The sequence below is a fragment of the Gorilla gorilla genome, chromosome 1, assembly GCF_029281585.2.
Source record: "Gorilla gorilla gorilla isolate KB3781 chromosome 1, NHGRI_mGorGor1-v2.1_pri, whole genome shotgun sequence".
Classification (NCBI taxonomy): domain Eukaryota; kingdom Metazoa; phylum Chordata; class Mammalia; order Primates; family Hominidae; genus Gorilla; species Gorilla gorilla.
The window spans coordinates 160,805,978-160,878,066 of record NC_073224.2 but is presented as its reverse complement, the minus strand read 5'-3'; positions in this window follow the sequence as shown (position 1 = coordinate 160,878,066).

The following is a 72,089-nucleotide window of genomic DNA, read 5'->3' as shown; positions in this document are numbered from 1 at the left end:
GCAGTGAAGTATTTGTTGACATACTACCTTTTATTTAGCACATAGTGATTCAATTCATTTTTCATTTATCCATGAAAGAATTTATTAAATGGTCAGGGATTGGATAACCAAGAAGTTTTATAAAAGGTATGCTATCAACTAATGGAAAGTATGTCTGCAATCCTTGAGGGATGTAATGAGAGACTGGAAGTATTTCTGTGGACATAACAGCACCTACCCATTCTATTATAATAGCAGAGGGGATTATGAACACAGTTTCTTGCCTTAGGGTGCATTTTTGGAAGTAAGGGGAGAAAACAAATTGGAAGGAGAGCAGATGCAAGTGCTTTCAGAAGACACTAATAAAGGGAAAACGGCTGACAATAGGACAAGGCAGATTTGGGGAAATTTTAGTATCAACAAAATGTCAATGGTTAACCTTCTTTCTAAGTCTGTCTGCCAGGACACAGATCTCAATAAATGTTTTATGTTATAATTTTAAGTTTGACAAAGGTGAGAGCTGTAAGTAGCAATGGTCCACAATACTAAAATGACATGTTTCTACTATTTTCATTCTTTTGTTACCTTTAAAAATTTTCTGGCAAATATCTAAAAATCATACATATTATTTTAAAATTTTCCATTACAAATACTTTTTAGTATCTTCCCAAGATTTTAGGCACTCTGGTTTCTTGTTCTATATGCTAGCCTAAGACTTCCTATACTAGAATCAATGTTTGGTTTTACTTTATTCCTCAGATGGGAATTGTTTTTTACATGTCTGTATTGGAGATCATAGTTCATTTTTGCTTCCATTAACTATTTTCAGAAAATTAATATATGGTCCGTTCCTTGGCAAAACGTTCTACTGATCTTTATAGTTGGTTTGAGGTATGTACATATACATATACATATACAGACAAATTCTGGCTCTATTGCTCAGGCTGGAGTGCAGTGACATGATCTCAGCTCACTGGAACTTCCACCTCCTGGGCTCAAACCATCCTCCCACCTCAGCCTTCCAAGTAGCTGGGACTACAGGCATGCACCATCATGTCTGGCTAATTATTTATTTATTTATTTATTTTTGCAGAGACAGGCTTTTGCCATGTTGTCCAGGCTGGTCTCGAACTTGTGAACTCAAGCAATCCACCCACCTTAACCTCCCAAATTGCTGGGATTACAGGCATGAGCCACTGTGCCTGGCCTTGAGGTATTTATTTTCATGTAAAATTTGGATTTCCTAGAAAGACATAGCATCATAACAACTGGAAAGCTGTTCTTGGGTCCTTTGAAAAGTGTATCCAAGTTCTGTATCTAGTGCAAACTCTTATTTAAAATACTGCTCTTCTAAGCTTGTTTTATATTTTCCAAGGAATTGTTCTTTATAATAAATATATATTTAGTTCATTTTACTGTCTTACGCACATATTTTCTATTATAATTGGCTTGTCATTTTAAATCTTTATGATCTCCAACAAATTCATGCCATGGAATACAATCTCTGTAGCAGCTGCATACCACATCATCTTACATTGACATGTCACTGTAATGAAAGGTAAACTTTTACAAATGTATGCCAATTTAATGGTACAATGAATGTTTTATAGACTCTTAAGTGCTTTATATTGCTTGTCATATGAAAATTATATAAATGAAGAAAACAGTCTTGAACACTTAGCTTAAAATTTTGTTATATATAATTACATGTATATATATATATATTTATATATTTTTATTTATTTCTTTTCTTTCAAAGCTTGGATAATAACTTATTCTCCCAAGTTAGAACTTTGTTGTGAGGGAAAACTATGTTTAAAATGCAACATGATTATTAAATAGTTTTATTTCTATTATAAGCAGATAGTAAATGATGATTCAATATAACGAAAAAATACTTTGAAATTATAAACAGGTGAATACAATAGAAATTTGATTCTATGTTTAATTCAAGAAGCTGCGAGGCATGATAAGTTGGATCATGTCTGGTAGAGAACCACAGAATGCTGATCAGCTTAGAAACTTAACAATGATGGAAGGTAAAATGAATTTGACTTAGAACAGAGAGTATCCAGAGCAATAGTGTCAGGATGAGCAAATTCAAATCAGGTAGGTTTTATCAAATCTTACCTATCGTTTATTAATTCATTTATTTAATAATAATATTATTGAACATCTATTAGATCTCAGGCACTGCAGTAGGAGACAAAGTGCTGAGACAAACACATTATCTGCCCTCACAGAACTTATAACCTAGAGTACTATAATTTCTGATTCATAATAAATTCTGATTCATAATAATTCTGTATTTCCTAAGCACCTATAAATTCACTTGCTAGAGAGCATGAGGAGAATAAAAATGTTCATTGGATAATTTAATTCAAGCCAGAAAAGTAGAAGGCCAAGATTTATGAGTAGAAACACAATGTGCCAATGCATATTCTGTCAGGCTCCATAAGTCTAAGTCAGAGCCATACCCAGTACCAGCAAGCTGAGGGTAATTTCCATGGGTTCTATGTGTTAGGAACTCTGGACCTTACTTTAAAACAACAGCAATAATTTGAGGATAAATCCAATAGAGAAGAAAGGAGTAATTACACCATCTGATATTTAAAAATGAAAACAACAAAACAAAATTCTGAAGCTTCTAGACAAACAACTAGTTCATAACTATCCCTTCCACTCCATTTTCCCGATGTATGTAGGAAGAGTATAACATAATTAGTTAAGCACATGGACTCTGGCACCAGACTGCCAGGTTTTCAGTCTTACTCTACTGCTTTCCAGCTGTGTGACATTAGGCTGTGCCTCAGTTTCCTAATCTATAAAATGGGAATAGTAATAACAACTTTCTCAGAAGGTTATGAGAATTAAATGTATTAATATCTGTAACGTTGTTTAGAGCAGGGTTTGGTACAATAGTCTGCAGCCCTTTTAAGGTTTAGCTCTTGTTATTAAAATCACAGTTAAGGGAGTAAGAGTATCTCCAGGCTCATATTTTATGATTACACATAAACTCATAAATCCCTTACATGACTCATTTACCTCTGAAAAAAACAATGAAAAGGCAAACGCAAATGATGATTTTCCTAGGCAAGGCATGTGTGCCTAGTAATAGTAAGCATTAACCTTGGTGAGGTCAAAGAAAGTCAAATGTGAGTGTAGAAGCTTCTTCTCCCATTACAGTCAAGGCTCTTAGGCTAAAAACAAGAGGAAAACAGGAAGATGCAGAAATTCTAGGAATTCTATTTCACATTAATTTAACTTTGTTGTTGCAATTGATTAGATCAATGATTTGGCCATAGTAGCGAATAGATGTAGTTGTAGTGTAATTGATTTAGAGCAATGGTTTTCAACTAGATGTACAATCCCTTAGAAGTCCTTTGGGAAATGTGTTGGGGCATTTGGTTGTCATGACAAATGGAGAAACCCTGCTGTTATTTAGTAAGCAATTGCAGATACTAGAAGCTCTGTATTTGTATGGGAAATTCCTGTATAATAACTGACTATAGTGTTTGGTATGAATTTCTACTGATCCATTGAACATACATGCCTGTGTAAGAACTGTTCTAAATAAATGAGCCTAGCAAAGTGAAGAATTTTTGTGTCGTTTCAGTACACGAAGATTTTTCCAGTAATGCAACTCACCATACAAATTGAAGAAAACGTATACTTTGTCTTGTTAAGAACATTACCAAGAGATGTTCACCATTTCTCAAAATCACATCACCAATGGTACTGTGTTTCTCTGGTTTTGAGGTAACAATACAATAAGATGAATCAATTTACAATTGTACCTTTAGCATTCACAGAGATGACACCTAGAGGAACACGCATCTACCTATTTCATTATGGTTACTAACACAGTCATTTCTAAACATTTACTCATTAAATGTATAGAATATTTTATAAAGTAACTTCTTCCTTTTCTCCTTCATATCATAGTTAAGACATTATAGATAGATACATAGACAGGTGACGTATTAAAGTCTGATGAAATTGAAAACCAAAGGCTTAGAGCCCTGCACGAAGATGATTAGTTTTTGATACTAACAGTTTCTATGGAGAGTTCTGCCTGTAATTTTTTTCCATAATATAATATGTTCTAGATTTTTCTTGTCTTTAATTATCTTTTGTGTGTGTTTGTGTGAGAGAGTGTCCATGATAACCTATCAATAAGGTAATTAGTTAAGAATTTCAATGATTTAATTGAATGGATACATGACTTGTTTTGTATTTGTCATGTTTTAGTAAAAATTAAACTAATAAAAATACCAGATACTAGAGTAATTTTTTGACTGGTTTCCCCTTATTTTTTTTTAGATAATTTAAGTATACCATTAGACACCTAGGCTTATTGACTAATTACGGTGGACAATAATATGCTGGGAGTTGGCAACCTGCTTATTAACTGGAAACATGAACATGAGGTCATTCAGTAAAGCATTTACAAGTTGGCTTTATAGAAAAAATATTCCATCAAAAAGTCATCATCCTTTGACTCTGATTATATTGTCATGTTTTTACAAACTGCTCTTCAAAAATTCTGAATTTCAATCTTTGCAGTGATATGGAAAACTCTACACTTGCATTTATATTTTCAGTTCTGATAATAGTTTTACAAGTGAAAACAAAAGCAATAAAAGCAACCATAGAATGTTATGAAGCAATCATTACAGAGCTGTGGAAAATTGATTATATGGAACATCCAAACATTTTAGAATTGACTTTATAAGAAAAACCTTATTAAGAAAAACACTATTGGCAAAAGAAGGAATATGAAAACAATAGGAATATACATGACAACTAGTGAAATAGAAAATGGAATATAAATGTCATATTAAAATGTGAACTAATAAAATACAATATTGCTTGTTTATGTTTCTATGTGGGTATCTTAATGGACAGAAAAATCTTGAAATGGCATGGAGATGAACTAGAAGCCCAAGATTCATATTTTCTTTGATTACTAATGAATAATTATATTCCATTTCAGAACTGTATCTTCCCAAGTACTTGCACTTGGTGTGTCTTTTCTCTAGTAAGATATTTTCCAGCAACGCTGTGTGTGTGTGTGTGTGTGTGTGTGTGTGTGTGTTGGGGGGTGGGGGATTGAGGGCTTTTGAACTTAGAACTACAAAATAATATAGAACACCAATCAGTACATTCTATAGAAAATACAGACAGCATATTTTAAAGATTTAAAATAGAATTTGAAATTCTGATTTTTTTTTGTACATTATGCTCTTATAGATTCAGATAGCGGATTTAAAAAAGAGAGAGATTTTGTTTGTTTATTTAATTAACTCCTAGGATTTCTTGCAAAGGCATTTGGGATTTTGAGGGAATCAGGGAATCATGGAAATGATGGGGAAGGATTTGACCCACCATTGTCAATAAATGAATCCTGTTGCAATAGGATATTTTACCTCTTGGATCTCTTAGGTCTGGTTTGTAGTTCTACATTTTTCACAAGCTGAGCGATGTAAAGACCTGGAAGTGCATTTATGATGTCCTGTCCTCTCTTCCCTTCTTGGGTATGTGAGCCTTGCTTCAATTTATTCCCATCCTTTTTTTATTTTCATTTTCTCCCTCTCATATATAAACAAAATACCATTTTGTTTATGGTATTTTATTGAGATACAATAAATGTAAAGTAAGATGCACAGATCTTAAGTACTGCATGATGCTTTTTGACATATACATCAATGGAAACATCCCTACATCAAGATATTAAACATACCTATCACCAAACTTCATCTCATTTCCTGATCAATCCTCACCTCTTTGCCAGCCTCCCAGCCCTCCCCTCCAGAAACTACTATTCCCATTTCTATCACCACAAATTGGTTTTGTCTGTTCTTGAATTTCCTATAAGTTATATCACATCATATGCATTCTTTGCCTGCAATTTTTGTTGAATATATCCTTTAAGTTTAATTCATGTTTAAAAAGCTATGGAGATCTGTTGTACAACATTGTGTCTATAAATAAGGATACTCTATTATACACTCAAAAATCTGTTAAGAGGGTAGAGCTCATGTTAAATGATTTTACCACACACACAAAAATAGATTCCATGAACTACTCCAAACTTCAATAGAAACTAAACAATGTAAATGCGATCATGGTTTTTAAGCCAAAGATAAAATCTCAGAGGAAAATATAAGCAGAAAATCCTGTCAATGAGTAATTATTTCTGTTATGCATAGTGAATAAAGTATCATCAACAACAAAACAAACAGCTATTAATAATTAGTTTTACAGAATAATAATTAGAAAGCAAAGCCTGAGTCCTGGAATACTTTGTAATATGATTGCTGCTTTTGTGCCTTTATATGACTAAAGTGAAATGATTCAAGCAATAATTCATATATTACATTTGAAGCAGTTTGTTTTCTAGTAAATATATCTGTTTTTAAATAACGCATTATCCAAATTATGCTTGGAGAATATTAAACATGCTTTAGGGAATAAAAATATAATTATTGGGTTAGGTTGTATTTTCTCCATTGTATTCATTATCATAATCATAGATCATATGGAAAAATATTCACAGGGAAATTATTTGCCATGTCCCCTTGTAATTTTTCATTTGGTCAAATGCTCATTGTCTCCCTCCATTCTGTGCCTTCCATCAACCCCAGCCGTCCCCATCCCCACCCTCTCACACCCAGCCAAGAATCTGATTTAATCTTCAAACTAGGATTGGCAGAATTCATGAAAACTCAGATTGTATACGTGGAAATACTGAAGTAAAAAGGACCCAGCATTTTTTCAAATGAGCCTTTCTTTGTGAGGCTCTGCTGCCTGAATTTAAGGCCGCCATCCCAGTAGGAGTTAAACAGACTCAAATGCTCCTAACTGTGTTGAGTGGTTGATGATGACGAAACAGTTACTATGTTTGCCCACATTTTCTCCTGCACTGGGACAAAATTGCAGTCTCCTAGATCAAGAGGTAAGCTCTGATTGATCTCACTGGGAGCTTTGCCAGTGAAAGGACAATAGTATTGGGCTCCTGACATCAAACTAATTTCTTACAGGGTGGCCAAAGGTCACATGGCATCTTCCACTGCAAAATAGAGAATAGGAAGAGAACGAAACAAGGTGGATACACATTTGAGAAGAATGATTTTCTCTGTAATTATTTGTGCAAAGAATTGATCCTGATTTACCTTACTCAGAAGTAAATGTATTAAGAAAACGAAAAATTATGGAAACCAAGTAATATCTTAAAACATTTATATTTAAAAACATGTCTTGAGATAAATTTGTCTATTGTGTTTGTGTACAGACACATTTTCATCTTTCTCATTTACACCATGGATGTATAAATACCTCCTTTGTCTTTCTTGTCCTACCAGGAAAGTGTTCTCCATCCCTACTGCTGTCATTTACCATTTGGTAGAGTTGGTTTCACCACGAGAAGCCTTTTGTTCATAGCCCGCGATGCATCACACCACTTCATTGCTCCTAGGATGCATTTAGAGGAGTCATGAGGAAAGAGGCTGTTAGGCCCCACACTTTGAATAATGCCTGACATTTAGTTGGCCCAAATACATTTATCTTTTTTTTTTTTTTCTTTTGAGATGGAGTCTCGTTCTATTGCTCAGGCTGGAGTGCAGTGGTGCGATCTCGGCTCACTGCAACCTCTGCCTCCTGGGTTCCAGCGATTCTCCTGCCTCAGCCTCCTGAGTAGCTGGGATTACAGGCTGGGCCACCACGCCCAGCTAATTTTTGTATTTTTAGTGGAGATGGGGTTTCACAATGTTGGCCAGGCTGGTCTCAAACTCCTGACCTCAGGTGATCCCCCCCCTTGGCCTCCCAAAGTGCTAGGATTACAGGCATGAGCCCCGGCATCTGGCCACATGTATCTTAAATATTAATTACTGTCCTGATATTTCCTTGCTCAGGAATTAACATGAAAGGAGTGCAGAAGTAACTTTTTATTCCTTGAACAATAAACGTTTCAAACTATATGAGGTACTTTAAATTTTGTAATCAAATATACATGCACACATAATCTGATATAAATACAAAATTTAAATTGAACAATATATATGCTAATAACTTTTAAAAAGAAATTTCTTTTTTTGCCTATTTTCTCCTCCCTCCCTCCCTTCTTCACTCCCTCCCTCCCTCCCTTCTCTCTCTCATCCTCTCTTCCTCTCTTTCTCTCTTTCTTTCTCACTTTCCAAGTTATCTCTCTGTTGCCCAGGCTGGAGTGCAGTGGCACAATCTTAGCTCACTGTAGCCTTGAATTCCTGGGCTCAAGCAATTCTCCCACCCCAGCCTCCCAAGAGCAGTGGAGTACAGGCACATACTACCACCCCTGGTTAATTTTTAAAATTTTTTTGTAGAGACAGGGTATCACCCTATCTCTATCTATCTATCCATATCTATCTATCTATCTATCTATCTATCTATCTATCTATCTATCCATAGATATCTATCTATCTATCCATAGATATCTATCTATCTATCTATCCATAGATATCTATCTATCTATCTATCCATAATCTATCTATCTATCTATCCATATCACTACTCATATAGTGATATGGGTATCACTATCACCCATAGTGATACCCTATGTTGCTCAGGCTGGACTTGAGTTTCTGGCTTCAAGTGATCCTCCTCTCTCAGCCTCCAACTGAGCTGAGGTTACAGGCATGCGTCACTGTTCCTGGCTTCCTCTCTTTTTCTATGTTACCTCCAACCCATTGCCATAAGTCATATTCACTAGTTTATTTTCTTACAGCTTTATTTAATTATAAAACAAACCTATCTATCATCTATCTACCTATCTTTCATCTATCTATCTATCTATCTATCTATCTATCTATCTATCTATCTATCATCTATCATCTATCATCTCTCTCTAACCTATCATTGTCATCATCTATCTGCAGACATGTAGTAGACATGTACAGAAATCATTTTTGCTATTACTTCACAAAAATGGGATCTTCTTACACAAATTCTTCTGAATTGTATTCTTTCATTGCTAGTGTGAAACTTCCCATGCCAAACAACACCATCTAAGGCAGGGCAGTGTAGAGGCAGCGTAGAGGCAGTATTCCTGCAGAGGAACACATTCATTTACTCTTCTTTACTGATGTCCTTGGCAGGAGACTCAGGGTTATTTGAAAGAATTCTAATTAATAAATTTGGCTCCAAGTATCTACAACAGATAGTGCTTTTTAGAGACTGAATTCACTGTTTTATTTGAAAGCAGTGAAGCATAGGATGCCGTTAATCTTGTTTTGAGAACACTTTTCTAGAAAATCTGGGTCCTGGTGTTTGGATTTCCCCTCATCATTTGGCAGAGCCCTGTCCTCTCTTCCTGGGAATGCACACTTTGCTGGACATTGGCAGACCTCTGCCATAATAACCACATTGTAGGAAGAGTTTAATTAACATAGTGCAGTCTGGCAGTATTAAGCAGCGTGTGGAAGGCTGAAAATTCCCACAAAACCCAGCTTGTTCAACGTCCTCAGACTCACTTATGATCACTGCAGGGCAAGGAAGAAGCCCTTCTGTCCTAAGCTGTGGGGGACCCTGTCTCATGCCTGCCTTCAGTGCTGTGAGATCCACACTTCTGCCAATCTGACCTCTGCCTGGATTCTTTGCCCCCATCCAATGAGTTTTCAGCTCTTTTTTGCACTCTCAGCAGAATGGGTGAATCCCTCAATTACCCTGAAGTTGTAAACAGACATCCCTGTGTCTTTGCTTTTTCACTGTGTCTTTCTCAAGTGGAAAAACTGCGATAACAACAAAAACCGGTAGCTCCTAATGGAAGACCAGGAAACTTTTCGCAGTTCTGTTAACTAAACTTTTTTACTCCCTGTAGTAACAGGTCCAACCAATGTGATACGGTTTGGCTGTGTCTCCATCTAAATCTTGTCTTGAATTGTAACTCCCACAATTCCTACATGTTGTGGGAGGTAATTGATTCATGAGGGTGGGTCTTTCCCGTGTTGCTCTCGTGATACTGAGTGAGTTCTCATGAGATCTGATGGTTTTATAAGGCGCTTTCCCCCTTTTGCTGAGCACTTCTCCTTGCTGTCACCATGTGAAGAAGGACATGTTTGCTTCCTCATCTGCCATGATTGTAAGTTTCCTGAGGCCTCCCCAGCCATTCTGAACTGTGAGTCAAGTGCCCTCTTTCCTTTATAAATTACCCAGTCTCAGATATGTCTTTGTTAGCAGCATGAGAACAGATGAATACACAATTCTCTACAATTCTCATAGTTTATGACAAAATATATTATGTTCATGTCCTTTCTATTAAACAAATGATTTGATCTTGTACAAATTAGATGTAGGCAACAATTATAAGGGTTGAAAACAATTATCTTTCTACATGTTTTCAGACATTAGAAAAGGAAGACAATGGGTATTTAGATCGAGAGCATAGAGAAGCTGTGATAAAATGTTACTGGAAGATTAGAATTGTTGGAGCGAATTAGGGCTTGTTTCTTTTAGAAAGAGGCATTGAAAAATAAGTTAATAAATCAGAAAGACAATATTAAAATTAAACTGAAAACATCTAAATGTTGGTGGTAAAATGGATGGAATCCTTCAAAATTATAAAACAGCCTTTCATTGCTAATTGTAGCATGTGACCTCAACACAGCTGCTCTAAAGACATGAGGGAGACCAGGCAGTGGCTCACATCTGTAATCTCAGCACTTTGGGAGGCTGAGGATGGAGGATTGCTTGAAGCCAGGAGTTTGAGACCACCCTGGGCAACATAGCAAGACCACGTCTCTACAAAAAAAAAAAAAAATCTAAAAAATACTGCCAACTGTTGTGGTGTGTGCCTGTATTGCTAGCTAATCAGGAGGCTGGAGTGGGAGGGTTGCTTGAACCCAGGAGTTCGAGGCTACAGTGATCCATGATTGGGCCAGTACAATCTAGCCTGGGTAACAGAGCAAGATCCTGTCTCAAAAAAAAAAAGATATGGGTTGATCTCAGTGAAAAATAACAGCACCCCAGATTTGTCTGCTTCTTAGACTTAAAGATTTTTTATTTACAAAGCCTTTCTTCTCTGTTCCCTCTAAAGCAAACTGGTTCCTTTTAACACCAAGTCAGAAATGCATGTTGACAACCTGGTCTATTTTGCACCTTTGGAGGATAATTCTCATTTGAGCTATACCGTATGCCTGTGCTTTACAGGGGCTTATACTTGATCTGGGGATTGATTACATTGTTCTGTTTTATTGAAATGGAATAGCTTCATACACACCCAGATGCATTTGTTCATAGTAAATTATCTGGTAGCCTTCTCTATATAGTCTCATAATACAACCTGATGATCGCTTAAGACTCCCTTTTCCTTCCAAATATATTTTTATTGTCAATCTATAGATGTTTTTATAATTTTATTTATTTTCTAGTTTTCAATCTTCCCTCACTGTTAATCAAGATTTGGAAATTAAGTAAGCAGGTTTAAAAATGGTAGAATGCATTTGATTTTATTATATAATTTAATTAAAGTTTAAATGTTGATTATTATTTCTTTTGGAATGGAGAAAATGCTGAGGGTGACTAGATGATGTAAGAAGGGGCAGAATTAAAACATCTTTTGTGGTAGAATGCAAAATATGATCACAGATTCTTACCATCCTGGTCTAACACTTTAAATCTGTGCTGGTCTTGGGATTTGCCTTGAGCCGTAAAATGTGGCAGATGTGAAGTAGTGTGATCTAAGAGCCAAGACTCCAAGATACTTTACAACTTCAACTGTTGCCCTTTTCCAGGGCTGGCTTTTGGGCATGTGACCATGAAGTCTGACTGGGATCTGTACTTAGAAGGACTTGCACTTGGTTTAATGCTCTGCTATTGTCATCTTTAAACTCTTTTTTTTTTTTTTTAACGGAGTCTCGCTCTGTCGCCCAGGCTGGAGTGCAATGGCACGATCTCGGCTCACTGCAAGCTCTGCCTCCCGGGTTCACGCCATTCTCCTGCCTCAGCCTCCACAGTAGCTGGGACTACAGGCTCCCGCCACCGCGCCCGGCTAATTTTTTGTATTTTTAGTAGAGACGGGGTTTCACGGTGGTCTCGATCTCCTGACCTCGTGATCCGCCCGCCTTGGCCTCGCAAAGTGCTGGGATTACAGGCGTGAGCCACTGCGCCCGGCCCTAAACTCTTGCTTTTTAAACAAGGGGACCCACATTTTTATTTTTATTGAACCCCCCCACAAATTCCGTAGCCGGCCCTGACATTTTGAAATGCTGATGACGTCATGATCTTAAAACAGTAGAGCCTCTTTCAGTGTGAAAAACTGGAGGCAGATTCAACTCTCTCAATCATTCCAGCTGAGCTTAGCACCTGTTGACCCTGAAGTTGAATGCAGCTGCATGAGTAAGCCGAATTGAAACCAGCAGAAAAATGACTCAGGCAACCAACACAATTGTGAGAAATAATAAATTAAGGTTGTGGTAAGCCACTAAATTTTGGAGTTGTTTGTTGCAAAACAATAATTGTAAGAAACTCAAATAAAGCAGGATCATCAGTAACTTAAGAAAAAGCAGGTTCAAATGAAAATATGAAGAGACTAGTTCACTATATTAAACCTTGAGAATCTGTTTTGCTAATTAATACCATTAATTATGAAGCAAAACAAACATACATGGTTGCTATAAGTTTAGCTTTTAACCAGAAAATATTACTTAAAAATATGTAAAATCTGAAAACTGAGGACTCCCAGACTAAGTTAATGCTCAATTATTTGCAATAATTATTCAGACACATTATTATATTGAAATTTGTAGATGAAGTAAAGGCAAAATCTAAATATAAAAACACAAACAGCTCTAAAAGTGAATCAAGATAGAGTGCGACAAGTTGTAACAATTAAACAACATTCAGAGTAAAATCTAAATGTTTATACACCATTTTCATCAAAAAGTGAATAAATCATTCTTATTATAAACATATTTTCTAAGGAAATTATTGATAATTATAAATTATAAATGTGAACTATTTCTTCAGTTCTCATAAACCCTTAAGTCCTGTAAATGATATTATAACAATGGAAATAGGAACTGTGTTACAATTAAAAATAAGGAAGTTAAATTAGGTCAGTCTTTGGTCTGTTAAAAATAATTACAAGTCTCAATCCTCTCTAATAGTATTATTTTGAGACACAAAATATAATCTATATGATTCTTTATTATGGGTCTGTTTAGATGTTTAGATTTGCACATGCTTGAAAATTAAACTCCCCTTAATAGTGAATGATGTGAAGTGCAAATATTTTCAAAATAAGTATTTTGGTATTAAGGATAAGGCTGACATTTTGCAGCACAGCTGTCATGGAGAGTAGAGGTCAACAATTTTGTTTGGATACAGTGCCTTTAATGTTTCTGAGCTTATTGAAATAATGACGTCTCACTTAGTACACATGAAAGTAACGTATTTGTATCTATTTAAGAAAATCAAGACTCATGTTCAATCACTAAGAGATATGCTGAATAATAAATTTAGTGTGTGATTTTATTATAGTTCTTCACAACTATCCATTTAAGAGATCTTTGTTACACACTTTATATCATAATACTAACTTCTTAGTACAGAATGTTACCCAATCTCACATAAAATATTTTGTATTCTAATTCACACCTAGAACAATGATCCCAGCTAATATGGTTTGGCTGTGTCCCCACCCAATTTCATCTTGTATTATAGCTCCCATAATCCTCACATGTTGTGAGAGGGACCCGGTGGGAGGCAATTGAATCATGGGGGTGGGTTTTCCTGTGCTGTTCTCATGATAGTGAATAAGCCTCACAAGATCTGATGGTTTTATAAAGGGCAGTTCCCCTGCACATGCTCTCTTGACTGCTTTCATGTAAGACGTGACTTTGCTCCTCTTTTGCTTTCCACCATCACTGTAAGGTTTCTCCAGCCATGAGGAACTGTGAGTCCATTAAACCTTTTTCTTTACAAATTACCCAGTCTCGGGTATTTCTTCATAGCAGTATGAAAATGGGCTAATACACCAGCTAGGTCTAAAAAGTGACTTGCTAAGAAGAATATTTTATCTATTTTAAGCTGTGAAGAATTAATGCAAATTATTGTATTTTCCAGGAGTGATAGTGCATTGACTGTGTGTATAAAATATTTAAATATATATTATTCAAAAATTTTTCTGAATGTTCCTGGTGGTTGAAGCCAATCCATGTTTATGTGAGCTCTACCAGTTCACATGAAATATGAAATATTTCATAAAATATGAAATATGAAATATGAAATATTTCATAAAATATGAAATATGAAATATGAAATATTTCATAAAATATGAAATATGACAATATGAACAGTATTACATTTAGTGTTTTTTAGATGAATATCCATGACAAATCTTGAACCATGAATAAAATACACGCTGAAGTAAGGACTTTTCATTGTTTCAGTTCCTCAGACCTGTGGGATGTAAAATTTAAAACAAAATGTCTACATCCAACCAGTATGCAAAAAGATGCCCAATGACCTAAAATGACAACATAATGTTCACATAAAGGAAATGCTTTAATGAATTGTGGCATACCTATACAAAGCAATGCAATACAATAGTGGAAATGATGGAACCAGAGCTATGTTTTTTAAAAATTATAAAAGTTAAAATATCTAATGTTGAGTATAAAGAGCCATCGCAGGTTATAATGAATGTTACCATTATATACATTTTTTAAATAAAAAACGATGCTTTGTTTATAGAAAAACACCTACATGGCAGAATATTAAAATGCTTGAGAATAATAAAAATGTAGGATTGTGGTTATCTCTGGAGTATAGAAAAGAAGAGAAATTGAATAGTACAGACCAGAAACTTCCAAAGTACTTGGAATGTTTATTTCTTAATTTGGTTGGATATACAGTTTTTACTTTTATGATTACCAACACTTTTATGTTTAACTGAAATATGTCATATAAAATTTTTAAGGCAATCTATCAAATATATATTGCCACAAAAGTGCTAAGTAATAAATAAACCTAAATATCAATATCTTAAAAATATAAGTGTCTACCTAATAGACTAGTGCAGGAGATCATTTTCACTGGGTTTGTGTAGGCAATTTTTAGATCTTCACTAGACTCATTCAGGTGTATGGTGATGAGCTGGATTTTTGCTGATATAGGCTGAACTTGGCTTGGCACACTGACTATCTGCCATGTATATCCCACTTTACTGGGTATGTTGTCAAGGTGATAGCAAAGGGTTAAGAGAGAGAAAATATAAACTCAAAGCTTTCTTGAATTCTGGGCTCACAATCTAGCCAAGTGTCAGAGAGAAAGGTCATCAACAATTTATGTGTCGAAGAATGTGAATCCAGAGAAATTAAGAATCTGAGCCACTTTGCAAGACCCTAGTCTGTTCTGATGGACAGAATTATTCATTTATCTCTCTTATATAAAATATACTCACCTCCTCATCCAATCACACATAAGCTCCAACTCCAGGATATTGTGATTTATATCAGTTTGAATGTAGCCTCATCCAATCACACATAAGCTCCAACTCCAGGATATTGTGATTTATATCAATTTGAATGTAGCTATTCCTGACCTGGCAACCTACAAACCAAAAGAAGACCAGTTTTCTATTTCACCCACATCCAACTTACAGTAGTGGAATAGTGGTAGGTTAAAAGCAATAATGTACTATCATTGGAAAAAGGAAAGAATGAGAAGCTCTATGGCAGTCACTCATCTAAATGTTCTAAGATTACACTGGGAAATTACAATCAGGTCCTTTATTCTGGAGATGGAGAATGCTCTTAGGTCCAATTCTCATACCTATGAAGAGTTTCCCCTTCTTTTATTCTCTATAGCTCTTAGCTCTACCCTCTGGACTATCTTTTCTTTTCCATGAACTCTTTTGCCACTTTTGAAGGCAGCATTAGCAAATATGCTCAATAAAGGTCATTCAAAGTTTGCTTCTCATCATGTAAGTATGAGGTCCTAGAAGCCTCTCTATATTTTGAAAAGTTTCAGTCCATTGTAGACCAGCCTGTTGATTCTTTTGCCCATGTGACTCTCAAAAATGTTAAGGGTGGCCAGGCATGGGGTATGAGCCTGTGGTCCTAACTACTCAGGAGGCTGAGGCTGGAGGATTGCCCAGGAGGTTGAGGCTGCAGTGAACTGTGTTCATGTCACTGCACTCCTGCTTGTGCTACAGAGCAAAAATCTTCACACACACACACACACACACACACACACACACACAAAGTGTTGAGTGTATTTATTTTATTTATTTACTTTTATTAAGACAGCGTCTCCCTCTCTCACCCAGGCTGGAGTGCAGTGGCCCAATAACGACTCACTGCAACCTCAACCTCCCCAGGCTTTAGTGATCCTGCCACCTTAGCCTCCTGAGTAGTTGGGACTACATGTACGTGCCACCATGCCTGGCTGGCATATTTTTTATAAAGACAGGGTTTTGCCATGTTGCCCAGGCTGGTCTCCAATTCCTGAGCTCAAGCCATCCACCTGCCTCAGCCTCCCAAAGTGCCAGGATTACAAGCATGAGCCACCATGCCCGACCTGTTGACTATATTTTAAACGTTTGTTCTAGTCCACATTAAGCTCAAAAGACACACCATTTATTTATTTATTTATTTATTTATTTATTTATTTATTTACTTACTTAGTTATTTGATGTCTGTCCAACTTGATTCTGGTGCTTGGGTTATACGGGCTGCTAGGGAACCATTCCATTCAGTTCCTAGAGGTTACATTTTGTCCAGGTGAGGGAATCTACTGTTAATTACTTAATCCTCTCAGAGGTCGTCATAAAGTGGTCCAGAGCCACACCCTTTATTTGACCTTATACCTGAGGCCGTGTCTAGCATGAGAGGCCAGAAATCAGTAGTTTTACCTTCCAGTTTGGCAGGTTCACATCCCACTATCTTTCCTCTAAATTGTATTTGCACACTCTCAGCACTATTCTGAGCTCATCATTTTACTGTGGTACATTTTCGCATATAGTTAATAAGAAACAATTGCTATTTCCAATTCTTCCTAGAAATTTCTGTGCCAAGATAAAGATTCATTAGTTACTTTATTTTAGTTAAAGCAGTTAAGAGTTTTACCAAATGTTTTGCAACTGCATAATGTGGTTATCATATCTTAGCTCTCTATGGTGGCTCCCTTGCCATTTGTCCAACTTCCTTTTAAAGTCTCTTCCATCCTCTGCCTACCATTTGGTCCCGAAACCAGTGCTACATATTTTAGTGATGCTTTATGGCATCACCCTACTCCTCATACCAACTTCTGAATCAGTTATATCTTCCCACAATAATGCTTAATGAGTAATCATCTCAAAAGTGTTTCAAATAATAGTACTCATTTAGCTGATGAGCCTGTGTGCTGGTGATTTAGGCTTTGCTTTGCTTGGAGTTCTTTAGGTATCAGACTCACCCACATGTCTGAGTGTGTGCTGACTGTTGGCTAAGCCAGGCTGACTGTAGTTGGAGTGACTTGGGCAACTCAGCTATGCTCCACATTTCCCTTTTTCTCCAGCAAGCTAGTCTGAGCATGTTCTTATGGGAATAACATAAGTGCAAGTATGCAAAGACTCATGAGGCCCAGATTCAAAACTGACAAACCATCGTTTCTATTTGTGTTTGCTAAGACCAGAGCCAGAGTAGAGGAAATTAAAAAAAAAAAATTATGAAGTAACTGTAAAGTTACATGGCAAGGGCATGGATTTTGGAAGGGTAAAAATTTGGGCCATTTTTGACTTCTACTACAGATGACAATCTTACCACCCAAAGTAATTCATAGATTTATCTTTGCAGCCCCTGATGAGGTCCTTATGTAAAATACTTTCATATGAAAAATTTTCCCATATTTAATTGTAAAAAAAAAACATTTTACCTACTTCTTAAAAACACTTTATCTTCCCAAAGATGTATCTGCCCTTTAGAACAGAATCATAACTGCACACACAAAATATTTAGAAAACTATTTTTAAACATGCATTTGCAGACTTGTTATTTTAAGACTCAAGGAATTTCCTCATGAAAACTAATGATATGAATCTTAAACACAACACAATTATTCATTGTAGAATTAACTGCTAGTTTCAAAACAACGTTCATATCAAAGATGCCCAAAAGCCCATATCACATTATGTGTTTTTATGAAGATGATTCTGTGTAGTAGAAATGTGTGGTACATTAAAAATGGCTGCAAATTATTTGCTACTCCTCCCAGTGAGAGGGAGACTATACTTTTCTTCACTTTGAATCTAGATTGGAATGTCTTGCTGGACCAATTGAAAGCAGTGGAAGTGACATTCTGAAATTTCAAAGGCTAGGTTATTAGACGCCTTCAATTTTCACCCAGATCTAATATAACACATTCTTTGGAGCCCTAAGACACATGTAAGAAGTCCTTCATGTTAAGACTGCAAGCTAGATAGGACACATATAAGTACTTCGGTGGATAGTCTCAGAAGAAACCAGACTTCTAGACATTCCTGTGAAGACTTCAGCTGTGGGAGTAGCCATATTTGACCATCTATACCAGCCTCTGCCAGGTGAGCACCACCAGGGAACCTCAGCAACGTAATCAAAGAATTGCCTCAGTACTGATCAAATTTCTGACTCACAAAATCACGAGATAGAATACGATTATTATTGTTTTTATTTGCTAATTTTTATTTTATTTTTCTTACAGTAATAGATAATCAGAGCAGAATTTGGCGGCAAGAACTGGGGACCTGCCATCACCCAAACCTAAAACATGTGACACTGGCTTTGAACATAGGTGGCAGGTAGAATCTGGAAAACATGTGAGCAAATTTTTTGAATGCTGGAAGGGCCTTGAGAAAACTATTGGGAGTTAAAGGACGCTAAGTGAAACATTTGAAACATTTAGAGTTTAGAGCAAAGAAGAGTCTTTTTATATGGTGAAAAAAAGTTCACCAGCTCTGTTATCTATAGAAATATGGAGAATAAAAAGGACAAGTAATGAACTCACAATCTCACTGGGGAGAATTCCAGGCAGAATATAGAAAGTGCCAACTGACTTCTTATAGGTGCTTAAGATAAAATACGAAAAGAGAGATAACCTAAACATAAAACATTCCAGTCTTCCAGCAGAATTTAGAGGAAGCATAAAGTTAGGACATGTTAGAAATGAAATTAGAACTGTCTCTCATTCTGCATCTCTTCTAGTAAAATATTCTCCAAGTATGGCATGGTCTCAAGCAAAAGACTAATTCCAAGGCAGGAAAATGTAGTCTTCGGGTAAATAAACCAAGAGTATGGATGATAGAATAGACTCGATGATGTTATTGCACAGTAGTTTCCCAGGTGGCCAAAGGAGCTTGTCTTGACACAATTGGTGGGTGGAGTTTTTTTGTTTTTGTTTGATTGAGTGAATTCCAAAAAGGCTTGTAGAAAAGTCACAAAGTTTTTAAGAGAATTACACCACCATCTTAAGACTAAATGGTTTAGGAACAGGACAGCAACAAAAGAAGCTTTAGGACTCCAAATATCTACAAGTAAGAAGTAGTAAAAAAGGCTACATAGTGTCCAATACTGGCCATTTTTTATATAAATGGAACAGTGAATATAAAGTCATAACAGTAAACCCAAGGAATTACTTCCAAGGAGGATGGAAGCAAGTGGAACCAAGGAATTACTTCCAAGGAGGATGGAGGGTCCCTAACCAATGATTGTTTTGTTTTTTGTTTTTTGTTTTTTTGAAATAGAGTCTCGCTGTGTCACCCAGGCTGGAGTGCAGTGGCGCGATCTCAGCTCACTGCAAGCTCCGCCTCCCGGGTTCACGCCATTCTCCTGCCTCAGTCTCCAGAGTAGCTGGGACTACAGGCACCCGCCACCACGCCTGGCTAATTTTTTGTATTTTTAGTAGAGACGGGGTTTCACCATGTTAGCCAGGATGGTCTCGATCTCCTGACCTTGTGATCCACCCGCCTTGGCCTCCCAAAGTGCTTGGATTACAGGCCTGAGCCACAGCACCAGGCCTACCAATGATTGTTAACAAGTGCCCAGCTGTATTTCAGAATTTCCATGAACTACAGTGACTGTTTTGCGGTTTCTCTTCTCCTCTACCCTCCATGAAAGGGAAGGTCTGTTGTGGTCAGCCTATGCCTATCTCATCAATGTTTGTTGGATGTGTGGGGGGTATGTCATAAAACTTGTCTCATTAGTTCACAAGGCCTCAGATAGACTAGAACTCTACTTGAAGAGATGTATTGGAGGAACTGTACCCAGAGATCCCCACACCTGGAGATGATTTAGGTGACAAGATCCTATACCTTGGCTCTGAGCTGATACTATAATTGGATAAGACTTTGGGAAGTCTTTGGAGGGTATGAATGTATTTTGGTTTTTGGAGGAATGTGGCCAGAGATGGGACTGTGGCAGATTAGAGGTGACCACAAATTATTTGACACTTCTGTGGATGTGGGATGTTTATCTCCTCCCATTGAATTTTGGCAGTTTTTGGCCAATAGAATATGGTAGAAGTGACATTGTGCCAGTTTTCGCTTCTGAGTCTTAAATAGCTGGCATCTTCAGACCGTGGCTGTGGGAGATGTCAGCCATTATGTAAGAAGTCTAACTATCCTGCTGTGAGGAAACACAAGTTAGCCACTTGGAGAGGCTGCATGAAGAGACATGGGTGACCATATCCCAGGTTTTCAGTCTTCCAGCCCAGACACCAGATGAAGAGTAAAGAAGCCATTAGATAACCTCAGTCCCAGGAGCTGCCCAAATGTAACAGCATGAGAGATATGGAATGAGAACCCACAATCAAGCCCAGTAAATGCACAGAATCATGAGAAATAATAAATATATTCTAAGCCATTATGTTTTTGGATATATTTTATGCAGAAATATATAGTTGGAGCAGAATATAGGTATATATATTTTTAACCTGGAACTGATTTACATGTCAAAATCCTGTGTTGTAATAGGATGACATTTTGGGGAGCTTTAAGAGGGCATCAAGTGTATTTTGAAAATGGGGAAAACATAAATAATTGGTGACCAGAGGTCAGACTGTGGTAGACTAAAGATGGCTGCAAATTCTTTGCTATTGCTCCTAATGAGAGGTGAAGTTTCACTCCCCAACAGAATGTAGCAGGAGTGACAATCTAGAACTTCCAAGGCCAGGATATAGGAACACTTTAGCCTCTATCTATCTCTCCTAGGACAGTTCTTTGATTGTCTAGAGTCATGTAAGTTGGGCTACCCAGAGAGTATGAAGGTGAGGTCATGTGTGGGTGTTTTGGTCGTCAGACCTTGTTAAGCCTGGCCTTTTAGCCATCCTTGCAAAGGCTCTAGACATTTGAACAAAGCCATCTTGTACCCTAAGACTAGTCCATCTACCAGCTGAATATCATCAGATAACTTCATTTTACACTACATAGAACAGAAGAATCACACAGTTGAACCCTGTCTAAATTGCTGACCCATCAAAAACATAATTAAGTTGGTTAGAGTGACTTAGAGGAATTTGGGGATACTTAGAGTTACTTGGAGGTAATTTTGAAGCAAGTAGTAGGTAACTGCTGCCAAGCGTAAATTATAAAATAGAGTGGGTCAATTCAAACGAAGATATATATTTAAAAATGAAATAAGAAAAGAAAACTAAGTCTCAAGGAAATTATAAAATTCTTCAACAAATTCTTGTGGGCATCTCATGTAATAGAAAGAATAGTGGAACATAGAGTCATATCCTAGAGAGAAAAGATTTCCCCCACTTAAAAAAAAAACACACACACAAAAATTAACATTGCATTGTATTTTGGCCTGAGGCTCTCAACTCCACAAGTTTTGTTTAACATAAATCAGTTGAACTTAATTCATTAGGTGCAGATTCTCTTCAGGACCTCTGAATTTAAAAAATGAGTACATTCATAACTTGAATTTACATCCCCTTATATTAAATCTTCATGTCCAGTATAACCAAAAGCAAGAATACTCAAAGTTCTTTAGCCTTAAACTCTTCAAACATTTCTGAAATTAGTATCACCCTTCAAATGATTGGGGCTTTTTGGATTCCTCACTCTCTAACTTCTGTATTTTACAGGGTACAAAATCCCATACAGAAAAGGACACAGAATATTACCTGCTACTGCCAGGATAATATTACTTGTAAATTTTCCCGGGAGAAGTTACTTGCTTTCTCTTCTGTGCTCCCGTAGAGATACCAACATTTGAAATCTTTACCATTATTGAGCTTATTACACAGCATCACAGTAATTGGCTTCTGTGCCCTTCCTAAAGTCCATGTTTCAAGAGTACATGTGCCAGTGCTTGAAAGAAAAGGGGAGATAATTTATATAAGGTAATCTGGGAACATATTTTTATCTTCCCAATATTAAAACATCTTAGAAGTTAGGATGGTGTCCTTCTTTTTTTAGGCAGCATCTCGCTCTGTCACCCAGGCTGGAGTGCAGTGGCATGATCTCAGCTCACTGAGAGCAATGTGCTATTCTATAATTTTACATTTTTATGTTGTTTAAAAACCGTAGGCATGTGGATTCAGCTACCGTGTCTTCAAAATCTACAGCACATGATATTTTATGTGAAAAAAAGCCAACAGTGACTGTAAATTCAAAGGTAGTTCTGCTCTGTGTTCTGCTTTAGCTCTGCCTTTGAATGGAAAGCCAGTGTAACCTCTTAACTATAGTGTCCTGGGGAAGCTAAATGAATAATCAGTAGATATCTAATATATGACCCATCAAGATCATGCCTGCAGATACTTAAGTGAACTCCAGGGAAACAGCTGTCCCTTTGAAGCAATCTGCTTGCAGAATCAAAAAGAGCCATTTGAGAAACCCTCTAAAACACTGAAATTTCAAAAACCACTGTCTGGACATCATTGTCTGGCCCTTGGTGCTCTGAAATTCTGAGCAGGAGCTATTTTCTCCTAATCTTCATCTTCATCCAGATATAAAACTTGTTTTCATGAAATCAGCACATAAATATTTTTATTGATTACATCAAATTATCATGGTAATCTGTTTCTGTTACAAAAATTTCATGGAAAACAAATTATTGGATGGAATTTGGTAGTTTAACATGATAATTTATCCTGGTGATGGAAGCTTTTGAAATTATTTTATGTAAGAGTAGATTTTGACATTTGGAATTCATAGTTGTTACTCAGTACATCATGTTCCTTCTATAGAAACTAGCTAATTTTATCGTCTTCCCTTTACCATCTTTCAGTCTTTAGGGATCAATTATAGATGAACTCTGATTTAGAATTTGTATAAGCTAAAACATTATATTAATAACTTTTAAAGTAGTATCTAAAATATCCTTATCTTACGTATATATGACTACATATTTGCAATAAAAATATTCTCAGGAAAGAGAAGACTATTAATATGTATTGTAGAAAGTAAATTTGTCCTTATTTCTTCTTTCTGAGCACATGAAAGCAAAGATAAATTTAAAAGGGGCAAAGATATCTTAAAGAGTAAAATATTGATTTTAAAAATAACAGTATTTTACAAATTTAGAGAAATCAAATTGACCTAGAGACATTTCCCATTTCAATTTGTAGGAATCCAGCTTCCAAGATATAGCTTTTGTATTTAATTATTAAATATTTCCTCTTCAATTATTTATTATATTTAGTATATTGAAATATGCCATCTTGAGAATTCACCTTGATTTAAGCAAAACCAGTATAAAACTCTGGACAATTCTTTGGTAAGAAATTCATAATTTTCCTTAATAAAAAGCATTGGTACATGATTTGATTAGACGAATTCAATTTGCCTACATCTTTCCAGGACATATCTATTGCATAAAAGGAAGGCAAACTTTATTTTATTAATGAATCTATTCTAAACCCTTGATAACAGTGTGATACATGATTTTTGTTTTTATTCCCATTCCAATTATTAGGAGAATTCAAGCATTCCAGAAATATAATCTTCTACTTTGATTTTGTCGCTGTTTTGATCTTTAATTGGGTAGTTAGGTACTTGATTCTCTTTATTTTTTATGGTCTATTATCATCTGGCAAATGTGGCTAGTTGAAGAAGCCTAGTTATTTAAAATGAAAGTTATTGCATTTCACAAGAGATAAGGTACATTCTGAACACTGCAATCATACCCAGACAATGGAAGAAAAGAGAAATATTTTCTCTGAATTCCTACGACTATAATGGAAACAAGAAAGAAAAACGTTTTGGTTTCCTCTTAAAAATGTAACATCATATTTGTGAAGACAACCACATTGATGCATAATGGGTTCCCAAATATTTGCTGAATAAATGAATAATTAGTCAATACATTTCAAATCTATCCTAATTAAATTCTTGTCACTTCATATTTTAATGGCCCCCTTCAAATAAGGGCCTCTGTTTGTTGTCAGTTTCAGTTGTCTAGGAAGTAGACACTAAATTGAAATCAGAAGTGAAAGAGACGTTTTTGGTGGAATGGGGTTGGAGAATGCCTGTAAAAGATACAGGAGAGATAAAACAGGAGTAGGTTGAGAGAGACTTCAGACTGTTGATATTGAGAGGTGAGGCCAGCTGGACTTTCTGGGTCAAGTGGGGACTTGGGGAACTTTCTTGTCTAACAGGATTGTAAAACACACCAATCAGCACTCTGTAAAATGCACCAATCAGCAGGATTCTAAAAGTAGCCAATCGCAGGGGGGCTTTTAAAAAGGGCACTCTGATAGGATGGAAATGCAACATGGGAGGGGACAATAAGGGAATAAACGCTGGCCACCCCAGCCAGCAGTGGCAACCCATTCAGGTCACCTTGCAGGCTGTGGAAGCTTTGTCTTTTAGCTCTTCACAATAAGCCTTGCTACTGCTCAGTCTCGGGTCCATGCCATCTTTAAGAGCTGTAACACTCACTTGGAAGGTCTGCAGCTCCATTCTTGAAGTCAGCGAGACCACGAACCCACCAGCAGGAACCAACTGCAGACACAATATGGGACTGACACCTATGAAGACAGGGAAGAAAGAAGGATTTGTTAGGAGGAGCCTAGAGCCACACAGAGCTCTGAGGAAACCCTGACCAGCGTGGTGGGGACCCCCAAACAACGATTTCTCATGAAAGTTTAGCTGCACTGGGCAGGCATGTCTCAGCTAGCACCTCCACCATGGTCAGTCATTGTATAGGAGCTGCCCTGGAATGCTGGGGAATGTGCCTTGACCTGAATAGGGTGGAAGATTCCAAAGAAGTGGCAAGTGGGTGCTCTCAGCTGAGTACACTCCTCATAATGGGTTTTCTCTTGAAAGGAGGTTTAAGGGACACACTTCCATGACTGTCAAAGTCTGTGCCCTTCAAAGTATCTAATTAGTCAATGCAGGGTTCTTAATCTGTCCAATTTTCTGAATATATGTCCATTTGGTTTTCTGATGTCTTGAAAACTACATGTATCTGTCCTTTGGTATCTGTTATACTCTCTGTTTATATCCTTTTCTCCTGCAGGGCTAACTCAGCACTCAATCACACACTCTTCATTCTGTGATCCTTGGGATATACCAGTTGTAAGATGTAACGAGTGGCTGAAGAGTTAGATCTCTCACCAAAATAAGGAATAGAAGGGGAGGGGTGGATGCTCTCTAGGGAAATAAATGATTGATTTAGTCTGCCACACATGTCAGTGAGTGAAATAACAAGTGCTACTTTTATGGAAAGAATAGAAACACAAATGATGTTGAAAAATTATTTTAAAATATCCAGGGTAAAGACAGGAGAGAGATGATGTGTTTGTTGGGGAGTGACATTTTTATAGAGAGTGTTCCAATATGGGGATTTGAGTGAAGGAAACAAGTAAGCCACAGAGTTGTGTCGGGGGAGGAGCCATCCGGGTATAGAAAATAGGAAATGAAAGGCCCTGAGCTAAGCACATTTTTGGCCTGGTCAGAGAAAAGCAGAGAAGCCACTGCAGCTGCACTGAAGGAGCAAGGAAATATAGTAAGTGATGAGTTAGAAGAGGCAGTCATTTGTCAGAATAAGCACTGGGGGCCTATTGTAATGTTGAATTTTATTTTGAGTCAAAGGGAAAAACATTACAGTATTTCAGCAGATGAGTAATATTCTCTAACTTAGTTTTTAAAAGATCACTCTGGCCATGATATGTGGTGAATAGACGGTAGGAGATATTATTAGGGATAGACCATCATAAACAAGCATCAAGAAGGCTCAAAACACAAGAATAGAATGTCCAATTCTGTAAGAAGATATAGAAATTCTAAACATGTATGCAATTAATGAAATGGCCTTGGATTATATGAAGCAAAAATTAGAACTGCAAGAAAAATTTAGAAAATTACCATCATAATATGAAATTTCAACACAAAAATAATTCAAAGAAAAGCAGATAATACAATCAGTAGAACAAAATTAATAAGCTTGATCTGAGAGATATAAAAAACCATTTCTGCATCCAACAATTAGAAAATTCTATTGTTTAGGCCTACATGGAATATTTATAAATGTTGATAATGTTAAAAGGTAAATAAAAGCCTCAAAATTTCAAAGACTAGGTATATGCAGATCATACTCACTGATAATATAATAATTAGAAGAAAATAACAAAAGATATGTAAATTTTTTCTGAATAATTAGAAATCAAATAATCACAACTCCGATGAATTATTCAATCATTGAAAAAGAAATTCTAATGGGATTAAAAACTACCCAGCACTGAATAATAAAGAATATACTACATATCAGCATTTAGACCTTGAGGTAGGCAAAACTCTCTTAAATCTACAAAATATCTAGCTGTGTAAAGATGTTAAATTTTACCTTTAATTTTTTTTTCATTTTTTTGGTCTAAAAATGCTAATGAACGTATAACTGACAAATCAAATTTAGGAAGTATTTGCAATGCCTACAGATAACAATGGAATGATATCAATCGTATAAAAAAACTCATGATTTGTTCAGAAAAACTCAGAGAACTAATTAAAAATGAGAGAAAAAAAAGACATGAACCAGCATGTTATAAAAATATATATGGCCGACACATACAAATAAGTACTTAGCTTTATTAGTGAGTATAAAAAAATCAAAATCACACTGAGATCCTATTTTACACCTCTTCTATTGGAAAAAATAATTAAAAATCCGAAAATAGCAAGTGATGGAGATGATATGGATCCACAGACTCATTTATGCATTACTGGTGGAAATGTAAAGTAATACAATCACTTAAAAACCAGACACTGTCTTGTAAAATTGTACTTTCTTACACTCCAAAACCCTAGGCAGATACATGTGTCTTGGGTCAAATTTCCTAGAAGCAGACCCCAAGACAGGGATTCTTGGACAATGATTTGTTAAGGCAATGCACTTAGGAGATACTTAACAGGGAGTTAGAAAGCAGGATAGTGAAAGCAGCAAAGCTAAACTGGGTAGTAGGGCTTTTGTACACCTACATTGACTCCCAACTGCCTCCAGTGAGGAGAATGGGTGGGAGGAGCACAAGCCCAGCAACCGGGATAAGGTTGGATCAATTTTGCAAGTGCTGTCACTCAGGGAAAGGTGCGGGTGGAAGTGTTTAGCAGCAGCGCCAACAGAACCCAGTAAAGGAGTCCCTGAGAATCTGGGCAAGATACTAGAAGCATCTGCTACCATCTGGGAGAAACTTTTTTTCTTGTACAAGATTGTTTACAGATGCACGGCTTACAGTGACCAAAACCTAGAAACAATCATTTTAGTTCATTGACACAAGAGTGAATCTATCTCATGTTGGATAGTCACATAATAGAATTCATATTAACATATTAATATTAATAAATCATATCAGTAAAACAGTAAGAGTGAATTAACCTCATCCACATGCAACAACATAGATGAACTTCAGCAATATAATATTGAGTATAAAATAAATGTACATACACCATGAAAGTGTTTTTAAGAAGCTAATAAAATGTAGAGGAATACATAAAGATGAGTTAAAAATATATAAACCTACAGCAAGGAAATAGTGAATGAAGCATCTTGATGGTTATTACTTGGGTTAGGAGTGGCAGGGGGATGTTGTGGAAGGCTGGGGGATGCATATATAGATTATCCATTGAGTACCCTTTTTATATTGAATGATAGGTTCATGAGTGGTTGTGATGTTATTTTTAAAAATGAATTGAAGATTAAATAAATAAGAAGTTTTGGTGTGGATAAATGAGTATGTAATGAACAAATAAGTAGAATTAAGAAAATTCCGTATTCTTATATTTTTTAAAGAAGATTTTTAAATTATAGAGTAGGAATTCTATTCCAGAGATGAGTTAGAGATGATCTTAAAATATTTGCCTTGACTACCGGTAGAATGTGATGGTCCTTTACCTAGATGGGGAATACTAGAAGGAAAGATTTGGAAGCAGGTAGATAGTGGGAATCAAGATAATGGTTTTGGACATGTTAAGTCTGAAATGCCTATTTGGTCCCCAAATAAAGACATATTGTATGCAGTTGGATTTTAATATTGAAGTTAAAGGGATAATTCCTGGCCAGAGATAATGTTATGAGTTGCTACTATGTTTTGAAGGCTACAGGACTTGATAAGATCACTTAGGTAGTGAATGTAGATGAAAAAGTGATGAGATCTGAGAAATGACGCTTGAGACGCTTCAGTCATTAAAGGTCAAGAAAAAGGGATTAAGCAAAAGTGTGGGAGGAGTCACATACTGAGGTAGATATAAGAGAGAATGATGTTAATAATGTTCCAGGAACCAGAAGAAGAAATGTTTCAAGAAAAAGCAAGTAATTTGTTGTATCAAATGCCGTGTAAAAGTCTAGAGGAAAAAGAACTGACCACTGGATTATCAACATGGAAGTCATTTGATGTCCTTAAATCAGCAGTTTTAGTGAAGTGGTGGGGTGGTCCAAGAAAGAGTGAGAGCAGAAGAAAGTATAGAAACATCCAATTGCTTGATGTGTGTCCAGGTGGAAATAGGTTAGTGTTCTGAAACACTTTCCTTAACTGAGACAGTCAGCTTCGGTGTCAGAATTTCAGATCTACCGAATTTAAAATCCAGAAAGTGCCCCAGTGATGGCTTACTCCAATTCTATAATTGTACGCACGAAATACTTGAGATCTGGAAAGGTGATACTAGTTATAATACATAAAAACAAAGCTGATGAGTTAATGAGATCGCCAGAACCAAATTGAAATTTTCCAAATCTTAATTCAGGGTTATTTATATGCCAGTGAAAAAAAATCAGCTAGCTTTTAATTCTAATTTATCATGGAAGCAGGAATAAAATGTGTTTTATTTAGCTATCAACAGAACAGATAGCATTGCTGTTGTATGTTATACAAAACTTATTGAATTACTTCCTTTCCGGATTGTATCATGAGCCACGACTTTAATCTGTTGAAGTCGTACTCAGCATTTGGGTTGCAGGTTAGATGTCAAGAAAGCAAAGCCAAATACAACAGCATGTTTTTATTCATGCTTTTGAATCATACATCAACTTACCTCTTCTGTTTGCAGGAATAAGTGAGACTTCATAAGTACGTGAGAGTAAATGACTCATAGCTTCTCTGAGAACCAAGAAGAGCCCTTTTCTCCTACCAGTATTTTTTTCTCTTTAGTTATACAAATGCAAATAATCATTGGAAAACTTAGAAATGTATTATTGATTACTTGTACATTTAACCTGACAACTGAGTCATACTCATCAAGCAGCTTTGCACTGAAAAATATAGTATCCCAAACAAGTTATAGATAGAAAAGCACTTTGGGAAATATAACCTTATGTGAATGTTCTGATTAGGATACATATTCACTTATGAAGAATTATAAGAGTAATTTCTCAGCCATGTCAATTGATGGCAAAAGGGAAAGCTTCTTTGAAGAAATAATGTGTCACGCTCTTTGGAAGCTTTTATTCAAGAGGAATATAATATTCCTAGTAATATTGAAATCCCCTAGAGTGTGTGATATGGCTAATGTCATCTTTGTGTCCTTTCTTTCTTTCAGTTGAAAGCCATCCAATGAGCAAAGTATGGGTTCATTCCTTTTGTGCAAGAAAAAGACAACTAAAGCATATTTGTTATCAAAACTGGAAGTTAATGCAGTGCTCATTAATAATATCCAGGGCTAAAAGGAGAGATCTTAGATTAGTCTTGCCTCTGCAGACTAAATATATTGATTATATGACATAATGTTTAAAAAGATAATTCTATGAAAACTTTCCTTACCTTTTTTTTTTGTATCAGTTTGGAGATTTAGCATGTATTTTGGAAATCCTTGTCTTTGTCTTTAATATTTAATGTTAGCTATAAACGTTTGGTGTATTTCAAAGAAAATTTAATATGCCTACTCCTGATTCATTTACACTGAATTCCTAAAACTGTTAAGTTTTGATATTTAAACAGTCTGAAGATATCTTTCAAAATCTTCACTTAGTAGGAAAGGATACTGGCGAATCTGAGGAAAATATTTGTTAGAATTCTTAACATTTGAGTATTCTTCATGTAGAAAAATACATAAATAAAGTTGTGCGTTTCATTCCAGAAACTTTAATCCCTTTTCAGGATGACCCAGAATCAACAGGAAAAGCTGCAGGAAAATTTAACACTTCAGGAGCAGTATATAGACCTGGGTGCTTTATGCATATTTTTATATTTAATTATCACGTCAAATCTGATGATATTATTAAGCCCATTTAGCAGATGAGGAGACCAAAGTTTAGCAAATTTAAGTACGTTTCCCAGTGTTACAAAGATTTTTGGCTCCAAAGCTCAGGCTTGCTACCACAATACTATGCCAAAGAATGAATTACTGAATAAGTTAATGAATTAGCAAAAATATTCTCATGATTACATTTAGTGCAGGTCATATTGCTTTTATATCTTTACCAAGTTAGTTCACTTTTTTCCCTACTAGAACAGCAGTGTCCAATCTTTTGGTTTCCCTGGGCCACATTGGAAGAAGAATTGTCTTGGGCTGCACATAAAATACACTAACAATAACAATAGCTGATGACCTTAAAAAAAATCTCATAATTTTATTTATTTATTTATTTATTTATTTATTTATTTATTTATTTGAGACAGAGTCTTGCTCTGTCACCAGGCTGGAGTGCAGTGGCTCAGTCTCAGCTCACTGCAACCTCTGCCTCCCAGCTTCAAGTGATTCTCCTGCCTCAGCCTCCCGAGTAGCTGGGATTACAGGCACGCACCACCACACCCAGCTAATTTTTGTATTTTTAGTAGAGACTGGGCTTTACCATGTTGGCCAGGCTGGTCTCGATCTCCTGACCTCGTGATCCACCCACCTCGGCCTCCCAAAGTGCTGGGATTACAGGTGTGAGCCACTGTGCATGGCCGTCATTATGTTTTAAGAAAGTTTACAAAGCTGTCCTAGGCCACATGTGGCCTTCAGGCCACAGATTGGACAAGCTTGCCCTAGAATTTAAGCTCATTGAGGACTCATAACATACCTATTTTTGTGTTAGCATGCAACTTGGCCTAGAGAAAGAATCCGATAAATATGTATATTTTTTGAATACATAACTGATTGGCCAAGAATCAGTGTTTACTCTTCTCTTTTACCCTCTTATGTAGAATTCAATCAAGCCTCAAATACTATCTGTCTTCTTTCCAAGTGCTATAAATTTGAATTTTCAGGCTAGGCCATAATATCAATTAACTTCAAAAGTAGCATAAGGCACTATATTTTCCAATAATCTACGTATAAATCACTGAAAATCAGAACTCCATGTGTGTATTTAGATACTTAGGATTAGCTCCCATTGTGTTTGTATTTCTCATTTTTTTGTTGTTGTTGTTGAACAATTTTCCATGCTGCCACATAGTCTATGATAATTTATATTTGTTATAAGATATTTCACTGAGTAAATGTGTCATGTTTTATTTACATATTTTCCTATTACTGGGCAAAAAAAAAAAGTTAAATATAGTTATTTTACATAGGATTTTTTTTTTTCTCCAGAATAAATTCCCAGAAATGATACACCTGAATCCAAAGCCTGGGAACACTTAATAAAACTTACAATAAATATTGCCAAATTGGCTTTCAAAGTTAATTTTCTAAATTATGTTGCTGTCAGAAATATTCTAACATGTTTGCTTTTTAGTAAATTTGCCAAAAAAGGATATTATTGACATTTAATAAAAAATAAAATAGTAAGTTTAAAATGGTACCTAATGTTTAATTGTTCATTAACATTTGAGTATTCTTCATGTAGAAAAATACATAAATAAAGTTGTGCATTTCATTCCAGAAACTTTAATCTCTTTTCAGGATGACCCAGAATCAACAGGAAAATCATTTTATTTCCTTTAGAACATAAATTTTTGGACAGATATAGGTATTACCTCATTTTACATGGCCAAACTACTCTTGCTATAGAAAGGATTTTGAGTAAGATTTCTTCAAAAATACTGCCAATCCCACTATTATTAGAACTTAGGTTGAAATAAAATATTTGATATTTAACATGTGAATCCATGTAGCAGCAGTCAGAAATTCTGGCAAATGGTTAACTATCTTAGTTTTACAGCCTTATGTAATTCTTTAAATTTTTGTGTAAAATACACACTGAATTGATTTCAACATGTAAGTTGTGATTGTTTACAAAAATAAATGTTAGGTTTCAGAGATACCAGATTATTTTTAGAAAAAGCACAGACACATGTGTAATGTTTTTTGAATGTAACATATTGCCATTGTTAACTGATTGATTAGTATCAGTGACTCCTAAGGTAGAACTTTCATAACTAACAATTCATTTAGGGTTATCTGTGTATCACTAGGGATCTAGGTTACTGAATTTAGTGTTTGTAGTGAAGTAATATTGAAGCAAGAAAGGAAAGATCTGAGATAGAATACACACGAATTAATTTATAATCCTAACAATGCCATGAATCAGCCATAAGGCATTAGATTTTTCTTGCCTAAAATTCTTTTCACATACATATTTTTATTATACTCTAAGTTGTAGGGTACATGTGCACAAAACGTGCAGGTTTGTTACATATGTATACATGTGCCATGTTGGTGTGCTGCACCCATTAACTCATCATTTAGCATTAGGTATATCTCCTAATGCTATCCCTCCCCCTCCCCTCACCCCACAACAGGCCCCAGTATGTGATGCTCCCCTTCCTGTGTCCAAGTGTTTTCATTGTTCAATTCCCACCTATGAGTGAGAGCATGCGGTGTTTGGTTTTTTGTCCTTGCGATAGTTTGCTGAGAATGATGGTTTCCAGCTTCATCCATGTCCCCACAAAGGACATGAAGTCATCATTTTTTATGGCTGCATAGCATTCTCTTGCCTAAAATTCTAACCAAAGCTTTCTTCCCTTTTGTAATTCACAAAGCTGTAGGGGGTTACAGTGCGGTACTGCTTATGAAAAATTCTTTGTAACCTCTATTGGCTAAAGCACTGTTATCGAAAGTTTTTAAAATCATGAATTACTATCAAAAAGTCAGGTAGTATTCTTTCTGTTTTTAGAAGCACGTTGGTTTTGTGGCTACATCATCCTTATTTTAAAAAATGAGCTTCTCTGAAGTTAGTGTCAATACATAGCTTGATATCTTATAACCTGAGCTGTACTATAGCAAAATTGGGGGGAAATTGTCTTCTAATAAACACCTTAAATTTTATATTCATTTATTCAATTCACACAATTAGTTAAAAAAAATTTTAGAGTACCTATGTAGGTACTGGGGATCTACCAATGGGCATAACAAGACAAATTCCCTGTTGTTATGAAATTCACATTCCAATGACCTGAAGAATTAAAAAAATAAGAGAACAGTGCTAAAAATGGGTCTAGTAGATTCTACAGGAATATAGAAGAATTGTATATTACTGGAAAAATTAATAAGATTAGTCAATCTGAAGTATTTCACAATCCATTTTATTTGGTAGCTGTGTGATGACCTCTATTCGGGGCCTAGTCATGTGTGATTGTCCTGCGTCTCTCAGGTGGATAGAGATTCTAATGTGATCGGTTGGGGACTGGGGACTGGGGACTTTATTTCTGTCAATACACCCTCTCCAAAAATGGAGAAAAGTTCCCTCAAAAGCATATGATGAACTGATAAGAAAATGAGAAATACCTAGACTTGGGATTAATTAAGGGAAGGTTGGAGCTTACCATGGTATGTTGAACACTGAAGCTGGCATTGGCCTTGAGAGCATTTGCTGAACTTGATGAACTCCAATCTTGTTTCCCATGAGTTTTAGGGACACAAGGGACAGAAGAGAAAATCCTGGTCCTGATCACAGTAGGGTGACTACTAGGAAAATCTCACTGTAAAAAGTATTATCCTAAAAAGATATACTGCAATTCTCAGTATTCTGGTGAACAAAAAATACCCGTCCTCTTCCCCAGTCTCATCCAAGTGATGAGCTCCTTGAATCTTGATGTTGAGCAGCAGAAGTACCTGAACAGTTAAAGCAAGAAGAAGGACCTCATAGATTTGTAGTGTAAATTTAGAATAGCTGAAATACCAAGAATGTATCTGAAGAGACTCAGCAATTATGCTAAAGTGATGCCAAGCTGGTAATTCTTCCAGCCACCTGGCAGGAAAAAATGTAAATGGTGTCTAAGGGAACATCTGTTTACCCTCTGTCTAACGGAAATTGTGCAATTTGCAGTCAGAACTCAAGAAGTGCATAAGGACCAGGCCCAATGTATTCATTCATTTATTCAATAAATAGTTCTTGAGGATTCACTATGCATTAGGCAGTCAGCATTAACCTGTTTTAATTTTCAATTAAGAATCATTGAAAATTCTTACTCTTAGGAAGCTTACATTCTAGTGGGTAAAGAAAGAATAAAAAAACTAAAATATAAAATATGTTAGATGGTAGTGATAAGTTTATCACAAACTTAAAATGACACAGGTTTATCATCTTACAGTTTTGTGAGTTAGAAGTCCAATATTGGTCTCACTGGTCTCCAGACCTTGTAGGGGAGAATCTATTTCCTTGCCTTTTCCAGATTTTAGAGTCTGCCCATATTCCTTTGTTCATGGCTCCTTCTGCCATCTTCAAAACCAGCAAAAGCAGTTTGAATTCTTCTCACATCAAATCACTCTAAAGGACAATTCTGCCTTTTAAAGGCCTTTGTTTATTGTACCAACCTGGATAATCCAAGATAGTCTCCCCATCTGAAGGTTCTTAATTTATGTTTGCAAATCATTTTTGCCATATAAGGTAACATATTCACAGATTCCAGGTATTCAGATGTGTACATCTTTGGAGGGCCATTATTCTGCCTTCACAGTCATCTATCACTAGGGGAAATGTTAATTAGAACAAGTATGAAAAAACAATTTGGCATTGCCTAGAGGGATAAACATATGCACATCTAAGACCTACCTGTTTTACTTTCAGGTGTATACCCTCAGGAACTTTTATATTTTCTGAAAAAGATGCAGAATGTTTATAGTGGCATTGTTTTAAATAGCTCCCAAGAAGAAATAACTCAAATACCTGTCAAGAGTAGAATGGATGAAATATATTGTGAGATATTATAAAGTGGAATATTATATATCAGTGAACATTAATGATTTAACAAGTATTGGAATTAACATTAATGAATCCCTGAAATAGAATATTGAGGTAAAGAAGCAAGTCACAGAGGGTTATGTATAACATTTTTACATTTATATAAAATCCCAAAACATACAATATTAAATATTTTCTTCATGAATACATAATTATTAATAAAATGTAAATAAAAGAATTGTCAACCTGAGTGGTGGTCTACATACACATGTGTTTTCTTGATGTTTGTGTTTGCCTGATATTTAATTTTTACTTTATGTATTTTTCTCTTTTTCAGGATGTAAGGTATTTTTAATAATAAAACATTTTAAACATTTACTGAGATGATTATTAGTTTTATTTTACATAGGCTCTATAGCTTTGGGGCAGTTACTTTTATTCTCTGAGTGTCAAGGTTAATAATTTGCAAAATAAGGATAATTATAGTTATTAGTGTGAAAATCAAATTAAATAATGCATGAAGTGTTAGACGAGTAACATATAATATTAAATAATTTATTTCCTTAGATTGATATAGTAAGTAACCAGAAAAAAATAGTTATGTATCACCAAATCAATCAACTGAGGTTATAAACAGTTAAGATATATAAAAAACATAAGCTGTCATAGTGGCAGAACAAGTGGTACTTGATTGTGAACAAGTAAAAGGAAGGTTAGATTACAAATAGTGACTGTTATTATACAACAGTTTCTATAGTATCCAAAAACAATTGGAGACAGTCTTCTGTGAGTACAAGATGCATTTCTTCTAAGACGAATCACAAGTATTCTTTTTTAACTTACTTTATCAAATATCTTGTCCCCTTATTATCAACTGCATTATTTCAAATAATACAAATATGTCTTCATTAATTTATTTAACAAGTATTTACTGGGTGAACTATTGTTTCAGATACTCCAGATACAGGAGTGAACAAACCATACTAAATCCCTGTCCAGGGGAGTTTAGAGTCATTTTTGTGGAGAGAAACAGGACATTAAAATGTCCATTACTGATTCATCCATCAATCCTTCCATCTATACAATTATTTTGGATAGTTACATGTGACAATGACAGAAGAAAATGACACTGCGTAATAAGACAAAGAGTAAAAATAAGTAGCTTAAGCGTTGGAAACTGTGAAAGGCACATAAGGAATATTTCTCTGTGGGGATGACTTGAAAATGATGAATCGACTGCAGCGAGGCAAAATGGAATGAGGAAACTAGCCAGAAGATGTGCTGTCTCTTGTCCTGTGTGAACCTTTCTCCACTGCACATGTGCTTTGGAATACTGACTGGCAAAGACTGTATGAATCAGGAGGCCCCCTTGCCCTGTGACTTCCTGTTGAGTCTAGCCAATAAGGATACTGATAGGAAATCAGAGTGAAGCAGCAGAGTGAGGTAAGGGATTTGTTTTTCTCTGATGTGTCTCCCCAGGCTGGTTTTGTCCTGCTATGGACAGCTGGCAGTCATCATGCAGCTTTCTTTTTCCTCTTAACTTTTAAACCTGGTGTGATAAAACCCTCTTAGTGTCACTATATCTGCCTTCCTAGAGGGCAGCACCATTCCTTGCTGCTTTTCCTAAGCCCTTCCCATACTTTGCAAGTAGTCTCTTCAATTACCCAGCTTGAGGATGCCGTTTCTTTCCTCTTCAGGTTCTGATTGATGCAGAGGCTGTTGAAGTAGACCACATGATTAAAGCAAGAGAGGGAGATAGAAGTGGAGATGGCGGCAACCTATTATACCTGGATATATTTGGTATACAAACAAAGAGACTCAATGATGAATTGAATAATGAATCTGAAGGAAAAAGGAGAAAGAAAACACTCAAGTGTGCAGGTGTCAATTGTATACCATCATAGTACCATCAAAAGAAGTAGGAAATAGTGGAGATGAAGCAGGTTGATATGATTTGGCTGCTTCCCCACCCAAACCTTACCTTGACTTGTAGTCCCCATAATCCCCACATGTGGGGGGAGGAAGCCTTTAGGAGGTGATTTAATCATGGGGTGGTTACGCGCATGCTGTTCTCATGATAATGAGTGAGTTCTCACAAGATTTAATGTCTTTATAAGGAAATTTTCCCCCTTTTACTTGGCACTTCTTCTTGCTGTTGCCATGTGAAGAAGGACATGTTTGCTACTCCTTCCACCATGATTGTAAGTTTCCCGAGACCTCCCCAGCCATACTGAACTGTGAGTCCATAAAGCCTCTTTCCTTTATAAATTACACAGTCTCAGGTATATCTTTATTTGCAAGATGAGAATGGACTAATACACTGGTGATGAGTTTGATGGAACTCAAATTTTATTTTGAGCATGTTACATTTTCTCCTTTCTGCTCTTGTCCTCCGTAGGTGAAGACTTAAAGGCGACAGAAAATGGTGGGAGGAGGTCAGGCTGAAGAAAATGGACACTGAGCCATGTTGTTAAGGTCAATATTCAGTTTTGAGCCAGGTATGGATCTCAGGAAAGAAGTCTGTGCTGTAAATATAAATTTGGGTGTTATCAGCATGTAAATGATATTTCAAGCCTTAAGACTGGATACAATCACCTATGATGAGAGCTACTCCCTAAAATACATCTCCCCCAAAACTGTATCTGTTTCCTTGGTCCACTGACATTTTTAAATACATATTTTGTTTCATATATGTCAGGGACATCAGAACTACAGATCTCTATTTGTGGTGACTAAGTACCAAATGATTTATATTTTTATTAACTCTGCTATCTCTCCTGAAATTATTACAAACAGCCTTTCTTCCCACACTCTTGCTTACCTGAACTCTTCAGTTTTATAGGAACTACTATATTCCTTCACCCCCTTTCTTACATATTCTTCACCTTCTCTCCCTCTCTATTTCTGTTCAAAGACTATTCTCTCAGTTGTCAAATGTCCTTAGTGCTCTGCACAATACACAATGTTTCTGGTACTGCCATTTCTCACTGCATTCAAATTTTGTACTCTTTTCCCCCACTATTTTTATGCCTTATTTTATGCAAGAAGCTTTTGTTTCTGAACTAACAAACTGCACCATAATGAGAAATTTGGCTGTATAATTCCCTCAATTAACTCTCTGCATGGAGGAATTCAGTATTTATTTTCCTTCAAAAAACCCCATGATGATGAAGAATAATAATTATTTTTTAATTGAAGTACTACTCGCAACATCACTCACAAAAATTTATATCGGTATAACATATATAGATATATTTATATATTTTTTCTATGGTATCTTCCATTTTTTGATAGGTAATAATCTCCATCCTATTTTATCTGTGAGACAGAGGAGGATCATCAATATCTGGGTTTTCAGGTAGTGGAATAGTATATTTAAGTCTTTTGTGCCATTGATATATAGGGGTTATAATTAGGGTTCCCTGGTAATTGTGGATTCATTAGGGTTGTAAGCTGTTTTTTCTAGTTTTAAACCTGCAAGTTCTGTGTCCCAAAAAGCTCCTTCGTCCCTGGAAAATCAGGACACACATCCTGCACTTAGACTTTTCTGAATCATTTGAAAGTATGTAGATTCATTGCGGAGAAGTAGAACTTGCTTTTACTTGCAATGACTTCAAAGTGACAATTAGGCAATAAGCTAATATGTCTCCCATTTATGAGGATGTAGCTTTTAGTAAATAAACTCTTATCATGTGCAATGAAATTAATGGTTTTTTTTCTCACATTTTCATTCTGATATATCAAGACAGGTGTAATATATTTCTGTTTCTGGCCCAGGATTTGTGATTTATTTATCTAAATATTTTATAGTATGTGAGAACTATAACAAAACAAAAATAAAACAAAACTAAATATTATCTACCTTATATCCTTGGAGTTTCTATATGATAAACATGGTGAGAAATTTAAAAGCAATAACAACATCTCATTCCTCTTGCCTACTACATGAATGGCAAATTTGCTCATTCTCTCTTCAGGGTTCTCAACCACCAGCTTCTGTGTGCATATCTTTGGCACCCTGTACATATTATCTTTTACTTTGCCTTTGTTCTATTTATTTCTTCTCTGAATCTATCAAAATAGTTTCCATGTTTTATACTGCATCATGCTCCCATAAGAAATACGTGCCCTAAAAAAAATCTATTTTTTTTATCTTGTTTTGGACAGTGTTTCCCTCTGTCATACAGGCTGGAGTGCAGTCGTGTGATCACAACTCACTGCAACCTCAACCTCCTGGGCCCAAGCGATCCTCCTACCTCAGCCTCTCGAGGAGGACCACAGGCACATGTCACCATACCTAGATAATTTTTTAGTACTTTTTGTAGATACAGGGTCTCCCTAAGTTGCCCAGGCTAGTCTTGAACTCCTGAGCTCAAGCAATCCCCTCACCTCATCCTGCCAAATTGCTAGGATTACAGGCGTAAGCCACGGTGCCTAACATCTGTTATGCTATTTTTCCTTTCCTTACACTGCCTACTCAAGATTTGCTTAAACAGTTATACCTATTTTAAGACAGTGAGTGGAAAAGCAATGTTTGAGATAGTTTGCTTTTTAATTTTACCCAATGCAAGTCAAAACAATGTAAATTTTCTTAAAATATGTAATATGCCTATTTTTCTCATTACCTGACCTTGGCAGAAGAGGTATGTCTTAACCATTCACTGTTTACCATCCCCCTCCTCCTAACTCGAAGTGGAGAAAACATTTCACTTGCTTTAAAAAAAAAAAGTTAAACAAGGGTTTGTCTATGAAAGCTATAAAATAATAACTCAATAGGATTTTCAGTGAACCCCCAGGTTGTTTTGCCTCTATTACTTAAACAACAGAATTCTGGGTCAGAAGAACTGAAATCTACCCATGCCATCTCAGAAAACTTAAAATGACATGGTTAGACAAAATTTTAGACTCCTATCCTCTCTGAGATAAATGTTCCATTGGAACATTTTCTTGATAAATAACTTGACCCAAGAATGCCAGATACTCAAAGACAAAAATGTAATTATGAAGGCCAAGTTGTCTTTGAGGATATTGGATTTTTAAAAAAATGCAAAAGAGATCTCTGTTTCTTCTTTAGCACAGCACAGTGGTCCAAGACTATTGGAGTCTATATGTGTTATTTTCTCATTTTTTAAAAATTCTTTCTTCTCATCACAAATCAATACACAGCTTGACAAGTAAACACATAATGTATAAAGTCAACTTACAGATTGGTATAACTGAAGAGAAAGCATGAGTTTATTGGCAAGGGAACACATTTCGCCTACATGGCAGCTCTGGTGGTGGAAAGCTGCTTACAGTGTTTGATATATGACTCATTACATCTGCTACATGGTGGGGGAATGAAGATACAGTCAAACAGGACTAAAAAGAAAGTGCAGAAATCCAGATTCTCATGCATCTTTTTCCCACTTGCATTTTGTTTCTTTCACACAGTTCTGACCAAATTGGGAATTGATTTATTCTGATAAAAGTCATTTGCGTATATAAAGACATCACAATTATTTTACCAAAAATGCTATTGAGTCATATTTGTTAACATATTTCATTATGATAGTCATATAAACAATTGAATTAACCGGTTACACTGCAACATCAAAATATTATTTCACATAATTATGCAAATTGTAAGACTCTGTGTTGTAGTTTGTCATGCCGTGTAGCTTAGGAGGGTGTCTCTTTGAAAGTGGAGACAAGATAAATGTTGGCTTAATATGATAAATTCTTTCTAAAACAAGAGATGTTCTAATGCAGAATATTGCCTTATGAAGTTAGAAATTTCCTATGAAGTGGTTGAGCAAATGCTGGAGGACCTTCAGACAGGAATATCATTGAGGGATTTCCATGTTGCTTCCAGCATCAACATAGGATGTCCTCAAAGTCCCTTCCAAATCTAACATGCTAACATTTTTATAAGGATTCTATAACAGATATTTTACTATAGTTCCACATTTAAAGTTCCATATATTATAGTTCCATATATATATAAACACACACATATATATATAACCTTGCTGTCGTCGTAACTTTAGAATTTAAAAATGACTTTGGCTGTTTCTGAGGAAGTACACGTGAGGATGTTAACCTCTTTAAATGTAGTGAATATTATGCTTTTTCTTGAACATTGTCTTTTGCATTTTACTATATTCTAATATTTTTCAAATAAAAACTGCCTGAAACTTTTAAATAATTCATGTTCTTTTTCATTAAAAAACCAAAAAGTCAATTTAAAAAGTTAGTAAAATTTTTATGAAAGCTGGAGACTATTATAATAACTTTGACTTTTTAAGGATTGAAGGCAACCACACTGCTTCCTTATATACCTCTTTTCAATAAAAACCAATTTAAAAATTTACATTTTTCAAGGAGGGATGATTCCCGTAAACAAAACTTAAGCATGCATCACCCTGCGCCAGGGTGGATGCCTGTCACTCAAATCACTGTCATGCCGCAAGCTACCCTGATACAATCAGAAAGGAAAATAGAGTTAGTTAGATGAGTTTACAGAATGATGTCTGCATGAGTGGCAGATGTTTCTGCTATAACCACATTATGTGCACTCAATTTTTATTATAGAACAATTGCTTCTAATAACTTTTATGTTCATGATCAATGTGTCATAAATTCACCTGAATTACAAAAATGACCTAAGAAACCTAAAGAATTGTTCTTCGGTTGTTTTCTCTCAATATATTCAATAACAATAAAAAAGTAACTGATTTGAGCATGTATTGAAGTGCAGATTCCAACAATCTGTGATATCTCAAATACATGGCCCAAGTCTTCCTTGTTCATAGAAGAGCTGACATTATGCGCAGGATGATTATCAATCATCAGCGTCACAATATTGTCTGCTGTAAGTGGGCAGTGTGATTAATAACTGCAATTCAGGCATGATCTGAAAAGCTGTGATCTTTATTGACTAAGGGAACTGGTGACTCTCTCTTTTCATGTTATTTGTACTCAATTTATGCTGCTTTCAGTGATTGATACAGTTTATTACTATTTCAGTTGTGATATTCCACATTATATGAACTCAATAGCAAATGTCAGGTGAAGCAAGAAACATGTTCATTTACTCTCTAGAAATACTTTTATCTTACTGTTGTGGTCTTCTATTGCATTCATCGACAAGTTGATGGAAATAGTTAATCTATGTTTGATAGTCATTTCATTTACATATATAACAGATTTTTAACCTTTATATTTACAAGCATGTCTTCTACCTCCACTGCTGGCTCTAAGTTTTTCCTTCTTCTCTCCCAATTCCTCAACATTACTACTCACTGTGATCACATTTTCAGCTGAATGAAAACGGAAAAATGGAGAAAATAATATTTTAGAAGAGTGTACATTTGTTGACTGTCCGAGAAATCAACTGCTACCTCATTGTTGCCCTGAGTATATATCTGTATAATCTTCAAATGCTAAATGTATATTTATACATAAACATACCTACATACTGCAAGGTTCCTACTAAAAGCAAGTCTGATTTAGAGTAAAAGTCTTCCTGTATTTAGTCTGAAATGACAGCTTTAACCAGCCAAAATGAACATAGTGTAACGAGTAAGAACACAGGCAGGTAGAACCAGATGGTTTGGGTTTAAATGTGGGTAAATGACTTATTAGCTATATAATATTAAAAACTGAATTAAGTACACAGTGTTTTAATTTCATAGTGTGTAAAAAGAGTTCTTGGGAAACTAAATGTATTAATTCTATTCTAAATGTTCCTAGAACAGTTTCTGACTCATAAGAAATATTCACTAGCTGTTAGTTACTATGATTGATTATTGTAGTGAAGGTGTCACAGATATGCAGTTGATTAAATGGGGTTGGAATTCATTATCACTCAGATGACGTTTAAACATGGGACTAAGTGAGTTCACCTAGGGAAGAGATGCTGGCTGAGGACTCAGCCATGGGTCATACCAGCATTTAGGGATACTTAGCAAGTGAGATTAAGAAGGAACTGTTCATGAGACTGGAGAAAACAAGAGTGGTATTCCAAAAGTCTGGTCAAGAAAGTATTTTAAAAAGAAGAAATGATCAAGTATTTCCAACGCTAACTGGAGGTGACAACAGGATTAAGAATCATCCATTAGTTTTGGCAAGAGGGGGGCCTTGATAATAGCAGTTTTATGAGGTAATGGAATGAAAAGCAGTGAGAAAGGGAGAAAATGATGACAGTGAATAGAGACCACAAATTTCAGGAGTTTTGCCCTAAAAGGGAACAGAGAAATGTGGCAATAAATAAAGGGGAATGAAGTATAATTATTTATTTTTAAGCTGAAATATAAAGTGTTTACTTGCTCATAGAAATTATTCAATAGATACTGAGGCTGATGATGAAAGAGACAAAGGAATTGGTTTCAGGAGCAAACTTCTTCAAAAGGTAAAAAAGGGCTGGGGTTATAATGCTTTAATTTACTATCTAATGTAATTATTTTGTGTTTATTATTTCCTCAGGCCTTCAAATAAGGATCTATGACAGTAGAGATTTTTTTTGTAGTTGTTGTCTTATCGAGAATAGAATTAGGTTATAGGCGTGTAATAGACACACAATATTTGCCAGGCAAAAAAATAAACAAATAAATGAGTGAAAAAATGAATATATAAATGAAGTAGTTGTGTTTGTCTTAGATGGGAGCACAGACAATTTATTGAAACAGGAGAGAAAGCAGGTATATAAGAATAGATTCATGTAAGTTAGTGGAATTGCTAATCAAAACACATAGATGTTCATATCAGATTACTTCTATTTAAATCAGTGAAATAAAGTATACAAAACTAACTTCAAGGGGAAAATGAAAGATAAAAGCTAGGGAAATCTTGCAGATAGTAATACAAAAATACCCAAGAGATAGACAATAGGAGAATACTTAGAAGGTCAAACAACTGACTAATGAATTCCGGAAAGAAAATAAAGAAAAGAGATGAGGGAAAGTTAACAAATAAGTATTTCAATAAGTGAGTTAAAATGATGATGATTAAAGTGAATAATAATTATTGAATTTTCATAATTACAGGAATGAAGGTGAAAGCCTTAAAGCTACAGAGAGAAGAAAAATAAGATGTTTCTCATAAAGTTTTCATACAAAGTCAGGAGACTCTCAACACAAATATTGGCAGCTAGAAGACAGAGTAATAATTTCAAAATTCTGAGGGAAATTTAGACGTATCATATAATTCCTTTTTGAGAAAACATATCAATTTAATGTGAATATGTGATAAAGACATTATCAGATATGCAAGTTCTCCAAAAAGAATGACTGTCTTTGCACAGTTTAACAGGAATCTACCATGGTGAGAAAGTTAAACAAGAAAGGACAAGCATGAAACCAAAGAAACTGGGAATCCAACACAAAAATTTGAAAGGTAAAGTTGACTGAGCAGGAAAATTTCAGGACAAGAACTATGTGGTAGAGCAAAAGAGTAACCAATTTATATTGTATCAGGAAAATATGAGGTTTTAGGAATAAGCTCTGCAAATAAATTTAAGTGATAAATTATATAGGACATCTGAATATATTAAAAATTATATTTAGTCTACTGGAAGTAACAGTGATGCAAGGCAGGCAAGCTCCAAATTTTGGGCTTAGCCTGGAAGGTTCTTGGAGTCTCCCAGGAAAGAATTCAAGGGTGAGCTGGTGGTGTTAGCAACATTTTTTTTTTTTTTTTGAGACAGAGATTCACTCTTGTTGCCCAGGCTGGAGTGCAATGGTGTGATCTTGGCTCACCAAAACCTCTGCCTCCCGGGTTCAAGTGATTCTTCTGTCTCAGCCTCCTGAGAAGCTGGGATTATAGGCAAGCACCACCACACCCGGCTAATTTTGTATTTTTAGTAGAGTTGGGGTTTCTCCATGTTGGTCAGGCTGGTCTCAAACTCCTGAGCTCAGGTGATCCGCCCACCTCGGCCTTCTAAAGTGCTAGGATTACAAGTGTGAGCCACTGCGCCCGGCCCAGCAACTTTTATTGAAGTGACAGCGGGAGCAGAGCTACTGCCCCTTGCAGAGCAGGGCTACCCCACGGGCATTGTGCCCACAGCAGCTCGGAGCCAGTGCTGCAGTCATATTAATGCCCACTTTTAATTATGTGCAAATTAAGGGGCGGGTCATGAAGAAATTTCTAGGAAAACGGTGGAAACTTCCAGGTAGTTGGATCATTGCCATGGAAAGAAGCCATAACTTCTGGTTGTTGCCATGGCAATTGTAAACTGACATCACACACTGGTGGGTATGTCCTGTGGAAAGCTGCTTTTGCTCTGTCTCTGCTTTAGCTAGTCCTCAATTTGGTCCAGTGTCTGAGCCCCACCCTTGGAGTCAAGTCTCATCTCCTGAGTTGAGTTCCACCTCCTAGCTCATTAGGAAGAACTGATTATTATAGAAATAAACAGGCAAACACATACAAATAGGGCAATTTTTAACATAGGAAAGACTACTGATACAGGAAAGAAAAAAATGCTATTAAGTCACTTGGCTTAAGCATTGTAATATTTTTATATACTTAAAATAGTACAAACACTAAATAACTATTTAATCTAAAAGTTACATTAAGATTATAGGTGGAAAAAAAATCCAGGACAGGAGTACTGGTGTAAGAGAATTAAATTGGCGGGGCACATTGGCTCACACCTGTAATCCCAGCACTTTGGGAGGCGGGGGCAGGTGGATTGCTTGAGGTCAGGAGTTCTAGAGCAGCCTGGCCAACATGGTGAAACCCCCATCTCTACTAAAATACAAAATGTGGCCGGGCAGGGACCTGTAGTCCTAGCTAGTCAGGGGGCTGAGGCAGGAGAATCTCTTGAACCTGGGAGGCAGAGGTTGCAGTGAGCCAAGATTGCACTACTGCACTCCAGCCTGGGAGACAGAGCAAGACTCCATCTCAAAAAAAAAAAAAAAAAAAAAAAAACAGAGAGAACTCAATTTATATCTACCCTAATAGTGTAGGAGTACTTTCCTTTGGGAAGCAGAGCAGAAGGCTGGGTGGAATGCGGCCAGAGCTGCTCCTGTACATGAACCCTAAGCATGTGTTACTTTAATAAAAATAACTTGGGTATGGAATATTTGAGTACAGGAACACATGTGTGATCTCCTCTCTGTGTGCTTATGAAGACCGCAAAATAAGTTTTCCATAGCTTCCTTGTAGATGAACTTATTTAAAGCTTGTAATTCATTAGTGATGTACATTTAGCCATGTCTATATATTACGTTGGTGCACAAGTAATTGTGGTTTTTGCCATTACTTTTAGTGCCAAAACTTCAATTAAGTTTGCACCACCCTAATACATAGAATTGTATAAAAGCACACGTCTAGAAAACATACACACACAAACACACACACACACGCACACATACACACGTCATGCTCAGTGAAATGCCAGACAAAATTCAACAACCTTTGCTCAATCCCAGTTACCCTAAAAATTAACTATCAGGGCCAGGTGCAGTGGCTCATGCCTGTAATCCCAGAACTTTGGGAGGCCTAGGCGGATCATGAGGTCAGAAGTTGGAGACCAGCCTGACCAACATGGTGAAACCCCTTGTCTACTAAAAATACAAAAATTAGCCAGGTGTGGTAGTCCATGCCTTTAATCCAAGATCCTCAGGAGGCTGAGGCAGGAGGATCGCTTGAACCTGGGAGAGACAGAGGTTGCAGTGAGCCGAGATCGTGCCACTACACTCCAGCCTGCGTGACAGAGTGAGACTCCATCTCACAAAAAAAAAAAAAAAAATTAAATATCAGTTAGCAAGTGTAAATGAGTAGAGACTTATAGGTGATTTTAATGGCAATTTTAGGTTTCTAGTGCTTGTATCTTTTGTATGTAGAGTAGGGAGGAGCAGTAGTTAAATAGTCATTTTTCAAATTGAAGTATATTTGTAGCACTTTAGTGTACAGTTTAGATGACTTTTGATAAACTGTATCCGGTACTCCCATCATGATATGGAAAATGTTCATTACACCGGAAAGTTCTCTCATGCCCTCTTCCAGTCAATCCTCAATCTTCCAAAGGCAAACACTATTCTGATTTCTAAATATGTAGATATGCCTGATTTTGCATGTCATATAAAAGGAATCATAAAATATAGCCTCTTTTACATCTAATTTCTTTTACTAGAATAATGACCTTCGGGTTCATCCACATTGTTGGGTGTAAAACACAAATTTTGTGCTCTGATTCCCCTTAGAGGAAAGAACTCACTGCCAAGCTGCAAGAATTGTGGTTAGCTGTGTTGCACTTCAGGATGCCTCTAGCCAATGACTGAGCAAAGTCTTGGTATAAGAGTCTCAACATTTATACCCACTGCAAGGCCCCTCTTATGGGTAATTCTTGACTGAATCTCCCCACTGGACTGGCAGAGACCTTCAGGACTGCATGACAGCAAGAGGTGTCCTGATCAGTCATATTTTCTCTCTTCTCTTTCTTCAGGTATTACTCTCTGTCTTAATTCATTTTGAGCTTCTATGGAAGAATGGGTAATTTAAAAAGAACAGAAATGTATTTCTAGGCTGGGAAGTCTATGATCAAGCTACTGGTATCAGTGCAGGCCTTCTTACTGCATCCTTACATGGCAGAAGGTGCAAGTATAAGAGAGAGAAAACCCACTTATGCAAGCCCGTTTTAGAGTGGCATTATTCCACCATGACGGCAGATCCCTTCACTACCTAAATATCTCCTGTTAGTCCCACCTCCCATGCATTGAGGATTAAGTTTTCAACACACTAATTTGAGGGGACACATTCAGATCATAGCCATACATTTTTGTAGCCCTACTTCTTTAGTATTTGCTTCCTGGCAGACTCAAACTATGACATAAGATGATTTGATAGTTCATTCTATTTTGTTAAGACTAGTGATTGCAATTGCAAGAATATGTCAGCATTCTTTCCATTCTCTTGGAACTTGGAGCTATTTGCAATATTTGTCTATTATGAATATAGCTACTCTAAACATTCTAGTTTATGTGTTTTTATGTATTTATTTTTTATAAATTATTTGTTGTAGAGATGGGATCTCATTATGTCACTTAGGCTAGTCTTGAACTCCTGGCCTCAAGCAGTCCTCCCACTTTGTCCTCCCAAAGTTCTAGGGCTACGGCCTGAGCCACCATGTATAGACTTACAGTTGTATATTTTCATTACATTGAGAATCAAAAAGCTGGGCCATGGTGTAAGCCATCACATTCAGGCTTACAGACTTATATTTCCATTGCTTTAGGAATTGAAACACTGGGCCATAGGGGAGTTGTACATTAATTTCATGAGAAATTGTCAATTTTCCAAAGTACTTGCATCATTTTATGTTTTCATCAACAATATGGGAATGCCCAAGTTGCACTATATCCTCATTAAATTGGTTTTGAGAGTTTAAATTTTAGCTTTTTTTTTTTTTTTTTGAGAGACGGAGTCTTGCTCTGTTGCTGAGGCTGGAGTGCAGTGGCGTGATCTCAGCTCACTGCAACCTCCACCTCACAGGTTCAAGTTATTCCTTGCCTCAGCTTCCCAAGTAGCTGGGACTACAGGTGCACACCACCACGTCCAGCTAATTTTTGTATTTTTTATTAGAGACAGGGTTTCACTATATATTGGCCAGGCTGGTCTCAAACTCCTGACCTCAAGTGATCCACCCACCTCGGCATCCGAAAATGCTGGGATTACAGGTGTGAGCCACCATGCCTCGCCTAAATTATAGCTATTTTAGAATGTTGAAAGTAGTATTATGTGATTTCAGTTTGCCATAAATTTTTCATATGGTTACTAATTATTTCTTTTTTGTGATATATCTTCTGAAATCTATTGAGTTGTTTGTCTTTAGCATTGATTTGTATTTTGTTTGATTTGTAAGAGCTTATATATTGTTGCACGAAGTCAGGGACCCGAACGGAGGGACCAGCTGAAGCCATGGCAGAAGAATATAAATTGTGAAGATTTCATGGACATTTATCACTTCCCCAATCAATACTCTTATAATTTCCTATGCCTGCCTTTACTTTAATCTCTTAATCCTGTCATCTTTATAAGCTGAGGATGTATGTCCCCTCAGGACCCTGTGATGATTGCGTTAACTGCACAAATTGTTCGTAAAGCATGTGTGTTTGAACAATATGAAATCTGGGCACCTTGAAAAAAGAACAGGATAACAGCAATGTTCAGGGAACAAGGGAGATAACTATTAGGTCTGACTGCCTGGGAACCAGGCAGGACAGAGCCGTATTTCTCTTATTGCCGAAAATGGGCAAGAGAAATATCGCTGAATTCTTTCTTCAGTAAGGAATATTAATAATTAACAGCCCAGGGAAGAGAATGCATTCCTGGGGGGACCTCTAAAATGGCCACTTTGGGGGTGTCTGCCTTATGCAGTTGTAGATAAGGGATGAAACACGCCCTGGCCTCCTGCAGCACCCCCAGGCTTGCTAGGATTAGGAAATTCCAGCCTGGCTAATGCTAGTCAGACCCGTTCCCTGCTCTTGAATCCTGTTAAGATGTTAATCATTGACAATGCGTGCACAGCAGGACATGGAACTTCATTAGTAATTCTACTTTTGCCCTGACTTTGTGATCTCGCCCTGACCTTCTGCCTTGTGATCTTTTGTTGCCCTTGAAGCATGTGATCTCTGTGACCCACACCCTATTCGTACACTCCCTCCCCCTTTGAAAATTGCTAATAAAAACTTGCTGGTTTTACGGCTCAGGGGGCATCACAGAACCTGCTGACATATGATGTCTCCCCCAGACACCCAGCTTTAAAATTTCTCTCTTTTGTACTCTTTCCCTTTATTTCTTAGACTGGCCAACAGTTAGGGAAAATAGAAAAGAACCTATGTTGAAATACAGGGGGCTGGCTCCCCCGATAATATATATTTTGCATATAAATATTTTGAAGATACATATGCATTGTAAGTATTGTCTCCCAGTAGCTTGCTTACTCATTTTTCAATGATGTTTTTTCCTAAAATTTTTTAAATGCTGAAAATATTTTTAACCTGTTTTCTTTCATGATTATTGCTTTTGTCATCCTATTTAAGAAATTTTTGCTGACCACCAGTTGCAAAATATTTTTTTCTAAAAGCTTCATAGTTTTAGCTTTAATGTTTAAGTTTATGAACCCTCTCAAATTGATTTTTGTTTATGATATGAGGGGGTGTCTTGATGTATTTTCTCTATACATTTATCCAGTTGCTCCAGCAACATTTGTTGAAAAGATTTCTTTTTCTTTGATGACTTGCTTTGGCACATTTGCCAAAAATCAAGTGTATTGTTCTGTTTTTAGAATGTGCATGTTTTTCTGACCCACTTGCCTGTCCCTAAACCCATAACACACTGGCTTATCACTGTAACATTATAGCAAGTCTTGAAATCAGAAAGTGTTAGTTTTTCAACTATATTTTTCATTTCAAAAATATTTTTGCTATTCTAGGTCAATTGCATTTTTTATAAATTATGAAATCAGCTTGTTAATTTCTACAAAGAAATGGATATTGATTAGGATTGCTTTAAAATATGGATTAAATTAGAAAAAAAGTAAAATCTTAATCATATTGCATTTTCCAGTTCATGACTATGGAATATCTATTAATTTAGGTTTCTTATTTATCTAAATGGCATTTTGTAGTTTTAATTTCAGATATCTTCCCTGTATTTTGTTAAATTTATTCCTACATATTTTATGATTTTGATGCTACTGAAAATAGTATTTCTTAAATTTCAGTTTTTAAATTTATGCCACAAGTATATGGAAATATAATTGTTGTTGGAATATTGCCCTGCTAAATTTGCTTTTCATTTGTAGCCACTTCATTGTAGTTTCCCATAATTTTACATGTAAAATAGTGTCAGGTTATCTGTTAATAAACTGAGTTTATTTCCAGTGCATTGTTGAATAATAGTGTGACAGTGGGCATTCTTGCTTGGTACCTATTCTTAGAATATTTCAATTATGGTGTCAACTGAACTTTGCAAGACTGCCTTTATCATAGAGGGATGGTGTGTACTCTGGTGAGAGCTTTTTAAAATTAAAGAATAGGATGTTACATTTTAATGGATGTATTTCTTTCTAATAACAGCTTTGTTGAGATTAGAATTCACTGCCCCAGCTCCGGTACAACACAAACGGAAGAAACTAGATATCATTATCTTGTTCCTGAAATCAGAGGGAAAGCATCCAGTCTTTCACCATTATGTGTTATGTTAGTGTGGGTTGTTTTGTAGGTGTCCTTTAACAGATTGAAATAGTTCCTTTCAATCGTAAGTTTGCTAAGGATGTTTATCATGAAAGATGTTAGATATGTCAAATGCTTTTCTATGTCTATTGAGATGATTATGCAGTTTTTGTCTTTCATTCTACTCACCTGATGTATTATATTAATTGATTTTGGATGAGAAGTCTATCTTGCATTCCTGGTACAAAGCCTACTTGTTTATGGTCCATATTTGTTTTTATATGTCGCTGGATTTGGTTTGCAATATTTTGTTGAGGGCTTTTATGTTATTCATAAACAGATGTAAGTCTATCTCCCTATGAGATATTATCATGATATATATATTTATATTTCCTTATGAGATATTCACATACATAAGAGATATAGCCGTTTTCTTTCCTTGTGATGTCTGTCTGATTTTTGTATCAGGGTCATACTCATAGAATAAGTTGAGAAGATTTCTGCCCTCTTATATATCTTGGAGGAGTTGATAAAAGTTGGTATTGGTTCTTTAAATGTTTAATAGATTGTACCAATGAAGTTGTCCACACTTGAACTCTTATTTGCAGAAAGTTTAAAAATTACTAATTTAATCTTTTTATCTGTCATAGGTTCATTCGAATTTTCAGAGGATGATCCTGAGGTTAGAGAGAAAGTAGTTTATTGACAGGTAACCCCAGAAATCACTTGTGGAGGCTATAGAAGGAGAAAAAAAATGTGTGTTAATGAGTTGGTTATCATTGTAGTCTATTAGGGCTCAGTCTCTCTAGGAAATTTTGGAAGACAGAATAGAAAAATTCCCAGTATTATCATATCTAAGGCACGAGGATGCTGCAGAATTTATCCTGAAACTCTTATGTGTTATTTGCTGAACTCTTTTGTGTTATTAATGCTAATGTTGGTGGCATTAATTTGGGGGTATTCCCAGCTTGCTCTGCAGAAGAGATTTGAGAAAGTCCTAAGGCTGGGAATTGACAGTGGACACCATTTGCAAGACTGGAAAGTGAAGGACAGAAGGGATGTGGATAGTGCACCAACAATGTCTGCTCTATGCTCCAAGGCACAGTGTTTATACCATAGTTCCATTACATTCTGATTTTCAATATAGATTGTTATCTACAAGTCTATTGCCACCAAACTATATGTTTCTTGAATGTTTTAAGCTTTATATCTTAAACATTTCTCATATCTAATACCTTCTATTTCTTTATTTTTATTTTTATTTTTATTTTTTTTTGAGGCAGAGTCTTGCTCTGTCACCCAGGCTGGAGTGCAGTGGCGCGATCTCGCAATCTGGGCTCACTGCAAGCTCCACCTCCAGGGTTCACGCTATTCTCCTGCCTCAGCCTCCCAAGTAGCTGGGACTACAGGTGCCCGCGACCACGCCCAGCTAATTTTTTTGTATTTTTAGTAGAGACGGGGTTTCACAGTGTTAGCCAGGATGGTCTCGATCTCCTGACCTCGCGATCTGCCTGCCTCGGCAACCATGTTGGCCAGGATGGTCTTGGTCTCCTGACCTCGTGATCCGCCCGCCTGGGCCTCCCAAAGTGCTGTGATTACAGGTGTGAGCCACAGCGCCCAGACCTTCTTTCTATTTCTAAGGCTACTGTACTAGGTATGGCTCACACAATAATCTTGACTGGATGATTACTTTAGCCTATCAACTTTTATTTCCTTTTTGCTTCTCAGATTCAGAGGAGAATACATAGACCTCACTCTGCCAATAGAAGAGTATCAAAGAATTTTCCAGTGATGTCTTTTTAACTGCTGTAAGGGGCACAGTCTGCCTATAGCAGATCATGTCCTCAAAGCCAACCTCCTCATTCCTGTAAAACAATATTATTTTTAGTTTCAAAATTCTATAATCATTTTCCCACCCCTATGCTCAAAATATTTCAAGGCTTCTAATCAGTACTGCATATGTAGCCCTTTATGATCTGGCCCCTGCCTGTCTGTCTAGCTCATTTTGGTCTTTCCTCCATGTACCTACACCCAATAATACTGAGCCACTTATAATCCTTATAACGTTAGCACCTTTCAATCACTTTTCTTTGTCTTTTATTACAGACTAACTTTTGCTCAAATAAAAATGTTTTAATGCCAATTTAATACCAATTAACTAAGATGTAATTTTAGTTTGCGTATTTGCCCATACACTAGACTGAGCTCTTTGAAGATAGAAACTATGGTCTTTTAATAATATTCTATTCCCAGTAGCAAGTGTAGGCCTAACACATGGTAAATTATCAATAAAATATATGAAAATACTGAAAGCATATACTTATTTTATTTGTATTTGCTACAACTACAGTACCTAGCATGGCAGTTTACACACACGCACACACACACGATGTGTTAAGCTGATATTTATTATTTCCTGAAGTATTATCATAATTCTCTAGTTGCTCTTAAAGTCAGAAAGGGTAAAGGGTACAAGGGAAAAGAGTAATTGAAAAGATACAGCCTTTCAAAAGAACAAAATGTATCTTGTGTTCAAACTAAGTTCTGCTCTTTCCTATCTATGTGAACCAGAATAAGGTACTTACACCCTCTAAAATTCAGTTTCCACTTAAAGAAAGAGATAATCTGGATGGCTGCGGTGGCTCATGCCTCTAATCCCAGCACTTTGGGAGGCCAAGGCAGACAGACCACTTGAGGCCAGGAGTTCAAGACCAGCCTGGCCAACATGGTAAAATCCCATCTCCACTAATATGCAAAAATTAGCCAGGGTTGTGGCGCACACCTGTGGTCCCAGCTACTTGGGAGGCTGAGGCAGCAGATTTGCTCGGACCCAAGAGGCAGAGGTTGAAGTGAGCCGAGATCATGAAGCTACACTCCAGCCTGGGCAACAGAGGAAGACACTGTCTCAAGAAACAAAAAAAAAACCAAAAAAGGAAAAAAGAAAAGAAAACGAGATGAATCTATTTTCTAGAGGTATGATTGTAGGTACAAAAAAAGGGGGAGGGCAATGCTTAATGGTCCTTTTTTAATTTGGGGAGCAACATATTCCTTACCTGGGTGTGTTACTCCAGCCCATTTACTAAGTGACCCAAAAAGCTGCTTGTTTCTAGTGAAGCTCAGATCAAGAGAAGGCTCTGCAACAGGTCCAGGCTGCTGTGTAAGCGGCTTTGCCTCTTGGGCTGTATAACCCAGCAGGTCCAATGGTGCTTGACGTGTCAGTGGTAGCTAGGGATGCTGTTTTGAGGCTTTGGCAGGCCTTTATGGATTAACTGCAGTGCAGGCCCTTGGGATATTGAGGCAAGGTTCTGCCCTCCTCTGGAGATAACTGGTCTCCTTTTGAGCAACAGTTTTGCCCGGCTACTGGGCTTTATTAGAGACTGAACACTTAACCATGGGCCCACCAAGTTACCATGTGACCAGAGTTGTCCATCATTAATTGGGTTTAATCTGACAAACCAAGTCATAAAGTTGATTGTGCATAGTAGCACTCCATTATCAAATGTAAGTACTATATATGTGTTTTGGCACTGAAGGCACAGATAAGTTAGATGAAATGGCTCAAATGCTCAGGGTCCCCATTCCTGCCATACTACTTTCTCTCTCCTTTACATTAACTATTACATGTATAAGGTTTTGTATATTATAGGCATATGTATGAATTATCTTGTCTTTCATAAACTTATGAGTTCCAATGACAGAAAGCAAGTATAGTTGATGGAAGTTACTTTGGAAGTCACTTAATATAATTTTCTCATTTGAGGTCCACAAAGTTGAAGTAGCCTTTGTAACCCGAAAAGAGTCTTAATATCAGATCTTCCATATAAAAACAAAATAAAAAACAAGTTGACTATTTTTTGCACTATAAACCTGAATGTTTGTCTTATGAAAAAATGAGACAGAGAAAAACAAATCTGATAGGATGAATACATTATTAAAGTTCTTTTGTATGTCAGAAATTTTATAGACCATAAGAAGTTAAATATTAAATCAGAATTATTTTTATATAACCTCAAAAATGATTTATGTGTAGTACACCAGATATTATGGAGTTGACTATGGAATTTTGCTAATGAATGATATTCAGTCAAGGACTAGAATCCTGTGATTCTGAAATGGTTGATTCACCATGAAATGAGAACAAGTCAAAAACCATCTGGAAAATGATGTGAAATATCTTATCTGTCCTCTGAGATAAAAAGAACTGGTCTTATACTAGGAAACTTCTTTCCTTCTGCTTTTAGGTAATGTTACAATCCGTCAAGGATTTCCTTACTTTTCTACACTTTTAGTAGGGAGGACATTTTCTAGAGCAGAAATATAAAATTCAATATTCATGAAGCGTATTATTGGTAAACGAAACTGGCATTCCTTGGAAGTAAAATATAATCTCTGTGAAGTTCGTGAAATGTTTCAGAAAACTTTTTGGTGATTTTCTTGTCAGACACTAAATATTTTATTAAATAAGTGAGATCCCTAAACAAATTTCCAAGAAAAAACCAAACAACCCCATTAAAAAGTGGGCAAAGGGTATGAACAGACACTTCCCAAAAGAAGACATACATGTGGCCAATAATCCTATGAAAAAAAATATCAACAATACTGATCATTGGAGAAATGCAAATCAAAACCACATTGGAGAAATGCAAATCAAAACCACCATCTCACACCAGTCAGAATGACTATTATTACAAAGTCAAAAAGGAACTGACACTGGCAAGGTTATGGAGAAAAAGTAATGCTTATACACTGTTCGTGGGAGTGTAAATTAGTTCAATCATTGTGGAAGACAGTGTGGTGATTCTTCAAAGACCTAACGACAGAAATGCCATTCGACCCACCAATCCCAGTACTGGGTATATACCCAAAGGACTATAAATCATTCTATTATAAAGACACATGCACTTGGATGTTCACTGCAGCACTATTCACAATATGCAAAGACATGGGATCAACCGAAATGTCCATCAATGATAGACCAAATAATGAAAATGTGATACATATACACCATGGAAACTATGCAGCCATAAAAAAAGAATGAGCTCATATCCTCTGCAGGGACATGGATGGAGCTGGAGGCCATTATCCTTAGCAAACTAATGCCAGAACAGAAAACCAAATACTGCATGTTCTCACTTATAAGTGGGAGCTAAATGATAAGAACACATGGACACACAGAAGACAACAACAGACACTGGGGCCTGTCAGAGGGTGGAGGTTGGGAGGAGGGTGAGGATGAGAAAAAAATAACTAATGGGTTCTAGGCCTAATACCTGGGTGATAAAATAATCTGCACAATAAACCTCCATGACACAAGTTTACCTATGTAACAAACCTGCACATATACCCCTAAACTTAAAATAATAAATAAAAAAAGAAAAAGAATAAAGAAGTTTGCTTAGAGAATGATTGTTAATTACACTCACTCCTGTGTCTCCTTTGAAATGTAAGCTAGAGAGGATACAAACTTGAATTTCTCCAAATTCTGCAGATTTACTCTATTATTCCTAGTGTTTTATCATCAGCTATGTGGTAACACTATAACATTTCTCTTATTTATTACTATTTGGACACTTTTTTTTTTTTTTTTTTTTTTGATTTTTTTTTTTTTATTATACTTTAAGTTTTAGGGTACATGTGCACATTGTGCAGGTTAGTTACATATGTATACATGTGCCATGCTGGTGGTATATCTCCCAATGCTATCCCTCCCCCCTCCCCCCACCCCACAACAGTCCCCAGAGTGTGATATTCCCCTTCCTGTGTCCATGTGATCTCATTGTTCAATTCCCACCTATGAGTGAGAATATGCGGTGTTTGGTTGTTTGTTCTTGCGATAGTTTACTGAGAATGATGGTTTCCAATTTCATCTATGTCCCTACAAAGGACATGAACTCATCATTTTTTATGGCTGCATAGTATTCCATGGTGTATATGTGCCACATTTTCTTAATCCAGTCTATCATTGTTGGACATTTGGGTTGGTTCCAAGTCTTTGCTATTGTGAATAATGCCGCAATAAACATACGTGTGCATGTGTCTTTATAGCAGCATGATTTATATTCCTTTGGGTATATACCCAGTAATGGGATGGCTGGGTCAAATGGTATTTCTAGTTCTAGATCCCTGAGGAATCGCCACACTGACTTCCACAATGGTTGAACTAGTTTACAGTCCCACCAACAGTGTAAAAGTGTTCCTATTTCTCCACATCCTCTCCAGCACCTGTTGTTTCCTGACTTTTTAATGATTGCCATTCTAACTGGTGTGAGATGATATCTCATAGTGGTTTTGATTTGCATTTCTCTGATGGCCAGTGATGATGAGCATTTTTTCATGTGTTTTTTGGCTGCATAAATGTCTTCTTTTGAGAAGTGTCTGTTCATGTCCTTTCCTCGACACATACACTCTCCCAAGACTAAACCAGGAAGAAGTTGAATCTCTGAATAGACCAATAACAGGAGCTGAAATTGTGGCAATAATCAATAGTTTACCAACCAAAAAGAGTCCAGGACCAGATGGATTCACAGCCGAATTCTACCAGAGGTACAAGGAGGAACTGGTACCATTCCTTCTGAAACTATTCCAATCAATAGAAGAAGAGGGAATCCTCCCTAACTCATTTTATGAGGCCAGCATCATTCTGATACCAAAGCCGGGCAGAGACACAACCAAAAAAGAGAATTTTAGACCAATATCCTTGATGAACATTGATGCAAAAATCCTCAATAAAATACTGGCAAACCAAATCCAGCAGCACATCAAAAAGCTTATCCACCATGATCAAGTGGGCTTCATCCCCGGGATGCAAGGCTGGTTCAATATACGCAAATCAATAAATGTAATCCAGCATATAAACAGAGCCAAAGACAAAAACCACATGATTATCTCAATAGATGCAGAAAAAGCCTTTGACAAAATTCAACAACCCTTCATGCTAAAAACTCTCAATAAATTAGGTATTGATGGGACGTATTTCAAAATAATAAGAGCTATCTATGACAAACCCACAGCCAATATCATACTGAATGGGCAAAAATTGGAAGCATTCCCTTTGAAAACTGGCACAAGACAGGGATGCCCTCTCTCACCGCTCCTATTCAACATAGTGTTGGAAGTTCTGGCCAGGGCAATCAGGCAGGAGAAGGAAATAAAGGGTATTCAATTAGGAAAAGAGGAAGTCAAATTGTCCCTGTTTGCAGACGACATGATTGTTTATCTAGAAAACCCCATTTTCTCAGCCCAAAATCTCCTTAAGCTGATAAGCAACTTCAGCAAAGTCTCAGGATACAAAATCAATGTACAAAAATCACAAGCATTCTTATACACCAACAACAGACAAACAGAGAGCCAAATCATGAGTGAACTCCCATTCACAATTGCTTCAAAGAGAATAAAATACCTAGGAATCCAACTTACAAGGGATGTGAAGGACCTCTTCAAGGAGAACTACAAACCACTGCTCAAGGAAATAAAAGAGGATACAAACAAATGGAAGAACATTCCATGCTCATGGGTAGGAAGAATCAACATCGTGAAAATGGCCATACTGCCCAAGGTAATTTACAGATTCAATGCCATCCCCATCAAGCTACCAATGACTTTCTTCACAGAATTGGAAAAAACTACTTTAAAGTTCATATGGAACCAAAAAAGAGCCCGCATTGCCAAGTCAATCCTAAGCCAAAAGAACAAAGCTGGAGGCATCACACTACCTGACTTCAAACTATACTACAAGGCTACAGTAACAAAAACAGCATGGTACTGGTACCAAAACAGAGATATAGATCAATGGAACAGAACAGAGCCCTCAGAAATAACGCTGCATACCTACAACTATCTGATCTTTGACAAACCTGAGAAAAACACGCAATGGGGAAAGGATTCCCTATTTAATAAATGGTGCTGGGAAAACTGGCTAGCCATATGTAGAAAGCTGAAACTGGATCCCTTCCTTACACCTTATACAAAAATCAATTCAAGATGGATTAAAGATTTAAACCTTAGACCTAAAACCATAAAAACCCTAGAAGAAAACCTAGGCATTACCATTCAGGACATAGGCGTGGGCAAGGACTTCATGTCCAAAACACCAAAAGCAATGGCAACAAAAGCCAAAATTGACAAATGGGATCTAATTAAACTAAAGAGCTTCTGCACAGCAAAAGAAACTACCATCAGAGTGAACAGGCAACCTACAACATGGGAGAAAATTTTCGCAACCTACTCATCTGACAAAGGGCTAATATCCAGAATCTACAATGAACTCAAACAAATTTACAAGAAAAAAACAAACAACCCCATCAAAAAGTGGACACTTTTTGCTCTACAAGTAGAAAAAAGGAAATGGCAAATATATGTCTTAATTCTTCGTAATTGCTTTTTAATACTTATGTGTACAATACTTCAATGAAAGCTTTTTATGTGAAAATATGAGAAAGCTGGGTATAAGAAAGTTATTCTTATATTTCTTATTTGCAGAATGTCTTGTATTTCGAGATGATAAAATGAAATATAACTTGAACCTTTTCTTAGGTTTAATATATGTAAAACAATAGCGACAATCACATCCTTTTTCCCTTTTGTCCCATTCAAGGAACTGGGGCATTGCGTAGAGACTCCTCTGTAGATGTTGGGTAGATCTGTGAGTGAGCTATGCGTATTGTTCCTTTTCGGTAACATGTTGCCACTTCTGTTATGTTATCTTCTTGTTTATTAAGCATATTCAGTGAGCTTTGATAACAAAAATGTAGGCTATAAGGAGAAGAAATTTCCATGTTAATAATGTTTACATAAATATCTCAGCTTGTATGCTGCCTGTTGTCTATTGAATGTGTTTTCCACGCTTTCTTTAGATTGTTCCTTAGGTGGGAGTTGAATAAGTTCTAAAGTTATTATTATGTATGCATTGATGTATACATGAGGCTATTAACACAAAAATCTTTGCAGAACAAGCTTGTAATGACTTCCCTGAAGCTGTTATTTTGAACTGTCTCTGATTTTCCTCTTTCTTTTTGGTTGAACAAATCTTTTTAGGAAGAGGGTGTAACACAAATAGAGTTGGAAAACATTTAGATTTTGCCCCTTTGTAGGTTCACAGCAGCCAAACTATTTCATTTTAAAAATGTGAAAAAAAGAATGTTTCTCACTAAGAATATATGCCAAGTTTACACCATCATCACATATTTTATGGCTGATTTATGAACCTCTCAAAAAGGGTGAAAATGTTGACGCATTAATAACTCTAGCGGAATGAGTTCTATATACTTCAAGAAAAACTACAGAAAAGAAATAAAGCGGACAATGACAATCTAAACAAAAGGAAGTTTCTTAATAAAAGTAGAAGATACTTGGTTTTACATAAAGACTTTTACTTTCCATATTTTTTCAGTAAAATATAACTATGATTATTTTAACAACGAGTATTTACTGTCATTTTATTTTTCCTTCCTCATTTGATATTAAATTTATTGAATTCAATTAAGTAGTTGAAATTATTCAATTTTCTTTATTCAATATTATTCTAATATTTTAATGCTGTTCAAACAAGTAAGCAATCTTTTATGCCATTTAACATATTTCTTCTCTTTTATTTTATTTTGTTTTTTAAGTTCTGGGGTACATGTGCAGGATGTGCAGGTTTGTTACATAGGTAAATGTGTGCCATGGTGGTTTGCTGTGCCTATCAACCCATTATCTAGGTATTAACATGGCATGCATTAGCTTCTTTTTCCCAATGCTCTCCCCCGCCTCCCTCCTGCAACAGGCCCCCGTGTGTGTTGTTCCCCTCCCTATGTCCATGTGTTTTCATAGTTCAGCTTCCACTTATAAGTAAGAACATGCCATGTTTAGTTTTTTGCTCCTGTGTTAGTTTGCTGAGAATAATGGCTTCCAGCTTCATCCATGCCCCTGAAAAGGACATTGCGTTAGTCTGTTTTCACACTGTTGATAAAGACATACCCAAGACCTGACAATTTACAAAAGAAAGAGGTTTAATTGAACTCACAGTTCTATGTGGCTGGGAAGGCCTTAGAATCATGGCAGAAGGCAAGGAGGAGCAAGTCACATCTTACATGAATGGCAGCAGGCAAAGAGAGAGAATGAGCTTGTGTAGGGGAACTCCTCTTTTTAAAACCACCAAATCTCATGAGACTCATTGACTATCACAAGAACAGCATGGGAAAGACCTGCCCCCACGATTCAATTACCTCCCACCGAGTCCCTCCCACAACATGTGGGAATTCAAGATGAGATTTGGGTGGGACACAGCCAAACCATATCAGATATGATCGTGTTCTTTTTTATGGCTGGATAGTATTCCATGGTGTATATGTACCAGATTTTCTTTATCCAGTCTATCATATTTCTTGTTTTGAATTTGTTTATGTGTTAAATTTAAATCTTGTAAATCTTATAAGAAACTTCAACAAATTTAACAAGAAAAAGAAAAAAAAAACCCACAAAACGTAGACAAAGGACCTGAAGAGACACCTGCCAAAAGAAAACATACATGCAGCCAATAATGTTATGAAAAAGTCCTCAAAATCACTTGTTATTAGAAAATTACAAATCAAAACCACAATGAGATACTATCTCATACCAGTCAGAATGGCTACAATTAAAAAGTCAAAAAATAACAGATGTATAAACTGAGGAAACTGGTACAAATTTAAGTTAAAAAGATATATAAGTACATGTAATAATATAGATGCAGACATAGCAGGATATAAAATGATTGAAATATCTGCCAGTCACTGATATGAAACATGCTGGAATGTTTGCAAAATCATCATATGCATGTTTACAATATAAATTCTTTCAAATCTGGTCTAAGAATTTGGGGGTTTCTCAGGGACTTTGAGACTTCAAGATAGTGGATGATGGAGAATTCTTACAAGGATACAATATTTGCAAAACCTGTGTTTTGAGTCTTATCCTCTTCTGCATCCCAGGAGTGACATAATTTCTTGCCCTATTTCATCAAACCCATTGTCGGAAGTCTATAGAGTTCCAAGGAAATTTTATATGTGACCCTCTATAATGAGAAGGCATGCAAACTCTGTTCTAACTTCCACCAACACACATCTAGAATAAAGGGGGGCCAACTATTGGCACTTTTAGCTGATCCGATCCAGTACTGCTCTGTGAGAATGATTTTCCAGCCTAGACTTTGGTGAAGCAAGGATGAATGGGTAGTTGTCTGCTAAGATGAAGAGTACCAGGAGTAGAATGTGTACATGGCCATCTTAGGTCTGAAGTGCTGGGCATCTGACTGGGCTACGCAGAGAAGGAAGAGGCTCCAGTAAGAAGAAACAGAAAGTTAAACACCTAGCAGCTGAGGAGTTAGTACCAAGTGACCACCCTGATCATCTATGGGAATCAAGGAAGCTGCTAGAGGATTTCCAGAATTTATGAAAGTCAAACAATGTGGGCTTACTACTTTTTTAGATAGTTTTTGCAGGCTAACACACTGCACTGCAATTATGAAAATTAGAAGGATCAATTTGGAGAACAGTCAGTAAACTTTGCATCAAGAAGTGTTTCTTATATAGCTTTGTCAGGTCTAAATTCAAGCCTGGTTCTACCAATGACTAGAATGAGTAATCTTAGACAAATTAATTAACTTCCTCAAACTACAGCTTCATCACCTATTTTGTAAAGGGGATAAAAATGCTATCTAACTTCGAGAGTTGGAGTGAGGATTAAGTGAGATAATGAATGTAAAACATTTAATCCAGAGCCCTGTAAGTAGTAAATGCTCAGTAAATCTTAATTACGTTGTTATCATTATATTCCTTGTCATACAGAGCAAAACACCCGGGACAATCAGTGTGGCTGTGAGAAGGCTGGGCAAATGTTTCTGAGGATCTTTCCCCATATACGTTTGGGAGATACAGATAAACTCATCATTCTGAAAGTTGCCGTGTAAGCGAAAGTCATTTAAAAATCAAACTTCCAAGATTTTTGAAGACATTAAAAATGCATTTTAAAATTAAAATGCTCACGTTTTCTGCAAATTGTGAACTAGGAAAAAACAGCAACACTAAATAACCCTGGCATTTCTAGGAATGCCAGCAGTAAATGGAAATTCCACAAAAATTATCTATGTCCCCACTGGGAGTATGCCACCAAAATCAACATTTGTTACTTATTCTCAGGATAATTTGTACTGTGCTCAAAAATGACACAGGGACTCTCTTGTTCTCTTCTATATATTTAGCTAGGAGGGATATGACGTTCATCACCTCTTCATCTGAACTCTGTTCCTGCCAACGTCACAAACAGTGTCACCAGCAGGAAGCTCACAAAAGTTGTTGGTAATCAAAAAGCAACTTTATTCCAAGGCACATGTGTAGTATGTATACAGGAAGAAATGTTTTCATCATGTGAACACTTAGACTATAGCATACAATTTTAAAAGTTAAATTAAAAATATGTGCATTCTTTATTGACTGGACAGCAGTGGCCTGCAGTGAGTCTGCACGATTATACGTTGTAGATGCATGGCTTTGAATCCCTGATCTTCAATTTACTGAGCTTTCCTGCTCCTTTCATATATAAATACTTGGCTTGGAAAATCTGATTTCCTTTACTACCAATCCCTGTGATTCATTTTCTACAACTATATGGTGTGAGACCCCTGTGAGCAGACTGATATCACCCTCCTGCTGCTTTGTCCACCTGTTTAGAATTTACATCCAAAATTAGTCTAAAACATACCTTTTTTTCCCCTGGAGAATAGTAAGTTAATATATTTACAAATTCCAGATGAACTAGATATGTTCTGAGGGCTTTGCAATTTTGTATTTTGCAAACTGCTCTTTGATAGAGCTGGCAATCTCTTTTTCAGAGTAAAATCAAAACAGAACTCCCTCCCAAAATAAAGCTCAAACACAACAATACAAAAAAAGAATTCCTTCTATGCACATTTTGTGAAATTTTCTCCCCTCTAACCGTGCATTCAATATGCCAGAAACAGGCACAAATGATTATATGCATTTTAGGTTAGATTTTTCTTTATAAAAACAGACAGAATTTATATTTTTCATGGGAATTATGCAATTTTTCTGAAGTGCTGGGCTACCTGATTCCTCAGGCAACTCTTCATATATCGCAGCTCAAAGCTCAACTTCCTTCTTCCTTCTTACTAGTAAATTACATTAGCATAGATTACTTTGCACTGAAAATTGTATGGACTTATTTAATCAATGTCAGCAGAGTCTTCATGCTTGTAAACTTATTCATAAGTTTCTCTTTTCGGTTTCTTAAAATATGTTTGATTGAGAGGCACAAATAGGGGTGAGGTGGTAAAGAGCTTCTTTAATTTAATATGTTCCTGCTAGAAGACTCTAGCTTCTGAAGAGAATTCTGAAGAACAGATGTTTGGCTTCCAAAGTGAAAAACATCCATCTGTTTCTTAAATGTCAAAACAATAATAGTAAAGTTACAGCATGCACATGTGCAGGTTTGAGTGCGTGTTCTAAAGCCGTATAACTGGGCCTTATTTGTAGACAACTCAGAAATCCACCACAAAAGCACACACATTATCTTACCTGTGCATACATGCAGTTGAGGGAGAAGGAAAGAAAAAAGAAACCATATCAAACAGGCAGAAATTACACTATTTATGGCATACGAATTTAGTTGTTAGCTTGGTTAATAAAGGTTTGTGATGTAAGCATGACTATCTCTTTAAATATTCTGCCGGGGTTTCTTTCCATTACTCTATTTTAGACTTACCTGGATTCACTTAGTCACAGTTTCCTATCTCTCCATCAGTACATATTTTGGTTTCTGTAACCTGCGGATCAGTTTGTTTTCTTCCAAACGCCTGAGTTTACGGAATGTGGTCAGGAACTGATAGAGTCCAGAATAAACTGGGTTGATTATTTCTTCCTGTTCGGTCAGTACACAAGCTAGCAGGAAGGAAATCCTACCTTTTTTTCCCCTTCAGAAATAATGTTTTCGCTGTGATATAAGAGGGAACAGATTTTAAAAAGGGGTTAGCTAGAGTGTCAATATTTTCTATACAGAATGGTAAACATTTTAATGTAATTAAATGTTAGGATTAATTTGTTAATCCTTATATATTCCCTTGTCCATTCAAGAGAAGTATCTCTAATTAAATTTCCCTTTGGCCATACTAATAAAAAGAATATCATCTAGAACTCTAGCCATAGTCAGCATGTGTGTGCGGTAGTGATAAGGCTGGGTAATTGCAAGATTAATAATTGGCTTTTTATTGAGGCTGAAAGCTATGCACTGTATAGAAATTCACTGAATTACTTGAAATCACATCTATAGACTCTTTGCTTTACTTGAAATCACATCTATAGACTCTTTGCTTTGTGCTATTTGCTTTGTACTGCTTCTTCTAATAAGTCCCTTTTCCCTTTTTTTTGTGTTCTGATTTTTGCAAGCAGGGTAACAATCATGCTATGGCTACTCAATTGTTTTCAGATCTTTTTCTTACTATTAGTTTTACATAATCCCCATAAGCAAGAAGTGCAATTTAAACTGCAACAGTAGTTTTATGATAAAAAAATACAGACTTTTAATATCTCCAACTTAGTTTTCTTATTTACAGCACAGACTACAAGATAATTGTTAATATGGCTATGGATACTCATATCTTTCAAATCTTGCAGAGCTGCAAAATTATCTTATGATAATACACAGAGTTTGTTATTATACTACCACCATATACAAAAGTATAATTTTGTATCTTTTCCTTGATGGGATTGAGGTGGAGGTGGTGGTAAGGGGTTTTATGAGGAACCTGAGCATTGATCTGGCATCCAAGCAAGATCATCATCATCTATTCCCTTCACCTTCTTTAATATGGAAGCAAAACATTTATGGTCTGGTACAAATTCTTTCTCAGAAGACCCACTGACCCAATCATCAATCAGGTCACCTGATAGCGATATTAGAGTATATTGGAGATAATCTCAACGCAGAGCAGTAGAGAGAATGCCCTCTTGAATTGATGCTATTTGTTATGGCTTGGGCATGATATTCTTCAAATACTGGAACCAATAAAAAATAAATGTATGTTCGGTCTGTGATGCTGACTTGTGCTAGGGAGTTAGGGAATCTGCCACTCATTTCATCTCTTACTCTGTGAACCTACAAAGACATGAGGCACCCATGGAATGTTTCTTGGTGCACTCTACTTCTTCTTTGGGTGACAGAGGTTTCTACATTCTGCTTAAAAACTCATTCCCCTTACTCCATTATTTATAATCCAATTGTCTGGAAAAAATAGGTAATGTGGTTAGGGCAAAAGCAAATTCTCCAGAGACTACTAAAGCCTACGAAATACTATTTTTTTGCTCACAAAATGACTAAAGAGTGGTAATTCGTGGAGAAGAAAACCTGATTTTTGAAAGTTTAAAAAGTAGGCTATATCGATCAGAATTAATTATCAGGTCTAACCAACTAAGTCCATCTTTCACCTGTTAAGTTGTAGCTACTGCCCATTCCTCTTCTTATGGTGATTCAAGTCATAAAGCTTCAGGACATACAATTCTCTGCAGGCTCTGCTTTTGCTAATATTTGTAGAGCCCTAAAATACTGAATGAGTGCCTGGAGGACTTTAGGTATGTTATTATTCTTATTTTGGGCAGCTTAATCATTTAATATTCCTTTGCTATCTCCATATATTAATATTTATTAGCATTATCTAGTTAGAGCTTTATTTCATACTTGGGGGATACATTTTCTAGCATTATTTACATAGTTAGTGCTCATGATTTCCAATGCACTTAGCAAAAGAAAAGATTAATCTCTGAAAGTAAAATGTAAACTAAGTGCAGTTAAAAATGAGGTGCTGCAATTCAAGGGCAAGTGAAGTACCTGTGGTTCTTTCAAACCACAGATTTAAAGTTTGTTTTTATGCATTTCACTTTGACTGTAGTTTTACTTTTAAAAATCCTGTGTGGATCCTTTATTTGAGAGTAATGTGGAAGTTTATTTTGTTTTTGTAATCTTTTCTCATGGTTTGCTCTGATGAATGAAAATGGTCTTCAGAAATTATTTGCTATAAATTTCCATAAAGAATGCAATTTATCCTGTACTATATGTCCATTAACTACTACTGTCTTCAATCTGTCAGCCCTTCAACAGTCTCTTTCTTAAATTTATAAGCAAAGATTGTGAAAACATCTTATTGACTCTTTTATTAGTCAGCATGTTAATTCAATGTTTTTTGAAAAACTAATAAAATCTATATGCTGAATGAAAATAGAACTGTTCATAATTCAGTGAGAGTGAAATATATCAAATCTCAAAATTTTTTGAAGAGAAAAGTACAGAAGGAGATTTTTATTAATATAAAAGTTTAAAGATGATCTGTGAAGGGGGAGGGAAAAGGACATTTTGCAGTTAGAGTTCTTTTGGTAACAAGAAGAAATGGCTTTGAAAGACCTGTGTTGTTGAGGGAGGGAAATTTTTTTTAAAAGTGAAACTGCAGTATTATGGATCTCTAGAAGAAGTATATCCAGATCTATGTGTTTCTTGAAGGCAAGACTAAGAAATCTATTTTTGTTGGAGCACTTAATTCTATAGGTAGAATTTGTAGATGGAGTTGCACGCTGATTGGAAGACTACAAGCATATACGTGCAGGCACACACAAGCACACATTTGTGTGTGATGGTGGGGATGGCAGTGGGATTGGTGTTCTTCATTGCTTTTGAACTCATTTCCTTGCCAGAACAACGGCTGTTTCTGAAATTTCCAAAGGAGCTGGAGGCAGTTAAGGAAGTAATGCCTGGCATGGCTGTCTGATAATTTAGAACTTAGGTGATGTACACGTGCACAACTGCATCTTGTTTAGGTGTGCCATATATTTATAATTGATACATGCAAATACACACACACACACACACACACACACACACACACCCTCAGTGATCAAACATAATCGAATAACAACAAAAACAACAAACATAAACACAAGCCAGCCACAAAAAATATATATATATTTTTTACCTTAGTTGAGTAAAGTTTGGGTAATGACACCAATGGCATTAAAATCTTGATGTCTACTTTCATTCTAGTCATGTTGCTTGGCATGGAAAAAAACTGTGTTGCACAAGCTATGCAGTCTTGCCATTAGTCTGTTTCACATACTACTAGAATGGCATGATCTACCAACATTACTGAGGAAAAATATTCTAAGTCAAGGGCAGTCTGTTACTCAATATATATGAACATCACCATTAAAAAATGTAATACGCTGAATGGAGAAAGGGTCTAATGGAATAATGGTGCCTGGAAAGGATTTGTATGAGCTTTCTTCATATAATAAATAAAGAAAATATAAATTGGAAAGAACAGAAAAAGCATCTTTTAACAGGACCTCAGATGATGAGATTTAAGGAAATATCCAGTACACTGGTTCAAAAGAATATTGTTATGTTGGGAGATGTAATACGTTGTGGAGAGGTGGTCAATATGACCACAGTTACTGAAGACAGAATGAAAATGAGTTATTAATTAGAAAGCAATCTAATTTCAGCCTTTAAAAAGTAGTTTAGTTTGATTTTAGAGGTGGTTAGGGCTGCTGTAGCCTTCTAAAGAAGCAATATCAAAGCAATTAAGATAAATGTATTTCTGTGTAGCACATAATAGGGTAGATATGTTTTTAAAAGTTCTACCAAATAGTAAAACATTCATTTTAATTTGTGCTAATTACTCCATAGCTGAGCTTATTAGTGGAGTGAAAGAACCTTGACAAATGCAAACTTTAAGGAGGTGATTTTAGAAATCCAGAGATAATATAGGTGAAGAATACATTGTGACTTACAGTTGACCAGAAAACATACAGATTATTGTAAGAATCTTTTAACCTCTCTAGGCCTCCATTACATATTTGGTAAAATCAGGATACTAAAAAATAATTTCTAGGAGTTTTTCACATATAAAATTTTATGATATATGAATTATTACAACAGCAAATAATAAATCACACATATTTCTCCACATTAGCCTTTTTATTACATGCAAGATGAGACAACATAAAAGTTGAGGACAGCTTCAATATTTTTGGACTTTTAAGCTCAAAGAACTTGCTGGTTCCAATGACCAGTGGGATGATGTGGACCCTCTCAATTTATTTTAGTAGACTATTTGTTTCCTTGTTTCTGCCCTATTTTTTTGGTGTTTTTCCTTTGTTTGTTTGTTTTACTATCCACATTTCTTTTGAGAATGAAACTTCTGGCTTCCAAATTTAGTATTTTCATATCGGAAGGGACAAAAACATGGTAAAATTTGATACAATTATAAAAGCCAAATCACTTTGTCTTTAATGTTCCTGTGCATTACATTTTTACAATGGGAGATGCTAGGAGGTTTTCATGATGAGACATCACTTAAAACAGATACTCTTGATTAATAGCAGACCTGATAGGACCTAACTCAAATTTTTCTTATATGTTCTGGGGGAAAATTGCAGTAAAAGTTTGGTCACAATGATCAACTAATCAGAAACCTTAAAGGCACAAGTAATCCACAGCAACTGAAATAGATGAGTTCCTAATTATAGAACTGTTACAGATATCACGTTCCTTGCAGAGGTTGACAAATAGCATTTAAAACAAGAGATTTTACTTCTCTGGTATCAAAGACAAAGGTTATCTTAATGACATTGGTAGGCATTTTATTTTCCATTGATAACACCTCTGCTGCTCTAATCATTTTGTATATCTGCAGAATCTCAAAGAAATAGAGACAACTGAATTTACAGCCACCATTCTGGTAATTGACTTGGTGCCTTGGTAAACAGGAAAGTGTGTGTGTTGTGTGAGCATGTGGTTTTTGCTATCCTCCCCCTTATTTTACCCTAGCCTAAACTGGTTCCTGTAAAGCAGGGTAATAGCTAACTGGAAGGCTTTCCCCAAAAATACCCTATAAAGATACAGAGAGAACTCTAAACTTAATATATATCAACCATTTGCACTCTCAGGTCCTGCATATATTTTCTTGTATCCTTTTTTTTTTCTTTTTCTTTCTTTTGCTGTATATCTTAGCATGTGAGCCAAGTGTCAAAGCCATGACATTCTTCACTCCAGAAATATTTATTCATCTTTAATTCCACCTTCTGCCCTGCCCCTACCACCCTTTATTCCTTATAGCCTAGTGCTTAGTTGACAATACAGCCTCCTCTATGTGCCTTCCTTACCATTAACACCTATATTGTCATTATGAACTTTGTTTTCTGGCTTTACACTAGACTAAAATTTCCTCATATTAGTTTAGAGTTCTTTGGTTGTAATTAACAGAATATAATGTAATCCGATTTAGAAAAAGGGAGATTATACTATAAATATTTAGAAATCTTTAATGAAACCCAGGGCAGGAAGACACCAAAGGATCAGGAAAAATAGAAAAAGGATGTGAAAATTTAACAGAGGCCAAGGGAGGTTTCTCACTCTACTGTCTTCGTTTTTTGTCTTGGTGTACTTCAGCATTCTCCTTCTTTGTATGCCAGATTTCCCTGATTCTGTCCAAATAACTAAATACAGTATGGCCACCCTAGAGTACAAGAGCTTATGTAATATAATTCCAGCTACATAAGGAATGCCACCCTCAACTCCCTTCCCAGATTCGCTGGGAAGATAATTTGATTATCCTACCTTGGATTGAGACCTCTCCACTGCTACAATCAGCCAAAGTCAGGGAACAGAGTCAAAATATAAATATAGCTGCTGAGTGATCACCATTATGGATGAAAGTTGAGCACAATCTTTTCATTATAGTCTATAGATAACCTTTTTCTTTAACTTTGGTTTTAAGTTCATGGGTACATGGGCAGGTTTGTAGTGTAGGTAAACATGGATCACGGGAATGTGTTGCACAGATTATTTCATCACCTAGGTATTAAGCCATTAGTTATTTTTGCTGATCCTCTCCCTCCTCCCACCCTCCATTCTCCAATAGGCCCCAGTGTGTGTTGTTCCCATCTATGTGTCCATGTGTTGTCATGATTTAGCTTATACTTATAAGTGGGAACATGTGATATTTGGTTTTCTGTTCCTGCATTAGTTTGCTGAGAATAATGGCCTCCATCTCCATCCATGTCCTTGCAAAGGACATGGTCTCGTTCTTTTTTATGACTGCATAGTATTCCATGGTGTATATATACCACATTTGCATTATTTGGTCTATCATTGATGGACATTTAGGTTGATTTCATGTCTTTGCTATTGTGAATAGTGCTGCAATGAACATCTCATGCATGTGTCTTTACAATAGAATGATTTATATTCCTTTGGATATAAACCCAGTAATGAGATTGGGGGGTGGAATGGTATTTCTGTCTTTAGGTCTTTGAGGAATCACCATACTGTCCTCCACAATGGGTGAACTAATTTACCCTTCCACCAACACTGCATAAGCATTCCTTTTTCTTCACAACCTTGCCAGCATCTGTTATTTTTTGACTTTTTAATAATAGCCATTCTGGCTGGTGTGAGATGGTAT